The following is a 60,948-nucleotide window of genomic DNA, read 5'->3' as shown; positions in this document are numbered from 1 at the left end:
GTCAGCAGTTTCGAGAAAGATGACCTGAAACATGGTCAAGGGAAAAATGTCGTTACAAACTTAACCATGTGGAGAGGGCTCCATCTGGGACCAATAACAAATCTTTAATCTTAATTCCAGATTCCATCCATGAAAATAATTATGTTTTCAGTTTTATACAATGTTACATTTGCGACTATTATTTGTTTGGTGTTTATATACCTGCTTATGATTGATGGAGGTCCAACCGTAGATATCGAATTACGCGGATGTGGAGGGTATGGTGTTGTTGTTTTTTCAACCCCCACCCCACCCGCCTAAATGTCTGTACTAGTAAATTATCTAAAAACGTTTTCAGAAAACGAAGTAATAATGATTTTCCAAAAGTTACACGTTTTGATATGAAAATATACCCAGTGTAATTCAGGTCAAGTATATGTATATTTATTGTCTGATGTCATGCAAAAAAAACAGCAACAGATAAACAAAAGCTATGTTTAGCGTTAAACTGGGACTAAATTATTTTAGTCCAATCACACGACAGGGGAAGATACTCAATCACAATAATGATACTTTCAGTCATTTTTTCGTTGAGTTCAAATATGTCTACTCTAGGTGGCGCTTCGTGCGGCAACAACGTAAACAATCTCAAATAATTAGCTAAAAAATACTTTTCCTTTACTTTTTCCAATTGAAAATGGCATCATTAAACAAGCAATCCCCATGAAAGATGTCTCTTTCAGCCAATGAGAGGAAACATGTCTGGCAGGACCACAGTGACTCGTTAGTTTGGATTCTATTAGAAAACTAATACTTTTGTCGGATAGAATAATCCGGATAAGTTTTGAATACTAAAAACAAAAACAGCTAGGCAGCTAGGAACGTTTAAATCAGTGTACATTCAAGGATGATAAGTATTTCGCAAACAAAACTTTCCCATGGATGTACATTGTAATTGTAACATGGTATGATATTGAGATAAAACACACTGTTAGTTCTAGAGTAAAATAATTGGTCCGTCACAGGTCAAAGCTTCTTAGACTCCCCTTCAGGCTTCACTGATAATTCTCCAAGAGAGTCATAGAGAAATCCATAATGAAACTCAACAGCCAGAGGCTTGTGCCTCAAATTAAGCCATGTTACTTTGTATTAGTTGAAAGAAGCACTTTTTATTTGGTTTAGAGACACCTATTTCATTGGTTTTTTTAATTTCAATAAAAATATTTCCTGTATCGTCTGTAAAAGCTAAATGCAGTGTAAGGTAACTCTAAAACAGTGAGTCAGTGTGCACCGTATTAACAGTGACTTTGCGGTCATGTGACTTGACCCTAGTCCAAATAATTGTACGTCGACGTTTTTTTTTTACTATACTATTTTTTATATGGCAAATCCTTCATGTACAAATTGTTTTGTACCAAAAGTGGGTAGTTATTCCAATCGCGATTACGGGTTAAAGTGTATTGCGTGCATAAAATATAATAAAAACAAAGAAATATTACTAGATAATGTTATTTTATATTGGTTCGGTACACACACAAAAATATCCAACGAATAATTAGTTTGATGGGGTTTTCTTCATTTCATTCTGTCAAAAGATAACACTTGATATACGTGAAGGGCACCTGCAAGACTAGTTCACAGTTTTACAACAATCAGAACACTTCCTATGGCCGAGTTGTTACGATTGTATTTACGAGGTCTATCTCGAAGCTTGTAGGAGGTTGGCGAGTTATTACAATTAGATTGAGTTGTTCTGCTTGGCATAATTTTTGTCTGTGTCAATCAAGTTTCGTTTAATTGGAAAGGTATTGCGCATACCCGTTTAGATGTTAGGGATTGGAAGAATTCCAAATAACATGTCTTAACATGTGATAATTTCTTGGGTCGATTCAGGGACACTTGTCGTAATGTCAACGCACACTAGGGGGGTCGGGGGGCATGCCCCCCCGGAATTTTTTTTAAATGGGGAACGTCTGTGGTGCATTCTATAGCATATCTGGGGCTATTTTAGTCGTTTTTAACGTCGGGAAAATGTACCTATTTTGACTGCCAAGACATATTTTTTACTTGACATGGTTTTTTTTTTTTCTGCATTTTCTTGAAAAAATAAAACCACCAGATATTTTCCCAGGCTTTAAATGAAGTGCTAACCAGGAGGATATGCAGTCTACTTTCGGTTTCATCAAAACAGGACATAAACAACTATATGGGCACCTGTTTTCCCGCGCTTTTGAGAACATGCGTTACAAAATATTTATTTTTTCATCACATTTAAAACGTTTGCAATTTATGACACACAATATTTTCCAGACGATAAAGAAGATTTTCCAGTTGATGAGCTTTTTTCCGTTTGGAGATGCATATAATTTTGATAGAGGGACGTGTCAACAATCGGCTGTATAAAGCGATCACGTGACTTACCATGGTCACATGATTAAAGCACTCTATATAACCACCTGTAAACCCCATATTGTCAGTTTTATTTCGGCGTAAAAATACACACGATAGTTCGGAAAAAAGGTCAAAACACTAAAATTCCTTATGGACGCGTAAGTTGTTTAAAGTATAACGACGTATCGACTTTGAAAGGAATATGGGATGTTTTCCGTGTTTTAGTTTTGTTTTTTTACTCATTTTGTCACTTTCTTTGAACTTACCTTCATGCTCGTTTGTTGGTAAAATGTGTGAAAAATGTCAATTCATCAATTAAAAGCTATCATTCATAAGACCAAACAAATCCATATGAAAACAATGAATTTGTATACAAGAACCCTCCCCCACTCGTTAAGCACAACAATAGGCCGATAGATCATTTATCGGGTGATTGACGATGACCTCGACGACACACGTACCAATTAACGGATTAGTGTCAACATGTCCTGTGTTTTACGACTAGTGTCCCAGACAGGCAAAATAGCTGATTTACATTGGTAAAATTAAGATAATCGATTCCGATTCCGAGATTTTTTTATTTTTTTTATGACTTTCCGGGACAAACATGCACCCTCCGTGACTCCGTGACAGAGATACGATTTCCGGGACAATCCCGGACGTCCGGGACGTTATCACATGTATGATTATTTTAGACTAGACTTGACCCCTACTCCTAGGTTTAAAGAGTAATAAATAAGATTCCTATATATTCTAAATTTAATTCACTGAATAGCATGCAAAACAATAGTCATTTCAAGTATTTCTTGACCCCCACAATACACGCATGTGATGAAAATCCACATTAGCACTAAGCATTAAAAAAGTTACGTTTCTTATAAGAAAATTGGTAATTTGATAAAGTTATGCTATCCACAGGTGTGAACAAAAATAGTAGATCAAGTAGATCTGGCATGTTAAGCAAGTCTTTTTAAATCACAAACCATTCATCTTCAAAACCTACAAAGATAGGAAAAGCTAATGGTCTGATATAACTATGCCTTGTTGACTGTCATGTGTTAATATAAAAGTGCATGTAACACTGAGTAGTCGCTTCCTAATTGGTGTAATTTGCCCTTAAAGCTGCACTCTCACAGATTTACCATTTTTACAACTTTTTTATTTTTTGTCTTGGAAAGAGCAAATTTTTTGTAAATATCTGCAAACCATTGATATAAGATTACTAACAAAAATTCAGATTGTAGATTTTCATATTTCCGTTTGAAAATTAATGTTTTATGGCCTAAACTGTTACTAACAATTTTTGAACTAAAATATATAAAAATCTGCGAAGTAAGTTTTTGTCAGCAGTCTTATTTAACTGGTTTCCATGGATTTTTTGCAAAAATTGGCTCGTTGCAAGACAAAAAAAAAAAAAGTTGTCAAAATGTTCAATCTGTGAGAGTGCAGCTTTAAATGATATGTTTAAATAACTGCTATAAGCAATCTTTGCCTCACATTTTCAATAGTCTCAACTACATATCAAAGACCACCATTTTGTTTGATACATGTACTGTTATCATGTATGTTTTCAAATACTAGGTCAGTTACATTGTACTGCAAAAGAAGGACCATAGTTGAGTCATGGAAGCCACAACTAGTCTGGGACTCCCCCACCAAAATTACTATTGTTTTTACCCGTCATAGTTAAATATTTCTTTTTTGGTGTAAACGTTTGAAAGGGGTGGGATTGAAGTGTAAATAGCAGTACACCAATTGTAAAATCTCTCCACAGATTCACATATTCTTCTTCAACTGTCTCCTCAATAGGATATCCCATACTCATTCAGTGTATTTTTGCAGTACAGTTCATTCTGTTCATGCAATATAATATATACAATGAAATTGCTTAAAAGTAACCCTTTGATCATTGATAAATTCATTATTGTATTTTATGCATAAATACATGGCAATCAATAATAAAGTATGGCTTTTAAATGGTAAAATAACTGAAAGAATACCAGCTTAAATAAAAGGAAAATGCACTTTGTCTCAATTTGTTACAAAAATATGGACTATACATGTTTAATAAGTCAGAATGATTATGTTGGAATAAAGTTGCATTTTCCCACAGGAACATTTTATGAGGTATGAGAATGGCATTTTTTCCTTCCAGGTTGACTCGAATTAAAACCCAACTGAGTGACCACCAGTCCCCTACTAAAGTCAGATCTCCTATCCGCAGCCCTGCCGGTAGACAGGAGCATGCCCCATATGGCAAATACAGACAGTCCACTCCACCTTATTTACCCAGGTACATGTCTACTTGCCATTATCCATGATCAGGCATTGAATCACTGGCGTAAACTCAGTCGGGGCTGTGCACATGATCCTACATTATAAAGCTTTGCACCTACTGCATTTTAATCAACCAAAGACTCAACGATGTCATTAAAGAAAGTCTTGAATCAGTTACAGCAAGATATTAAATATTTATAATGTATCTTTTGTTTTATTGATAAATTAGGATTAAATTATATAAAAATCCCATGTGTATGTCATGTTGTTGCTGTCATTGTGGGAAATGATACAAAGTTAGTCAATTTAGTACATGTATGTGTGTCTTAATATATTTTGGCTCTAATTGTTTTTAAGACTGGCTCTGTATTTGTTTGATTATTTAAGGTTGGAGACCCCTCCAGATGAAAGGCGGAAAGCTTCCAACTTGCGAGGCAACCGATATGAAATAGTCCCTCCTCTTCGAGAGTCAAAAAGACAGCAAGATTCAAGGTAAGATAGAAAATATGTTTTGTGTTATTGTGGTTTTCTTTTACAAGGCATTGTTCAACAAGTCCGGCTTCTTACGCACATGATTAGTTTTGGGAATGGAAATTAGCCAAGGTATGTTCATTTACATGTAACATGAATTTTTCAACATTTATCTAGCTCTGCAAGCATTTTACCAGTACCCAACTTGCAGGTGTTTGGGGATTCCGACGACTGTTTATCTCTATATGTTATTTTATTTCACAATGAATCCATTTCTGTCGCCACAGCACTAAATAGCATTATTAAAAAAAATACATGAATATGTGTTGCTTTTTAAATTTCTTGATGATAGGCCTTTGGTGTATTGTATGAAATATTCACAATAAAGATGGGCAGAGCAAGAGAAGCTATTAAGCCCTTATTAGTTATAAAGATTTCACATATTAGACCGATTGTTCAGAAAAATGTTAAAGCTAACAATGTGATTAACGACATTGTTGTTAACTTTCAAATATAGAATATGTGATAATGTGCTTAGCATTTAAATAGAAACAAGCACACTTATACAATAGTCTCAAATCTTGTTAGAAATACTGCAGATCACAAGTGTAGCCATTAAACTTCCAGAGCAGTAAAGATTTGAAAGTTTACAACAAAGATGTTAACAACTTTTTTCACTTTAACAAAGTTCTGAACAATCAGCCCATAGTTCTAACTGACTAAGATTATAAAATGTCTTCTGCAAGCTGGGAACCAAAGTATAATGTAGGGTATGTTAAGTGGTAAAAATGGAAATTGTGACAATTAGCCATAGGCAAGTTCAGGCAAATATACACTTTCCTTTGCTAGAAATGAAAGATTGAATCTAAATTTGAAATTTGAAATTATGATAACAGAAAAGAATATTTAGTTTTATATCAAAGCCTGGTTACAGCGGTTAGTGTATATGCACCACTATTCCATTACAAGCATTTGTATTGTTATTTAAAGGAAGTTATTTTATTTCAAACTTGGAGAATATAATATACCGACAGATCAGCACTATTTATATACACATACCATCCATGCCTATCTACTGTGTTATCGACAGTTTGTGATAGTTTATCTCTGTTTAACTCATTGACATTATTTGTATTTGATTTTGGGCGCAGGCTTTAATTGTACGGTGTCTATCTAATCAAATAGATTACATTCTTTCATAATCAATTAGGATGTTCATATGTGTGCTTTATGTCATACAATTTAGATAATGTCAATGCACCTAGTATAATGATATACACTTTTGGACTTAAGTAGAATGTTGACCTACTGCTGAAAATGATTTAATTGATAAAGTTATTAGTTAATCCAAACACATACAGACATTCTACGCATGCATTTATTGAATTTGTCCTAGTTTTACGGTGCCACTTGAATAAATAAATATATGTATATTTACTGACATAACCTGCTCTGAATAACCTAATCAATTCTCACCCATTTTATCATGCTGTTGAAACAAACCCATTGACACTACTTAATGTATGAATATATTTTTTGAATTGATGTCTGGATCACCAAGGGTTAAAATGTAACATTTCTATTATAAATTATGGTCAATAAATCAGGTATCAAATGAATGTCTTAAATATTTTGAACCGTTACTGCATTTCAGAAGCACAGACTATGACAGTTGGGGCGAGGAAAGTGATGAGGAACCAGACGCAGACCCTGGGGCCTATATGCCCCAACCATTCCAATATGGCCCACCCCCAGTTGTATGGGGGGCCCCCTTTCCCATGTTCTACCCTCCCCCACCCCCTCCAGCACATCAACCAGGGGGTAAGCGGAGAAGAGGGAATGAAAATGACGACCCTCGTGGTAGGAATGATAGATACAAAAGTAACTCATATGGTGCATCTAGACAACCAAAGTCGGACAGATATGAAGATGTGAGCCGGTCTGTGCCATCCAAAGCAAAGAAAAAATCAAAACCAAACAGGGTGCATTTTAGTCAGCCCACCCCTGCTCCCAATGGTTACTATGGCTATCCAATGCCAGGTTATATGCCATATCCGTATTATCCACAACCTGGGGAAGATCCATATGGCAGACAGAAAGATACCAAGTATAAAGTAGGTTGGCCATGTGCTGAATGATATTGAACTATTCATGATTTTTCAATGTTTTTAAGAGTTTTGCTAGTTAGCTAACATATATATGGATTCGAAGAAAGAATAAGAGCTTCATTTTGTTAAAATTACAAAAAGATGTTGCCTATATCCTATGATATTATGAGACAAAATAAGTATGACTTTGATACAAACAGTACTAGAATAAATGGCGTGTTTTCAAGACAACAAAAATGTGCCTGTCACAAAGCTTTATAGCCGTTTTATATATTTTGTCTCGTGTATTTGGTTATAATATTACCAGGATATAATTTCATTTGTGGGTACTGTATAAGTCACAATGCTTTGCAACAATACAGCTTCCTCGTTGTATTTTATTATGTGAAAGTTAAAACACATTAGTTCATGATTCAGCTTGAAATTGACATTGTTATGAATATGTCACAGTCTGTTGCTAGTGTTGTAGCATGTTTGTGTTCTCGTGCAGTATATCCAGCCCCGTGACACGCCCAACTCACAGAATGACACACACGGAGATATGATGAGCCGGTTCCGGGATCAGCCTGTAAGACGGTCGTTTTAGCTTACCTTAATATTATAGATTGAAATCTCATCCAATAATTAAGTTATTTTAACTTGATCAAGATGGTTGTATGAACGTTCCTGAATAGCTTTATTAACATTCTTGTTTGGAGGTTTCTAATTTACCTGAATAATAATTTAACAAAAAAAGTCCATATAATATTAACCTTATGGTTTTTCTGGTTTTAACATAGTTTCCATTTCCCATTGTATTTCCATTTCTTACTTTTTTTATAAGAACTGTCTTTAGGAAGGTTTTAAACCTTACAAAGAAAATGTTAATAACAATAGTGAATTATTGTCCACAGTATGACAGGTGTTACGATGTTAACCTTTTGTAGCAAAGGAAAAGATAGCAGATGTTTGTAGAATATTTTTTAAATAAAAAAAATGTGTTTTATAAGGAGGTCAGTAATTTGAGTAAGATAAAAATAGACTTGTCCATTTTGATGCTAACAGAGGATGTAAAAAGGTACATGTAGATTCCAATCTTGTTTCATCATTATTTTCATTCTTCTAGTTACAGTATAAAAGGTTTGAAGTCAATTTAGGACTTGTGCATTTTCTCCTTGTTTTTATGTTTAAGATTCTAGTACCTTTATGCTCATGTTTCTGTCAATGGAATCACCAGATTGATTCTGAATAAATTATTTAAGTAAGCATCTGACATAAACACTACTGCCAAAGTTTCATTTTGTAGTCATTAATTGGATTTATTCATTTTTTTTTCCATCCAGTGGTTTGCAAAAATATGTACATAAAAAGGAAAGCAGTTTTTTTTTTAAATTTCTGTTTTTTACCTCTGTAGCTCCCTCTGACTTATTTGGTTTAAATCTCAGTTCTAACAGTGTTATCCCTGACTTACAGGACCGTGTGTTAGAATATTACATGAAAGACCACCCGTTGTTCTCTGAAAACTTTGTAAACTGGTTTGTTAACCGATGTCTTGATGATATTATTCCGGACGTTCTTATGGATGCCTTGAATGAGATTGGACAAGGGGTTTGTATTGTAAAACATACACGAGCACACCTCTGTGATATTCTTAATCATCTAATTGCAGTGAAGAAAGGGGCAGAAAGTCACACAGTATATTACGGCACGCTTATTTAGATTCCCAGTGATGTAGTACTTAATAAAGTATTAGCGTAGATTCCTTAATAAATGCTTTATACTATGTTCACATTGAAATTTGATCACATAAATTGGTTATAAATATGATGTCTTTGTTTGGGAGTGTATTTAATATGCTTTTCGTATTATCCACCACATTATATTTTTTTGACATTGAATAAAAGTATACATATATATATATATTTTTATTTTAAGCCGTTTTTTACGCCTACTTCCATGTCCATGCACTTTTTTTGTGTCTAAATACAAAGAGAAACTATTTTATTTGAAATTGTACGTAACATGAGCATGTCCTTTAAAAGTTAGACGCCAATCTCTTACAACTTTCAGAACTCTGTATGTTCACTTTACTTGGAAGATTTGCAATTGATTTTTTTTAAATACTGGATATATTAAAATATCTTATGAAAGGATGAATCTTCAAATTATTTTCACATTTCTGCTTCTACATATGTTACAGAAAGCCATTTCTCTCTTTAATTTGGTGACAGTTTTTGTGTTCACTTTTTCAGCTAGTGCAAGTCACCAAAGCTAGAAGGTTGTTGCATGAAACTTTCTCCTTCAAAAAATATGTAGTTTTGTAGACTTAAAGCATTGTTTACTTTTTTTAAAATTGATTGATAATTATTAAGCTGGTCTGTCCAGTTATTGTCATAGCCTTGTTGTGGTCTGCATTGCACATTTCTTGTACAAAAATCTTCAACATTGCCTGAAAAAATCAAACCACATTGAAGAATATTCACATGAAACTTTGTTCACATGTTGCTAGATACATGTACGCCCATCACTCTGGCTTTAATATCTTCCAAGTTATGTCCCTTAAAGATTTAAAAAAGTCATGCAAGCACTTGAGCTTGACCATAACTAAATAACCATTTAATATATTAATATAATACTATTTACACATGTTACTAGTGACAGTATTAACATGTGTAGGAAGGCCACTACCTTTGGCTTAAGTGATTGTCTGGTTATGCCTATGGTTATTTAAATCTTCAAAAAGTAATGCAAATTTGTTTTTACCTTTTCTGTGAGTTAATTCCTATTATTTTAGTAAATGTGCATAGTAAGGCCCATAAGTCTTGTTTCGATAAGTGTTGAGTTATCTTACTTATTGACTTAAAAGAACAGATGAGCAATTGCATTTGGTCAGGGCACTCTTGTTTATATTTTGCATGTAATTAAATTAATTCATTTACACCTGAAAAATGATGTTTTACATCTTTCTAGGTAAAAGCTCATGCTAAAAAGAAATGAAATTCATAAAAGAAATAAGTTGAAAATGTAACTTATAATGTGCTCCATCTTTGGAGTTTGTCTGTCTCACAATCACCTCTTTTTATAATAATTTTAGGGCCTTTATTATAATTATTTTAGAAAATATGTTATTCATCACTTATTTTGCTTTTCACCAGTATACACATATAAACATGTAAAGCTTTTCAGCATGGCAGTATTGCTTTTTATTTTTGATGCCCTCTCCGAGGAAAATGGGGCATATAGGTTTGCATATGTTGGAAGGTCTTCTTAGGTCACATTTATGAATAACTTAAGAATGGTTTGACCGATAATAATAATTCTGTGGAAGGTCTACAGTCATATGAAAACTTTAACTGCAAAATAACTCCAGAACGGTTTGACCTAGGACAATAAAATTTCAGTGGTAGGATGTCGTTGAACAGTTTATGACCCCTATTGTCTTTTATGTTCACTTGGTCAAAGGTCATGGTAAGTGTAAAGAGTCTTATGAAATCTTTGTATGCACTATAACCCAAGAATTGTTATACATACAACCATGCAACATCATAGTGGTAAATTTCCCTTGATCAGTTTTTGACCCCTATTGTTTCTAAGGTCAAAGGTCATGGTCATGGTCAACAATCTCGATCATTTACTAAGCATAGGACCATGAAACTTCAGTTGTACTGGTTGTCCTTGACCTTTGGATGACCCCTTAAAATTTTGAGGTCATTACCAGGTATATCCAGGTCAAGTTGCAATGTTAACATTAAACTTTTATATACCAGTGCATTTCTTTTTAAAACACCTTTATTCAATCTTCCATTTGTTTCTGACAAGGCGTGCTCAGGCCAGGCATAATATTTGACAAGCATTTCTTGTAGTGAAAATATCTTCTCTTATTGTATTTTCTTCTTTCAGCACAGTTTTAATTCCATTTCAGTTATAGATGCATTGTTTTGTGGGTATTCAATATGAAATGATCATATATTTTATAACAGTAAATCATATTAACAGTGTCAATACTGTCCGATCTATGAATTATATATGATAATGCAAAATATTTTCAATTTATTATGTTTCAACAAATTGCATAATTTAGTCGTGTATAACCTTTCAGCCTGGTGCAGTTGAGAACTTGGCACTACGTATTCGTGATGATATTATGGGAGATGAGTTGCCGGGGCAAATGCATGACATCGTCCGGGCAACGCTAAATGAGATGGTTGATGAGTAAGTACTAGTAGTTTATAAAGACTTTATGGTTTGCAAGTAATGTTTTTTTTTGTGTACATATACATGTATATACATTCCACTTAATAAAAATGATGCTTAAATCCGATAACAACTGCCCTCGATAATTACCTACTTTGTATAACAAAAGAATACATTTGATCCAAGTCCACATGCATTTGTATGTGAAGCATTATCTTGTGACTAGTAAATGTCTACATTAATATGTGGAGAGTTTTGTTAGTAGTGGCAACAAAACTGTTTCAACATGCAGATACATGTAAAGCATACCAACAGATAGGGTATTGAAGTTTTCCACATGGTCAGAAGGTCAAAGGTCAAGGTCATGGTGAAACATTATTGAATGTATTCCCGAATCCTTGTTAAGCAATATTAAGTTTCTTTTGCAGCCTGTTTGGTAAACTACTATTTTTGCCTATATGGATTGTAAAACTTCTATTTCAGAGAAAGGTAACAAACTGTTGATACAGTTATTGTATTAAATCTTGTTAAATAAAACCTTTTTCTGCAGACATCCGCGGTATGCCAAAAAGATAAGGTACATTACACCACAAAAAGCACCTGTTTATTTGGGAGAAGGAAATTTTATTAATATGATATTTCCCATAGTTATTGTTTTCCAAATTTAAACTAAATGGTAAAAGTACTAAATGTTCAATAATAAGAAATCATAGGTATTACAGTTGCATATATTTGAAATAAATGAAGTAACTGGTTAGTTTGATAATTATTAAGTATATTTATAAAACAATTTGTAGCGCATAAATTATTATTTTGAGAAGATCCCACTCTATATTAAACATGCCAAATTGTTTTCTAGAATCTTACATCAGATGCAAAGATCTTGAAAATATTTTATACCAATACACCTGTGGTTATAAAGCTGTGGACAAAAACAATGGCATCATACTATATCATAAAATATTTTGTAGCGGAATTTACTAAAATAATACATGTGTTAAGGAAGACTACATTGTATAACCACACTTCCTCTCAACTAAATTAACCCATGATTGCCAATTGATGTGTTTCAAACAACAAATAATTGCATAGTTGCTATGGAGATTATTTTTATGCACTGATCTTCTAAAAAACACTAATTGATTACTCAAAGAAAGTTACAATTTTTACCTTAATTTACTTGCAATTATTTTTAAAATGCTAAAGGAAGGATTTTGCCTGCAGGCATATAAGTCTTATTTCATAGTTTTGCCCTTTAGCTATTGTCCACAGGTGTAGTTGTGCTTATAAGATATTTTGAGTGGACATCTGGATTTTTGTTTTGTATTTTGTTTTGTGGAATGCAAATGGATAATTTGGATATTGGAAGCACCATTTTATTTTGACCTGTCAAACAGATACAGATTTTTTTAGATGAATTGTTGCCATTATTAATGACTGTACAATGTAATATTGTTGCAACGAATTTCGTTTGAGAACAATGTTGACTTATTATTCTCCGTGTTAAAAATTGGTCCACCATGCTGAACAATGTTGACTTATGATCCTTCCAGTTTAAGATTGGTCCGCCATGTGAGCAATGTTAAATTATTATCCTCCCAGTTAAAGTTTGGTCTGGCATGTGAACAATGTTGAATTATTATCCTCCCTGAGTTAAAGTCTGGTCCGCCATGTGAGCAATGTTAAATTATTATCCTCCCAGTTAAAGTTTGGTCCGCCATGTGAGCAATGTTGAAATATTATCCTCCCAGTTAAAGTTTGGTCCGCCATGTGAGCAATGTTAAATTATTATCCTCCCAGTTAAAGTTTGGTCCGCCATGTGAACAATGTTGAAATATTATCCTCCCAGTTAAAGTTTGGTCCGCCATGTGAGCAATGTTAAATTATTATCCTCCCAGTTAAAGTTTGGTCTGCCATGTGAGCAATGTTGAAATATTATCCTCCCAGTTAAAGTTTGGTCCGCCATGTGAGCAATGTTAAATTATTATCCTCCCAGTTAAAGTTTGGTCCGCCATGTGAACAATGTTGAAATATTATCCTCCCAGTTAAAGTTTGGTCTGGCATGTGAACAATGTTGAATTATTATCCTCCCAGTTAAAGTTTGGTCCGCCATGTGAACAATGTTAAATTATTATCCTCCCAGTTAAAGTTTGGTCCGCCATGTGAGCAATGTTAAATTATTATCCTCCCAGTTAAAGTTTGGTCCGCCATGTGAGCAATGTTGAATTATTATCCTCCCAGTTAAAGTTTGGTCTGCCATGTGAGCAATGTTGAAATATTATCCTCCCAGTTAAAGTTTGGTCCGCCATGTGAACAATGTTGAATTATTATCCTCCCTGAGTTAAAGTCTGGTCCGCCATGTGAGCAATGTTAAATTAATATCCTCCCAGTTAAAGTTTGGTCCGCCATGTGAACAATGTTGAAATATTATCCTCCCTGAGTTAAAGTCTGGTCCGCCATGTGAGCAATGTTGAATTATTATCCTCCCAGTTAAAGTTTGGTCCGCCATGTGAACAATGTTGAATAATTATCCTCCCTGAGTTAAAGTCTGGTCCGCCATGTGAGCAATGTTAAATTATTATCCTCCCAGTTAAAGTTTGGTCCGCCATGTGAACAATGTTAAATTATTATCCTCCCAGTTAAAGTTTGGTCCGCCATGTGAGCAATGTTAAATTATTATCCTCCCAGTTAAAGTTTGGTCTGCCATGTGAGCAATGTTAAATTATTATCCTCCCAGTTAAAGTTTGGTCCGCCATGTGAGCAATGTTAAATTATTATCCTCCCAGTTAAAGTCTGGTCCGCCATGTGAGCAATGTTAAATTAATATCCTCCCAGTTAAAGTTTGGTCCGCCATGTGAACAATGTTGAATTATTATCCTCCCTGAGTTAAAGTTTGGTCCGCCATGTGAGCAATGTTAAATTATTATCCTCCCAGTTAAAGTTTGGTCTGCCATGTGAGCAATGTTGAAATATTATCCTCCCAGTTAAAGTTTGGTCCGCCATGTGAGCAATGTTAAATTATTATCCTCCCAGTTAAAGTTTGGTCCGCCATGTGAACAATGTTGACTTATTATCCTCCCAGTTAAAGTTTGGTCTGGCATGTGAACAATGTTGAATTGTTATCCTCCCAGTTAATGATATGTCGCCACTTAAGCACCCAAGTGAAAAAACGGCTGGGATCACGGGCAGGATATACTGGGATCACAATGAAATTGCGCTGCTCTATTCGGCCCCTCATATTTCAATATATCTTTAGCTATTTTTTATTCTACTTTTGGGTTCCGGGTTTGGTTTAGGTTGTAAAAGGCCCAAACCATAAACATTGTGGTGGACCAGTAGTAAAATTACTCTTGTTAATGTAAAACACAAACAGTAAAGTTTAAGAACTTGATTATGTTTTCTCAATGCTGACAATTTTCTGACCATGATTGCAACTTTGCTCATAAAGGTTGTGGTGTTATTTGTGACCTTGTAATCATTGAAAAAAGATTATTTTGGCATGTCGAAAGATTTTCGATTTTGTTTTGTTATTTCAGATCATTTTCAATCAAATGTAGAAATTAGTTTATTGTTTTATTGTGCCATTATATTAAATAATGGTGACAAAATTAAATTTTGATGCTTGGTATTGGAAAGGTATTGTTTACTGATTATGTTTACATAAACAAAAAGAATGAAAATACATTAAAAGATAGAAAATTCATTGTTTTTTTACAAATAAAGATATTGCTTTTTATAAAGATAGTGCTTTTTTTTAAAGATACAGCTTTTTGTGTCGCCTGAAAAGACGACATATAGGGGTTACTTTTGTCGGCGGCAGCGGCGTCCGCGTCCCGTTTTCGCTTGTCCGGGGTATATCTCCTAAACTATTAGTGGTATCAACTTGAAATTTCATATGTAGATAGATCTAATTGAGGGCAAGTGCAGTGCACAAGAACTGTTACTCTTGCTTCCATATTTTTAGAGTTATTGCCCTTTGTGATTTTTCATGCTTAAAGTTTTGTCCAGTGCATATCTTGTAGAATATAAGAGTTATCAACTTGAAACTTCATATGTAGATAGATCTCATGATGGGCAAGTGCAGTGCACAATAACAGTAACTCTTGCTTTCTTGGTTTTAAAGTTATTGCCCTTTGTTAAATTTCATGCTTAAAGTTTTGTCCGGGGCATATCTTGAAGAATATAAGAGGTATCAACTTGAAACTTCATAGCTAGATAGATCTCATTGAGGGCAAGTGCAGTGCACAAGAACTGTTACTCTTGCTGCCATATTTTTAGATTTATTGCCCTTTGTTAATTTTCTTGCTTAGGTTTTGTCCGCGGCATATCTCGTAAAGTATAGGAGGTATCAACCTGAAACTTATTCCGTAGGTATATCTGATTGAGGGAAAGTGCAGTGCACAAAAACCGTAACTCTTGCATCTATATGTTTAGAGTTATTGCCCTTTGTTAATTTTCATGCTTAAAGTTTTGTCTGGGGCATATCTTGAAGAATATAAGAGGTATCAACTTGAAACTTCATAGCTAGATAGATCTCATTGAAGGCAAGTGCAGTGCACAAGAACCGTAACTCTTGCTGCCATATTTTTAGAGTTATTGCCCTTTGTTAATTTTTATGCTTAGGTTTTGTCCGTGGCATATCTCGTAAACTATAGAAGGTATCAACCTGAAACTTATTCCGTAGGTATATCTGATTGAGGGAAAGTGCAGTGCACGATTGAGGGAAAGTGCAGTGCACAAAAAACGTAACTCTTGCATCTATATGTTTAGAGTTATTGCCCTTTGTTAATTTTCAAGCTTAAATTTTGTCCGAGGCATTTCTCGAAAACTATAAGAGTTATCAACTTGAAACTTTATAGATAGATAGATCTTATTGAAGGGGATCGCAGTGCACAAAAACTGTATCTCTTGCTTCCATATTAGAGTTATTGCACTTTGTTAATTTTCATGTTTAACTTTACCTTGCACACTTTTTTAGCTCACCAGAGCACGAAGTGCTCAAGGTGAGCTATTGTGATCGGTCTTTGTTCCTCGTCCGTCCGTCAACAATTGCTTAAAGAACATCTCCTCTGAAAATACCTGGCCAAATTCAATGAAACTTGACAGGAAGCTTCCTTGGGTGTCCCTCTACAAAAAATACAGCAAGGGGTTACGATTGATTAACAACAACAACAACAAAATGGCCGACTTTTTGTTTTGCTTTAACGTTGTTACCTTCAGTTCAAATGCCACCTACACTTGAAAGTTAAATGGCAACATCATTGTCTATAAATGAATAAAATGCCAATCTAACAGCTATAATGTCGACAGTAAATAATTCGTCAGGCGACACATCCGACTCGCGGAGTTCTAGTTTTGTTTATTAACTTTTACTGAAATTTGACGTGAGGCAACCTATTTAGCAATTCTTTTAAAGGATGAAAAAGCCCTTTACCATTAAACATATAAATATATATTCAACTCTTTATTGGATTATGATAAAGAGTAGAATGAAGGATTTGTACAGTTATATTAGCTGAAGAATACTAACAGTGATATCATATATAAATAAGTTTAATTTGTGGTAAAAGAAGAGTTTCTTTCTATTCATTTCCCCGCTACTATAATACTAACATTTAGAAATCAAATTACTAATAAATGAAATTGTAGTACTGAATAATGATAATAATATATTATTCTATCAAATAATATCTGTCTTCTTTCAAAAGTAGTTGTACAACATAATGACAGGTGGAAGTATTTCGTAAAATCTGAGTTACTTTTTAAACATATTTAAGATTGATCCATTATGAATATATTTGAATAAACTTTTGTATTTTATAAAACTGATTTAGTTTAAACATATATTTACAACAATTATGAAGAACATTATTATGACTTATATTAAGTCATTCTTGTTGGCATAATGTTGCGCGATAGTGTGGTCTCTTGTTCATACATTAAAAGCAATTTCAATACTAGTTTTGAATCCATTCATGTTAGTGGAATTGCAATATCTAAATTGCAAATACGTCACTGCAAAAAATGTTTGAATTTGAATTGCCTTAATACCTTAATTTCTGCACTCAACATTATGTTTTAATTACCACAGGACAATATGTTCTTCTTAAGATACTTTTTGGTATTTCTTTTCATTGCTTTTTCGTACGTGACTGAGTAAAATGGTGACGTTAAATGGAACAAAACAGTCAACGAAACTCTTCAAATCCTGATCTTGCGTTTTTTTGTACACTCTGAAAACGGGAACAATCATTTTCAGGGTCCGTATTACAAAAGCATGTTAAGAAGTTTTTAACATATTTTAACTTAAGTGTAAAATTAAGAAATGTTATAGTTCTTTAAAAATCTAATTCTTAATACTGCTGTTTTCATTTTTAAAAATTAAAGTGTCCTTATTTTAATTGCAGAATATACACTTAGCATACCACTTTCTTCCAGTGGAATAAATCAGTTTAGAAAATGTTGAATTGAAGGAAAAGATTAAATTTTAACTTAAGATGCTTCTGTTGTATTGCCCCTGAATTTATCTGTGATGATTGTAGTTAATATCACAAGATATATAAACGTAATTGAACTATTCTTTCTGGGAACATTTGATTAACCTCCCTTTAATTTTACAGGCATATGCTGTATTCCCAATCAGGAGATCCTCTGGAGAGTTTTCTTACCCGTCTTCTTAATGATGCTGTGCACGAGGCGGCGGGCGATATCGTCAAGGAAACAGTTCGAGAGATGGCAAGGGATTACGTCGATGACAAACATTTTGCCATTGTCTATGATGATTTATTGGATGATTATTTGGATGAAGTTGGGACAAGTATTGTAAGAATTTTGTCGTATTGGGCCTAAAAACAGTTAATTATTGATTTCATGGCTTCAAATATTAAAATCTGCATTGCCTTGAATAAGCATTAATATACATTTTTTAAGTAATTTAATTTTATGTCTATGAATTCAATAACATATATCAAAGAAATGTACGTCTACATTGAAGAAAAAAAAGAATGCGTCACTGATATACCAAGTCTCAAAGACCTCAAAGATGCTCCCATTGATATTTTTGTACAAATGTGCTGTTCAATTCTCTTGATTCATAGCAATTATGTACAAATATAAATTGTTTTAATCTATTTTGAAAAAGTACTCTTACAATTCTATGAATATTAACTCCTTCTGGATTTTTTTTATCTAAGAGCGTATCATTTTCTATTAAAAAAAGACAACAGGACAATTTTTTTAGAACTTTTACCTTCCACTTTCAGGTGCAAGATACAATGTATGAAATCATGTACGAGGACTTCATCCGTGATGAGGTAATAGAGGCGGAGTTAGAGGAACTTCTGCCAGAGATTGCTGCTGAGGTGCTTACACACTATGACACCAAGGTCATGAGGCGAGAACTCAAAGAGGTATGTAAAAAATAGCCTTTATATGTAGTAGTTACACCCAGTATGAAGAGGTTACCCCCGGTATGTAGAATACCCCAAGTATGAAGATGTTACCCCCAGTATGTAGGAGTTACCTCCAGTATGTAGAGGTTACCCCCTGCATGTAGAGGTTACCCCCAGTATGTAGAATACCCCAAGTATGAAGATGTTGCCCCCAGTATGCAGGAATTACCTCCAGTATGTAGAGGTTACCTCCTGCATGTAGAGGTTACCCCCAGTATGGAGAGGTAACCCCCAGCATGTAGAGGTTACCCCAATATGTAGAAGTAACACCCAGTATGTAGAGGTTACTCCCAGTATGGTATAGGTTACCTCCAGTGAGCTTCTACTCACATTACTCACACACTATGATACAAAGGTTTTTAGACAGGAACTGAAAGAGCCATTTACAGGTGAATCACAGTGAGTCCCTGTCAAAATGACCATTAAAAAGTTGTCACCTGAATATTTATTAGTAATAAAGATAACTTACATACATAGTTGGTCTTTATTGTTTTGAAATGTTTGTGTATCTCATTAATTGTCCATTGTATTATTTATTACAATGATGGCAGTATATGTTTCTCATAGGATTTGAATTTGTAAGGTATGCTTTCTTTAACAAGGTATGTTTAAGACCCGAGAATCAACACTATAGCAAGTTTTAAAGCTTTCAAACTGTTTCGAAAGACATTATCTAGTCTATGTATTACAAATGGAGAGAATATGCATAGAGACATTAATTTCCTTCATTTTCCAAAGCTTGTTTTGGGATAACCTTTAACCTTGGTTATAGACGGTTGTTTTTATCACTGAGTTAACATGTCACCAATTTAGAGCATCTTTCCACCTACATTTGCTCAAAAGTATTGTGCAACCAAGTGTGTTTAGTTATTGACAACATATTAGCCCTTCATTGGTTAATTGAATGGTTAAAATGGCAACAAACTTCGTGTAAAATTTTAGTGAATGAATAGTATCGAAGTTGAAACACTTTGCCAATGTCCTTGGCAGCAAAGTTTGGAAAGTCTGGTAATACAGCTATGTGTAGTTATCATACTTTGTGAACTGGCTTTCTAGATATTGTTGTTTGACTATGATTCTAGGTATCTAGTCATGCTGGGGACAAACTGATAGAGTCTGTAATGTTTCTCTATAATTCTAGGTATCTAGTCATGCTGGGGACAAACTGATAGAGTCTATAATGTTTCTCTATGATTCTAGGTATCTAGTCACGCTGGAGACAAACTGATAGAGTCTATAATGTTGGACTATATCATGCAACTGGTTGCTAGACAGGGAAAAGTCTGGACAGAGAGTGATCATGCTAGCAAATACATGGATGGTAAGGCTTTTGATTTTGGTCGTTTAATGTAAGTAAAAAGTAATATATTTACCGGGTTCTGTTTGACTTCTTACAGTATGACTTTGCATAACTTCAAAGTAATTATATTGCCTACTCTGGTCCCTGTAGTTTTCATGGTTCTATTAAAAAAGTATTCTTAATACAGATTTTATAAAAAATAGAAAAAAGACCCAGACAATTTGTTTTTCAAATTTTGTAATTATGTTTAGACAAGTGTGATTTTGTGTAAGTTAAATAATTTAGTTTTGACTTTGAGTGGACTCCATTTATTGATAATATAATTAATTATGCCTCCCTTCGAAGAAGAGGGGTATATTGCTTTGCACATGTCGGTCAGTAGGTCGGTCAGTCGGTCCGTCCGTCGGTAGACCAAAGCTTGTCTGAGTGATAACTCAACTATTCCTGGACAGATGGCCATCAAACTTGACATGAAGGTTGGGCCTGACCAGTAGATGACCCCTATTGATTTTTTGGGCTCATCGGGCAAAGGCCAAGGTCACAGTGACCTTTAATGGTAAAATAATTTTAAAGCTTGTCCAAGTGATAACTCAACAATGCCTAGACCTATGGTCATCAAACTTCATATGGAAGTTGGGCCTGACCAGTAGATGACCCCTATTGTTTTTTGGGGTCACCCGGCCAAAGGTCAAGGTCACAGTGACCTGGAATGGTAAAAGGTTGGCTGTGTGATAACGAGACAATGCTAGCACCCATGGCCCTCAAACTTTACTTGGAGGTTGGGCCTGACCAGTAGATGACCCCTATTGATTTGAGGGGTCATTGGGACAAAGGCAAGGTCACAGTGACCATGATTGGTAAAAGGTTGTCCGAGTGATAACTCAACAATGCCTGCAACCATGGCCCTCAAACTTTACTTGGAAGTTGGGCCTGACCTGTAGATGATCCCTATTTAATTTAGGGGTCATTGGGCCAAAGGTCAAGGTCACAGTGACCTTGAATAGTAAAATGTTTTCCGATTGATAACTCAACAATGCCTGCACCCATGGCCCTCAAACTTGACTTGGAGGTTTGGCCTGACTGGTAGATGACCCCTAATGATATTAGAGGTCAAAGGTCACATTGACCTTGAAAGCAAACTCGATTATTCCTGGACCTATGGTCCTCTTACTGGATAATATGAAGGTTGGGCCTGACCAGTAGATGATCCGTAATGATTTTAGGGCTCATCAGGTCAAAGGTCAAGCTGACAGTGACCTTTAATGGTAAAGGAATTTTAAAGCTTGTCCGAGTGATAACTCAACATTGCCTTGACCTTTGGTCATCAAACTTGATATGGAAGTTTGGCCAAAGGTCAAGGTCACAGTGACCTTCAATGGTAAAAGGTTGGCTGAGTGAAAACGCGACAATGCCTGCACTCATGGCCCTCAAACTTGACTTCGAAGTTTGGCTTGACCTGTAGATGACCCCTATTTATTTAAAGGGTCATTTGGCCAAAGATAAAGGTCACAGTTACCTTAAATGATAAAAGGTTGTCCGAGTGATAACTCAACAATGCCTGCACCCATGGCCCTCAAACTCAACTTGGAGGTTGGGCCTGACCAGTTCATGACCCCTATTGAGTTCAGGGTTCAAAGGTCAAGGTCACATTGACCTTGAAGGCAAACTGGACAATTCCTAGACCTATGGTCCTCAAACTTGATATCACGGTTGGGCCTGACCAGAAGATGACCACTAATGACTTTCGGGGTCACCGGGCCAAAGGTCAAGGTCACCTAACCTTTATTGCAAAAAACAAATTTTCTCCCAGTAATCTCTCAACAATGCCTGAATCTATGATCATCAAACTTGACATGGAAGTTAGACCTGACAAGTAGATGGCCCTTATTGATTTTAGTAGTCATCAGGTGAAAGGTCAAGGTCACAGTGATCTGAATGTGAAAATGTTGTTTGAGTGGTAACTCTACAATGCCTACACCCTTGACCCTCAAACTTGACTTTGGGTTGCATCCAACGTGTAAATGATCCCTTATTATTTTAGGGGTCAAGGGCTCAGTGACCTTGACCGAAAAGAGCTTATCTGTGTGATAACTTGACAATACCAGCACCCATGGCCCTCAAACTTGACATTTAGGTTTTTGGTGACCAGCTGATGACTCCTATGGATTTTGAGGTCATAGAGTCAAAGGTCATGGTCATAACACACTCTATCCTCACACTTTGATTGGTCATAATCTTAAAACTGCCTCAACATCATCCAATGTCAGTGACAAAATCAGCTGTGATTTCGTTCCAAGCATATTTCATTCAATTGTCCATTTAATCCTGACAACATGGCACTCAGGGGGGGCATAATGTTTGACAAACATCTCTTGTTTTATTCATGTTTGGTCTGCTTGTGTTGTTTGTACATGTATGTTGTGTGTGTCTCATTCAGTGTTGTCTGGGCATTGGCTTTGCGCCTCTATATAGGGTAACTTGTTAACTTTTGGCATCTTGGTTTGCCCCTATAGTTTCCATTGTATTATTATGGCGAATCTCACTTATATCAAGATGTATCATGAATTTGAAACTCAGAGATTATGTCTAAAAGCACATATTTTGCAATTTATTTCTCTACTTCAGACATTGTCAGCACCATTTTACTGGAAAAACTGTTTGGCACAATTGTCAATCGCCGAAAAACTATCAACAACAAACCTATTCGGAAGATTCACCAGAAAGTTGTCACAGATGTGGTATGTAGAAAAAATGATGAATTATTCTCTGTCAGATACATGTATATGTGTAAGTGGTAGTCCTTATGGATGGATAATATTAAAACAAAGGCTATTCAATATTGATGTAATTGTAGGTTTGATACAGGATGAAATTGCAACCTAAGTTTCCCTATCTTGGGTGGTATTCAATATTAAACTTAAGTCAATCTTATGGTCATACATCATTGACTCTATTGGTGAGTTATTAATAACATGTAATCCGATTAGCTACATCACTCTTAGATCCAATTTAGACAGATAACGAATAGCAGGTCTGGGCCCATGTTAACAAACAATCTTGAGTCTGACTCTAGAAAAGGACATAGTATACTTAAATATGCAAATGATAAAACAACACACATTTATGTTGCATTCTTTTCATGAAAAATATGTGAGTGATGTTGAATCATACTAGTGGTGAAACATACAGCAATGTACACCATCCATGCTCTGACAGAAGGAATTTACAATGAAATTACAATATAGTGTTTTGAGTCTTTGGTTTTTCACTTAAATATTATTTTCATCATTTGAGAAATAATTTTAGTATTTTTGAAATATTGGGGACAATGAAAAAATACATTCCTACAATTTTCCCCCAAATACATACAAATACACATGGATGTTTGATCAAATGTGAAACAGATTTCTCATGCTTTCTTTTTCAGGCTCTTGATGTTTGTCTCCAGCAGCTGACGTCGTCTCTGGATGAGGATTTACTGGACGTAGATGAGTACGAACGTGGAGTGATGGAACCCTACGTGCTACACAATACACCCATGGGAAGGATTTTGACCTCCTGATGGGGGCAGGGGGATGGGGTAGGGGAAACTTCGCTGTAACAGACAGATGAAATGACAGTGGCTTACCAATGTAATTAAAAACTGAAGGCTATATATCTCATTATTTTAGGAAGGACTTTGTCCTCGTTATAACGGGTTAATTTCTCACTTGCTGTAAGTATGTAGAGGCTCCAACAATGTCTTTGGACACTACATCTTACAAACCAAAGGGAAGCATTCTGTCCTCCTGATCGGGAACGGAAATGGTTTATTTACAACAACTTGGCAGTTCAGGGTGAAAATCAAAGTCGGATTTGTCCTGCTGATGTTTTATGAAGGGTTATCAGCAAATGAAATGGAAGCTGCTGCATGTTAATCATTGAATGTGCCCTATAGAAAATTCCTACTCTTTATAAAACCATTTAACTGTATTAATAAATGATACAAAAGATGATACTTGAATAGCAGATTTAAATGAAGTACTAGCTGAATATAGTTTTTAGAATAACAGATATTGATGTGCATGTTTTGAAAGCTTGCTATGTATAAACATGGAACAACCAGCACACATTGATTTCGAGTCATGTGGGGATCAAACCCCCCACCAATCATTCTTCATCTCAATTGGACATGGTGTCACTGTATACAGAACACCCAGAAACATACAGTTGTAAGCGTTATCTGTGATATTTGTTTGTTGTACATAATGTATTGTTCGTGTAAATATAACATAAGAAATGCCTTCATATACTTAAGTAAGGAGTATGCATTTTTAGCTCGACTATTCGAAGAATATGGAGAGCTATACTACTCACCCAAGCGTCGGCGTCACCCCTTGGTTAAGGTTTTGCGTGCAAGCACACATAGGTTAATATCTCAGCAACTACTTGAGGTATTGCATTGAGACTTTATACAATGGTACTCAACCATCCAACCTACTTAATTAACCAAGTCGGATAACTCTACTTTGCATTTAATGCCAATAATAGGCATTTATTATTTGACTTAGAAATTCTGGTTAAGGTTTTGTGTGCAAGCACACATAGGTTAATATCTCAGCAACTGCTTGAGGTATTGCATTGAGACTTTATACAATGGTACTCAACCATCCAACCTACTTAATTAACCATGTAAGATAACTCTAGTTTCATTTAATGCAAATAATTGCCCTTTATTATTCGACATAGAAATTCTGGTTAAGGTTTTGCGTGTAAGCACACATAGGTTAATTTCTAAGCAACTACTCGATGTATTGAATTGAGACTTTATAGAATGGTTTTCAACCACTCAACGTAATTGAATAACCAAGATATGTATTTTGCAAATAATTGCCCTTTATTATTCGACTTAAAAGATCTGGTTGAAATTTTCCATGTAACCACATTTATGTTACTATCTTTTTTGTTACAGTGATATTGTTTAATTTTTATTCACGCATTTTTATCTCATGAACATCATTCATCTCATGGACATTGTTTATCTCATGGAAATCATTCATCTCATGTACGTTTTTTTATCTCATGGACATCATTCATCTCATCCACATTGTTTATCTTAAGAAGAAAAAACATATCAAAGGCTGATCACATATTGGATTAAGTGTCATGTATATCATTTACAAAACTGTAAATATAGTCAATGAATCTACTAAGCATTTTATTCTTTATTCAAGTTCTAATATGTTACTCTGTCATTGAATTAAGTGTATATCTTACTTTTTAAGTTCTTATCAGGAAGTCCATGTTTATATAAGCTTACAATTGCATTATTGTTCCATAAACATAAACAACACAGTGTTTATTATTGGTTAGCTCAACACAAATGCTGGGTTACTGTTCATAGTGTGCAATGAAATGTTAACCATTCTATTACTAAAATAATTTCAGCACTTCTGTTTCCATTCCACTAATGTGTTAGGTTTATTTCTTAGATTTCCTTTTTTCAAATGCTGGTTGTGTCTCCAGTTTATGACGTTCCATTAGGTTAATAAAAAGCCATGCATTATTAGGAACTAACACATTTCTCAAATTTCTTTGTCTCTGAGCCTTCACACTTAAATGTTTGTAAATGTTGGCTGTATTCGTATGGAACTGAGTACCAATGACCGTATGCTAGGCCCATTACTCTTGCGTTAATACTTTTCAACTGATGTTACTTGAACAACAGACTACCCTCGCATATGGCTGTGTTTTTTTTGTTTAGAAATGTTGTAATTCAGCAGTTATTGCTTTATAGATATTTTTCAAAAGACTGTTCATGTTATTTATTTATTTTTTAAGCCTCATCTACATAATTTGTTCATAACATATTGCACAGATATAAAACAAATCACACAAACATATATAGACCCTCTAGATTAAGATGAGAGTCATAAGATACTATTTGCACAGCAGTCTTTACTAAAACAGAACAACTTGAATACAATTGGGAAGACAACACATGATCTCACAGTATTCACTACTAATGGACTTTACATATATTAAAATATATACCACATATATACCATATAAACATGTAGAGATAGAATATTTGGGGTTATGTTTTGTCATGTTGGCATCATCCATCATCCCTTGCATACATGTGTGTTTCTTTGTTTTTATGGTGTTTGCATTGCTTACTCAGAGACTTTCCTTAGTGTCATAATCAATTTAAAGGTCTGTGATACTTATCATTTCATCTAAATTATTGTAAATTATTTTACCTTCTCCATATACATGTATTAAGCATATTGTCAATGTTGTTACATGTAGGTAGACTTTTATTTAGATAGTTTTGTTATACGTGTCGATATGTATTAAAATACTTCAAAGCATACCGGTAATTTTCTTCTCTAGATCTCCCACCTAGATTTATATCCTTGCCATCATTTACATTGTACATAAAAAATAGCCTCGAAGGTTTGGAGGACAACAGTTATGTTGTTGTTGTCAAAGCTGGACGTCGTTAAAATCGTAGTTACCTAAATCATTCATGAAACAAACTTCGATGAATTAAATTATGTATTTCGCCTCATTATGAAAAGATGAATTTTAAATTTCATCTGTGAATCCTTTTTGTTTTATTTTTTTCTTCATATTGTTCCAACCGTTAAAAAACCATTATTTTAACAACGATACACGGTCTTTAAGCATCACGTGCTTTGCATTCAGGGAGAGTTTGTGATGCTATTATTTACATATTAACTTCAAGAAACGTACTCATTAAGAAATTCAACAGATCACGATCTCGTTGACATTTGCAACGAAAAAACAGCGGCCTCAAACAGTTTCAACGCTTCAAGGATGTGTTTGTTACTACGCCGTTTTCGCGTATATTATACTGGTAGTTGAAGTGAAACAAATGTAAAATGTCAACTTCTGTATGTTCATTTTCAGATTCTACAGGACAAACTTGTTTGATACACACACCATGATCACTTTTCACAATGTTTAATACCATATATAGAAACAATTTCTGGAGTGAATATATCCTTCTGATACAAACAACGATGTACATGAACATTTATCTTCACGTTACGGTTATATCTAAAAGTTACTATAAAATGAAAACAACACTTGTGAACAAATAATGTTAGTCATAATAATATTGAAACGAATATATAACAACATTTGAAATTTGCATATTGAAACATATAGAGAAACGCTGTCGTTTAGGATAATGTAATAAAATATTAAAATACTCACTAGTTTGACCACGTGTCGTTTTCCATTAAACAGACATAATTGATACCATTATAGCTCGAGTCACAACGGAAAGATAATCACAATGTTATATATCTTCAAAGCAACACAATTAGAACAAATTTAACTATTCATGGAAACAACAATATTCTAATATCCTAAATTAAACTTATCTAGTACAGAGAAGTTGTCGTGCATGAATGAGTACTTTAATAGTAAATCAATTAATGACAGCGGTCTATACAAACTAGAGTAGTACATGTTCACAATGCAAATCAGTCTTCGAAAAACAAGAAAAAGCTGTGTATCACAGATAGTTCGAAGCTATGGAAAGTTCCAGTTGTTCACGCCAATGTTCAAGTCACACATGTGTCTACTGAAAAGGGGTTATTTCTTTTCATTGCTATTTCAAATGTCACAAAACCAGGTCAACCAGTTATCACGTGATATAGGATAATCGCTCAAGAAATTGTTATGTTAATAGAAATATGGGAACTGTCCATTCTACTTTATATAGAACGGAAAATCAAAGCGCCTCTTTCCTAAACACTGGTTTTGCAGGTATTGTATACATGGATTCATGCAGGTCGAAGGTACTATCAATTAGATCCTTTTTCCTGAAAAAAAGAACGTTGTCAATGTCTATATGTATTTCAATGTCCCATCTATGTTATATTGCAGCACATTCATACGGTAAGTGTTCCTGGTATTTTCATTACAAAACTTGATTGATAAAAAGTATTAAATAATTTTACATGTATGCAAATATATAATGATGTTAACAAAGACGTTTTCTCTATTTATCGAACGATTGTTGGAATATCAACATAGTTAGGATTTGCACGCAGCGTACAAAGCAAAAGCACGACACTGCCCTACTTTTAACAAGACTTAAAAGAAGAATGTATTGAAAACAAAATTAAATTGCACACACACGGGAGAGGAAAAGGGCTCTTCTCATTTGTTAACCATTTAGTTCTTCACGGTTTTCGAGAAAAATAAAAATAAACAAATTTGCATGAACTTTGTTTTTAACCTACTTTTTGAAATATTTCATAGCAAACACAAGCGCAATCACAGCGAGTACCAACAACAGTATTGAAACGGTCACTCCTACACCGATTGTCACAGCATTGCTGGTATCGTCTGCAAATATAACATTCAGAATTTAGATATACTGATTGAAAAATAAATAAAAATGAAACTGATACTTATGATAAGAATGATAATATATTTACTTTGATCACTGATAAACATGTTAATATAAACTAAGTATGCTTACGACTTCCACTCCCTTTTCGTTCATCGGAAACAGTAACTGAAATGAAATCACATACATTCACTTAAATATATAATGATCGGTTTTAATTTGAGTCGTCGGGAAATAACTTTTACATAACTGCTAATAACTAAACAGTTAACAAAATCTTAATACGATACAATATCAGACTGATGGTAAAATAGCGTTATTCGCAAGCAAACGTACAAAATTCATCCAGATGACCAGATGTTAAATGATGGATTTGTTGTGTAGATGTTGTGAGTGGAGATACATTACATCATGTTGCCAACATTTGTCCATATCAGTATAATTATGGATGCCTTTATGCACATACCGGAACATTCGAGAGCATCTGTTGATCCAATGCCTGGGGTTGATGTTCCTGATGGGCACCCGTTGCACAGAGGCTGACCCTTCCTGTCCTGGTACATTCCTACTGGACACATAGTAATTGTTCTTCCATCAGAATAAGATCCAACTGGACATTCAGCTGAAGTGAAGCATGATATTAAAGATTCTTAAATGCGAAATAGTTTGGAGGACAAAGCTCTTGTTTATTAGTTTTAATTAACAATTTTAAAAACAACCACTAGTTTACTAAACAGTACACAACATTATCATGGAACTAGACGTGGCGAAATAAGTTGTATATTAATTTTTCAGTTGCAGCTGTAAAAATTGTATGACAATAATCATCAGCATACGTCGAATTTATTATAACAAACATTATGCCTTTGCTCGCATAGAACTTTTGGACTCTATAATTAAATCTGGATCACTTATCTCCAAATGAATGAGGTCCATTTATACCCTAATAATAAACTGGAATACATCAGATCTTTAAGCGATTCTATATCGCTTGATGGTGTTGCTGATAATAAGTATACCAAGATGTAAGTGCGATAGGTTATTTCCGAAGAAGGAAGGCCTTATATCACACTAAAATGAACTTTGGGGTAAAGAAGTAAATACTTACCACAAAATACTTCTAATCGCACGGACCCAGGCGAACATTGAACCGAGGAATATGGAGTAAGTCCACCTGGGTCCGAGGGTATTGAATGTGGTGATCCTCCAATAGTTACTTGAAAGAATGCAATGGAGTTATTGGCAATCGTCTGTGCTGTTCGTTCCAGTTCCAACGTTTTCTTGACTAGTTCCAAAAGCGCCGCTGAGGGTGCTTTTAACAAACAGTTGAAATATGTAAATATATCGGCACATAAACAAGTTGAATTGTTTTTTAGGTAAAAACAACAAAATTCCCTTAGGCACGAAATGAATTCGAATTTTGAAGTGTATTAGTTTCATTTAGATTAGATTTAAACATTGCAAAGTAAATGTAGATAGATATATGTACTAAATTAAATAATAATGATATAGACTTAAGTTACCTGAATTGTTTCCCAAAACTGCCTCGACATTCAAGTTTGACTGTGTCTGAATGCCACTTTTCATTTGAAGCGTGATTATTACACCGCTGCTTATCGAAACGTTCTTTCTTGACGTGACACAATCCTTTGCTAGGAGTTCCACTTCACACTGACCCTCCTTTACACAACCCAACTGCCCCAACTTGGGCTGCATTGCCGCTTTTACATCCTCTGTGTTCTTCACTGTACAGGGGAGCGTATTGAAGTGTCCATCAAAACTGAGAGTAATTTCGGACGGTGGTTTTATCTCTGTTCAGATAGAAAGGAATTTTCTATGTCATGAAATATTTATAATACCATTGGATTAGTTCGTTTAAGATTTGAATTTTTAATGGCATACTGATGCAAACTAGAACTCATTAAGTCTCATATTGTGTACATGAGATGATGTCAACGGCGATAACACATTCAACAGATATGTAAATGATACAAGAATACTCATCGTTTTTAAATACTGTGCATGTTTACATAAATGAAGCTTGTCAAAGCTATGTATTCATGAAAAGTACCCGAGCAAGATGGAAGCCTCCCAGTGGGGTTATTTTCATTCTGGTGATTCCATTTATAACCAGTGGAAACCCCACATTCGTACGAAGGTTGCGCGGGCGTTGCAAAGTAGAGACCTAAAAGTAAAAACTATATAAAGAGAAACAATAAGAATGATCGTTTCCCCTAACGTAATGCTGTCATCGAATAATTACATATGAGCTATTTATTTTATGATGTAAATTAGGATAAACTATTTATCGGTCTGGTAAGAGGTATACAAATATCCGTAAAAGATGAAACTATTATTCCATAGTTAAAACAATATATCAGGACAACAAAAACAATACAAAGTTGACCGTGATGATCATATTACCAGGTCTACAGGAAATCCTGCATTGTTTAATTTCGTCTGTGTCGTTGCATGATATCATCACCCCAAGCGATCGGTGCAATCTGCTGCACTCTGTGTTTTGATATCAATAAAGTACATGAAACACAGTTTGTGTTATGGTTTAAGGTGGCTTATAAGTATGTATCATTGTACTAATTAGATGTTTCCAATATATGACGTCTTTTTTCCTTAAGGCAAAAAACGCAGACAAATAACTCGGCCTATATGAAATTACCTAATTACTGATAATTTTATTTATTTACTTTTGATACTTGTGATTTTGGAGCAAAATTAAAAATACATACATTTATTACTGCTGTTATAAGTAAAGACAAAAGAAGGCTGAACAATTAGATTTGAGAAATGTTTTATTGCAGATTATACCAGGGCATTTATCTTGGTTGCACGGTGACGACCCCGTGTCCGTTCCTACGCACTGTAGACCTTCCGGGTCCGGGGAGGGGCTGTTACACGAGCGAGTCCTTGACGTAACTCCTCCGCCACATGTCTTAGAGCACTGTGACCAGTCCAGCTATGAAGACCACATTCCATCGACTTTAATATTAAATTACGTAACATATTGCAACAAAACAGACCTGTTTTAACGGTAGCACATTGCATATTTGACACTAAAATAGTCGAAGTCCTGCCAAACAGTATTGCAATAGCCCACGTTGTTAGTCAAACGCTCAGAAAAGTATGCGATCAATGTTTCGACCGAACCCGAGGCCACTGATTTCAAGTCAGGTGATCCAATGACTGAACTAACCGGCCCCGACAACGCACATACTCTCTTACCTGTTAGTATTGTGATACATTCAATACCATTCTACCGCATCCATTTTTCTTCCAAATCTAGCAACAACATACTTAGTTTCGTGTCATTACCGCTCAAGACCGGCAATTGCGCTACCAAACATTTCATGATTTTACAGTCAGTGAACATGTGAATATTACCTACAGTAAGATATTAGTAAAGATAAAATGTGAGATAAATACCTGCTTTTCTCTGACATAAGTTTCCAGAATATCCAAATGGACAGACACAAGTGTAATTAGACTTCTCGTTGGTGCATGTGGCACCGTTTTGGCATTCATGTGTTGCACAAAAATTCGGTGGTATTTCACATTGTTTCCCTGTGTACCCGTCGCTATTCGTTTTGATGTGTGCAAAAATAATGTACGTTATTTGCAAGAAAGGGTTTCAGTTTATGGTTAAATACATTCAAATACAGACACTGCAGAACTTTTGTAAAAGATATGAAGTATGTACAAAATTTTACGTTGTTAAAAAATGCATGGGATACGTTAAAACCGAGGTTTAATTGGATGGTTTTGTCTTTGCAGTTTTATTCTTATTGGATTTACATCAAGAAATTGAACATGCGCCTTTATGTTGGAAAGTCGCTATCAGTATTTGTTACAAATTTTTATATACAATAAACATCACCTGGATGTCTCTATTCTAAGAAAAATTGCTACACAAACATGCCAGAAATCAATACATTTACCAGCAAACGCATTGGAAATCAGTTCCTTTGTCTACACAGTTGTGCATACCACAAGGAGAGCTTTTGCATTCAGCTGTTGCTATAATTATAAAATATATGGATGATTTATACAAGTCATACTATACAAGATCAAGGTTAATTCCGTATTACAATGGTTACTACTGCGAAAAGCCCGGCAGGCACACTTTAAGCTAACTCTCTGTTAAGAGGCACAATGCTAGACTAGACATACGACATACAAACAACACACACATACCACACATGCCTCGAAGTTAAGACTTAATTATTTGGTTTGATTTTCTTCTTAGAATATTAATATACATGATGTTTTACATTTAATTCATTAATTTCACTTATTCAGTAGTTTATCATTATTAAACGCTCAAAATAAAACATTTAAACCGCAAAACATCTGTCATATACACGTTTATAATTATATGATAATGTAATACAATAAACAGTAAGGACTTCATGACATTGGGTATAATAAAGAAAAACAGCAATAAAAAGTAAATGCCTTTTTGTATCGAATGTTTTACTATGTTCCATTGCCAAAATAGATTTACAAGGATACTGTAACCACTCAGTTAGGCAGCAAACACTACTAACCATCGCACATTGAAGGAGTAACGAGATGAGCATTTGTAGACGAAGACAAAGCATCTAGATCAATGATGGCAGATGATACATTAAAGGAACAAGAGGTAGCCCACATGGTTATTTCAGCGTTAGTTGCTTTATATTCAACGACATGTAAGTTGGATAGCTGAATGTCTGAAATTTAAAAAAAGAAATGAAACGTGTGGGATGTATGAAGATATCATTCTTATTCCAACAGGAGACAAGTAAGACACAACCTAAGACATACATAATAAAAGGAAGGTGAGAAAGTTGAAAGTAATCTGTACATTTTACGAATGTATATATATATATGGTGAATTATTTATATAAAATAATTTAGGTATATATACCATAAATAATTCACCAGGACATTACCTCCATTAAAGTACATACTGCCATTGGCATGAACCACAGTATTATGAAGAAGTGATGGTGACATCTGATGGCAAATTTGCTTTCCATTTAGGTAAATTGTCATCTCAGAGCTGTCGACAAGCATTGTAACATGTGTCCATACCAAGGAATCAATTGACTGCGTTGTTGTACAGAATGCCTTTCTGAAAAACACCGTGTAATATGAGGTTCAACAGAACAGAACAGAAATAAACCCATAGTATGATGATGACTTTTATGTTACAAATGTATTCATTGAAAAAGAAAAAAAAATATGTATATACCCAGAAACCTGTCCTTCAATATATGGTTTTATGTAAAGAGACAGCACTTCTGACTGTAATGAATCAAGCAGAGCAAACTTGCATCCATCTGTGGTTGTGTCGCGGAGCATAACCCAGAACGTCAGGGTTATGGTAGTTGCAGGCTTTGTGGTTTTCGTTTCAATCGGCGATCCGTTCCTTATGCGGATATCAAACGCTAAATATAATGATAATACAAAACAGTTGAGTGTTATAGAGGGTGTTAAGAAATGGTGAGATTCTGTAATCAATAAAATAGTATTGTTATTATATTGAACCACATTGGACATTTAATTACACAGCGGCCATTTCGATTGCTATAAGATAATAAAGGAAACATTATTTAATAAAGCAAACATTTTTTTTAAAAGACAAAAAAAATATTTGGTTGAGAAGAAGGATTTGCATACGCAAGCAATCTGATAGGTCAGTTGCTCCATCCGTTATAGAACGTGTTCTTGTCGGACATTTAATGCAAGAAGTAGAACCAGTTTCTGGTAGATAGGCGTCGCTCGGACATTTAGCACAAGGAGCAAGACCCGTCGGCGAATACTCTCCAGCATTGCAAAAACCTTCAAAATAAATAGAAAGACAGGTGATATGTATACTATGACACACTTTTACAAGTATTATATTAACTAAAGTAACTTTTGATATACCAATACATGCTTTTATATCTTGATATAATAAATACAATTCATCTAAATTATATATTTTTTATATTTTAAATTATATTTTATTTTTGATATACTTGAGGAAGAAACTTTTACTTTTGCAGTTAGAGGCGTTTATTGAGCCTGTCGAAGTTGTATTTGTTAGTGGAGGACAAGGCAAACATGATGCGCTATTCTCATTAGGTTGGTAGGTTCCATAATCACACTTGACACATTCTAGCGTGTCGTTTGTCATAAACTGACCCACAGGACACCCCACTGTTGTAAAAAAGAACACACTATAGAAAAGGTAGGTTTCCGAGTCGAATGAAATAGTTCACAGTGTTAATGATATACAATTTACAACATGTTATTTTGGTTTAGATATTATAAGACATTCGTTTAACATAGTATATCCCACCATGTATCAATCAGTAAGTTCATCCTGTACCCTTTATGGGCATGCATACCGAAACTGTATTGTATCCTGAAAATATTTTCAATTTACTTTACTTTCCCAAAGAATATAACCACAACGTCTTACTGCAACGTTTCAACGATGAAGTTACCTACCTCGACGTTTCAACCATGACGTTACCTACCACGACGTTTCAACGATGACGTTACTTACCACAACGTTTCAACGATGACGTTCCCTACCACAACGTTTCAACGATGACGTTACTAACCACAACGTTTCATCGATGACGTTACTTACCACAACGTTTCAACGATGACGTTACTAACCACAACGTTTTAACGATGACGCTAGTTACCACAACGTTTCAACGATGACGCTACTTACCACAACCTTTCAATGATGACGTTACTTACCACAACGTTTCAACGCTGACGTTCCCTACCACGATGTTTCAACGATGACGTTACTAACCACAGCGTTGAACGATGACGTTACTAACCACAAGGTTTCAACGATGACGCTACTTACCATAAGGTTTCAACGATGACGCTACTTACCACAACGTTTCAACGATGACGTTACTTACCACATGAAGACGTAGACGCTCTTGCTTTCATTCCAACAGCACATTTGTACTCCGCATTTCCAGCAGCAAATGAGTCTGATTCTACTTGTAAACCAGGAATACTGAAATGGCCTTTGTTTACATCAATTCCAAAGGCATCCGCCATTTTGTTTAACTTTTCCTCCGTAGCAGTAAAGGCATCAACCGATGATACTTCCATAGGCAATACAAAATCAAAGTTTACAATATAGGCAAACTTCGTCGATCGTTTATAGATATGCGTATCTCTTTTACGCCTATATGAAACTGGTCCACATGCAATATCGACATAACGTGCCTGACAAAATTCGTTTCCAACACAAAACTCTGGGTAGTTTGAACTATTTAATGCTTTGACAAAGTTTTCCTGGATTTGATTCAGGTTTGCTTTGGAACTATTGCAATTATTCGTATAGTAGTAAAATTCAGACGGTAAGTGCATATCCCGTGGGTTAAATTTAACTGAAAAAGAAATGTTTAAAATAAAAATAACGACAAATGTTAGGAAATGATGATACATTGTAACATTACAATCAAATACTGAAATAGAAACTATAGATACAGGCCCAGAAGACCAGAACGTGTTTAATGGCACATGGATCAAAGGCTAAAGTCAAAGAGACATTCATCAAGGGGCAAACTTTATATCTTGTTTTATTGTTTTTATACCATTGCAATCAGGGACATCCCTGTTTGGTCGCCATTGTCCGGTTGAGAGGCCACATACAAACTGCCCATTATTAGTCACACTAGCGGGGACGTCATATTTATCATTGCATTGCATGGTGCATGTTTGGCCGTGAGTCCATCTGGCACATGTTATAGCACCATTTTCAGGTTTTGATAGAGCTGTACAGTTTGTCTCTGAAAAAAAACAAAAACAGCAAATAATTGCTTTTGATATTGTTATTATGTTTGTATGATTATAATGAACAGTAGGTATTTATTTACATGGATTAAAATAGAGTTATTAACCTTTGCAAAAAGGCTGCAATGCAGTTTCCTCCCAGGACCATGCAATGTTTTTATTTTTGTCAAACCCGCATCGGATCTTATCAGCTCCACCTAGCGGATAACCGCCACGACATCTTAGGTTGCATTCTGCTCCAATAGTATACAGGTTTGGACAGTCATATGCCATATTGTCTTTTCCTATTGTCGTTAGATCTGGTGGGTGGCAACTTACAGCTGTAAAAGCAATAACGCACTACAATTTTCTAAACAACTTAAATTTAAAAAACAAATATTAAATTCATGTTGACTAATCGATTGACTGTAATGTAAAATAAAAACCAATATTAACCCCCCCCCCCCACTTACACTGAATTTGAACAACGAACATGCACGAGTCCCCATAATTCCCTGCTGCGTCGCTAATGCGATACTTGATTGTATGTAATCCAGCTTCAAATCTCTGGCCAGGACTGTACCCATGTATCTCGGCTATGGTAACCGTTTCATTTGAATTATCAGCGCCATTTGGCACATCCCACTGTAATAAAGCTGTATTATCCGCCGAGTCGATTGTAACTTGTATATTGTTCGGACATTCTCCAACTTGGAAATATGGCGGTTGTGTATCTGGAATACGAAAAATGCACCAGAAAACATTATGCGAACAAATCTGCACCTTTCTTTTTATTCTTTTAAGACAACTAGCTGATGTGAATATAAGAACAAAGATAAAAACAATACCTGCGCATGTAGGAGTATTGCGCCATTCCCCATCTTTACCACACGACATCAGGCTCATGCCTTGGGCAGAAAACCCTCTTTCACATACCACCTGACACACACTTCCGAAAACGGCGGAACCTCCTAGACACTGCACGTAGCCATGCTGAATGCTTGGTTTCTCTTTACAGGAAATTGCTAAAATGATATTGTTTGAATTACTTTACATGCACTTTTACTAAACCGTCCTTTACAGGAATTGTTTGTTTCCACTAGCCCGACTGATCCCTATGTTTCATTCTGATCCTATTAACCCTATTTTAAAACTTTCTACAGATGTTATATACCCTGATAATGGTCGGTTTGGTACAAAATCACGTTTCCAAAAAATAAAAGATAAGTTATGCCTACCTACCTACCCTATTTGTTTGGAGATGTTAATAAAAATAACAACTTATTTTTACCTATACATAAAGCAGAATTTCGAAATAGTTAGGACTTAGTAAAATGATGCTTTTTCGTTTCTTCGAACCCGTCCATTACTACATTTGTCATAAAAACTTATTTAAATAATTCATGTATGCATGTTTATCGCAATTAGTTTTTTAATATTTCTGTCTCCTGATATTTTTAAACTCGAATTTATTTTATTGTTTATATAACAATTAATAAATACAGGTATAATGTCGACTTACGTTTACAGTCAAGTGACCTTGTGTGTGACCAACTACCATCCTCCTTGCATTCAGTAGACGTCTGTGCCAAAGTGTATCCTTCATCGCATGTTACAGTGCATTTTGAACCATATATTGTGCCGGCAGTACACCGAATTTCTCCATTGTTTGGATACGGTATACTACTGCAGCGAACAACTGAAAGGTGTAATAATTCAATGTACATTGTGTAATGTACCCTTACATAATTGCGTATGTACGTCACACCTAATCTGTTCAAAATAAATGTATAAACTATGAAACGGCAACGAATGACGCGTTTATCAAATCAATTTAAGTCACTTATGCTTTAGGATGGTTTTGTTTGGGGGGAATGAAACGTTCACTCAAACGCAATGTTGTCATTGTAGGGTCTTGTTTAATACAATAGTAAAGGCGGGTTTTAACTGTCACATTGGACATACTGATAACACAATGTTATGTTTAGTTTATTGTTCAGTGATTTAAAAAGTAACGAATCTAAAATACCTTCAAACATCCAAGAAAATACTATATTATATACGTGGACTAACTGCTGAAGTTCTACTGTAATCGACCATTTTTATCCATATTTATTGATGTTCAAGTGAATTTTTATGAAGTGTTAAATCGTTCTCTAATTGGTCCTTTTCTCTGACACTTTTTAACTGTAGAATACCAACAACGGGCAGTATTCGCAAAAAAGACCATGCCAAGTACGCTAACTGCTACCTTTTACTTCGAAAAATAGCTGCGTTTGTGCTGGTAATCCTTTAGAATCAACAGCTGAGAAGAACACGGTATATCGTCCTTCTTCAAATTCATGACCGCTTTGAAGGTAATCCGGTGATGAAGTCACACTGAAATAATTAGCAAGTAATATTATTAGGCGTAAATACACAAAGAAGTACTAGTAGTAGTAGTAGTAGTAGTAGTAGTAGTAGTAGTAGTAGTAGTAGTAGTAGTAGTAGTAGACGTAGAAGACGTAGTAGTAGTAGTAGTAGTAGTAGTAGTAGTAGTAGTAGTAGTAGTAGTAGTAGTAGTAGTAGTAGTAGTAGTAGTAGTAGTAGTAGTATAGTAGTAGTAGTAGTAGTAGTAGTAGTAGTAGTAGTAGTAGTAGTAGTAGTAGTAGTAGTAGACGTAGTAGTAATTGTAGACGTAGTGGTAGTAGTAGTATAAATGTTGTTGTTGTTTTAGTAGTAGTAGTAGTAGTAGTAGTAGTAGTAGTAGTAGTAGTAGTAGTAATAGTAGTATTAGTAGTAGTAGTAGTAGTAGTGGTAGTAGTACTGTAGTAGTAGTAGTAGTAGTAGTAGTAGTAGTGATAGTGGTAGTGGTAGTGGTAGTGGTAGTAGTAGTAGTAGTAGTAGTAGTAGTAGTAATTATTATAGTATTAGTAGTTGTAGTAGAAGTAGTAGTAGTAGATGTAGTTGTAGTAGTAATAATAGTAGTAGCAGTAGTAGAAGGTGTAGTAGTATTACACTGTTTTAACATTTTTGCAGGGAACGAGGCCCCGGGTTTCGTATGTCGTTTTTCATATGTAAGTGTATACATGTACGTACGAAGGATTAGCGTTGTCTTCTTTGTCATGAAAAACCGGCATAGACCAGGAAACTGAAGCCTTGTTTTGACCACTCTTTGCCTTTATTGGTGAGTCTTGTGACAATTTCGCTCTTGTTGTTAGTCTTGGAGGGTAATTCGGAGGTGGCGGATTACTTTTTTCTGAAACAATATTTCATAGCTCAAGGCTAGATATTTATGGCTCATGACAAGCATAAGGTTACAGGTTGCCAATACCTTTGAATATCTTTTCCAGGGAATGCAGGAAATTGAAACCAAATATATTTCTCAAATGCAACCTCTAAACTATAATCGTGAATCGTGTGATTCCTTAGGACATTATCCTCCAAGGCAGCAGTCAATGTTTTAATCTACAATTTTAGATATAAATGTAGCAAGAATATTCTTCATATGATACCATTTATAATACAATTAGAACTAGGAAAAAGTCAAGTAGTCGAAAATACACCATATACACCACACACAGTCCACACACTCATCACAATAGCTCACTGGAACTCGAGTGTACTCGAGTGGTGCTTAAATTAGTTTACATGGCGCCATAACTTCATTATTGCCCCAACATTTATCAATTATTAGTAAATTAAAAAAATAAAATCCTTAACAGAGCACGTATCAATTTGAAAACAAAAGTGTTTCTATAATTAATTATGTAATTACCACATGCAAATATGCAAATGAGATCTCCTTTAGAGCCAACGGCTCTACCGAGAAGTGTTTTAATAAGGCCAAGGTCGGATCCAGTCCACGCTCCAAACATAGTGGCATCATAGTCATCAGTATGTCTTCTTTCTCGATGCAACTCGTCTAAACGTTAAAAAATAATGTTTGGCTTAAGGGTTGAGTACATAAACATTCATCAGATTACTAACAGTAGAATGTGGTTTACAAACCCCTTTCACGAATTGTGTGTTTAAAACATAAACATGTACTATACTTTAAGCAGTTTACTTTACCTTTTATTTTAATTATATTAATTTGTTTTGGTGCGTTTTGGGAGTGATTTGGTTCAAACTTAAAATATCATACAACATACCTGAATTGCGTAATTTAACAATATCCTCCGTGTGGTTTGAGATACAGGTGATGTTGAATTCGTCAAAGCCCTTGATTAACACACAACTTGTCCCAAATGGTATTACTCGGTTAGTCCGTACTTCTGAGCTATTCACTGTGCATTGGTGAATTTCTAAATCCGGCTCCAAAGGACATCCAGCCTTATGATTCGACTGAAAAAACAATAGTCAGCTTGCATGCACACACTTTTTTAAAGCTTCTCTGGTAATTTGCGCTTTTGAAGGAAGAAGATATGTTATGCTCTTTAAAATCCCATTAGTGAACATTTAACAGCGATATGCAAATTCAATTGTTTTATAGGAACAAAGGCTCATTCAAAAGATAACTAGATGAAAAATGAAATGATCATATTCCGTATGAAAACAACGCATTCAGGTCAACTTCACCGTCCGATTCTGTAATGCCACTGTACGTGTGAATAAACTGATCTATTACGGAGTAATAAGATATCGATGTTTTCCACTGTCGCTTGGTACCGTTCAGTTTGACTAGTTTACATCATTTAAAATAATTCTAAATCAAGCTGGTTATTTTGACGATTTTAATATTCTGTGAATTTAAAATTGACATACCATTTTTTCTACTGTGTAGGACATATAGAATGAAACTATTATAAATATGAAGATAATGTATAAAACATATTAATAAATAATTTCAATCATGCACGCTTACCTGTATCAGTTCATTGCTGCATTCTGAATATTGAAACAGTAAAACACCAAACACTAGATACAACCTTAAATATCGCTGAATGAGGTAAGTCATCTTATCACAAGGAACATACATTTAAGTCGACATCGTATACGTTTGTATGCGTCTGATCGAGCTTTATCAAAGTTGAGTTTATGTATCGGGTGAAACGTTCCATTGGCTGCTAGACCTTTTTTATTGGTTGAACAGATAAGATATATTTAAAGCTTTCAAACGTTTCTCAAATGGATCGTAATATAAACAGTCAGGCTAAAACTGCAATCCGTTAAAGATTACGATGGGTAAAATTACTTTTCTTTCTATGTTTGCTGTGTGTCTTTTCAATTCAAATGTTCGCATAACATTCGCAGGAATAGCTTCTACTTGGAGTGTATGTGAATGTCGCTGGGAGTCTTGGCAATCATGGTCGAAATGCACAAAAACCTGCGGAGGAGGCTATCAGAGGAGAGAGCGTCGCGTATGGTCACTAGACAAACCCGGATGCGATAAGTTTTCAAATTGTGCTACCAATAATCTTGGCCAAGAAGCAAGACAATGCAATACCCAGTGCAATAACGGTGGAACTTTTGATAAACAGTATTCCTACTGCAAATGCCAAAAAGGCACAAAAGGATCCTGTTGTGAGCAAAGTACGAATAAGTTGAAGTATTTGCATTTTAATTCACACTTTAACAAAAGAGAATATATCATATGTAACTATTCATTCATAAACTGACTTAACTTTGTAGCTCCTCGTTCTAAATAAAGCGATAGCGCAATAATTATCGATTGATTTGTTTTCGATAATAAATTTTCAGTTGTTTCATGTGGAACACCGAGCAGTATCAGCCACGGGTCAATTACGGGCAATGATTTCAACTACAACAAAATGATTGCATACCATTGCGATACCGATTACAACATGACCGCTCCTTCCGCATCTGTACGAACATGTAACGAAAATGGTTATTGGACTGGGTCGTTACCGAGATGTGAATGTAAGTTATGGTGTTTAAACTGTCATCCGAAAACTAGTTTATTATATTTAGGCCTGCCTTGTTTACAATTTCAGGAGAACTTATTATTGACAAATGGAATGTAACAAAACCCCTTACAGACGCTGTTTCGTGCAAAAGTAGCCCTTGTTTAAATGGAGTAGTTTGCACCAATTTGCTCGGAGATTATTTCTGCACTTGTAATAAAGGGTGGACTGGGAAGAATTGTGAGATCGGTGAGCATATTGTTCTGGAATATTATTGTGTTTATTAGTCCAAATTTAATCAGTTTCAGTACTAATCACCGTGGTATTCTTATACATTATAGATTTTTTTTAAATTTTAACCCAGCAAAATAAGCAAAATATTTTCAAATATGTAAACATCAATGCGTCACCTGCAAATTAAACTTCATTTCGTTGGCTGTTGAAACAGTAGTATCGCCTACTAATCGTCAAATGCATTTTAATGAAATATTTTGCCAACCAGAAATATGTTTAAAAATTGTAGTATGTGTATCTAGATTAAACCATTCCACAGATTTTATCGTTTGTACATAATTGTCGTTTTGAGATATTCAGTCACCTGAACTTGATGCATGCCCCGATGACAGAACCATTATTGTATCTCAAATGACGAGTACTCAGACATGGATGGAACCAACGTTTTATGACCCTCATGGGTTTGAAGTCAAGGTCACAAAAAACTATCCCATAAGCACTTATGAATTCCCATGGGGCGTTTATACTGTTCAGTACACAGCGTAGAAACCCTCAAACGGATTAAAGACAGCGTGTTCATTCCAAATCTCCGTTAAACGTATGTATCAAGATAAGTTTAGTAATAAAATAGAGGAATGTGATCATACTCAAATTTGTCGCAGTATTTTTTGTATTGATTTGTATTCATTACCTTCATTTTAACAACCGTGTTTATTACTTCATCCATAGCACATCCATGTCCAAAACTGCAAGCCCCGAAGAATGGATTGGTTGCTTGTAATGGATGGCAGACAGAGTACGCTACAATGTGCAAGTATTACTGCTACGATGGGTTTGCATTACCGCCTGGTTTTACGGCGCAACATATTGTCAATTGCGGAGCGACTGGTATGTGGAGTCCTTCGACTCAACTTAGGGAATGCATACTGAAAGGTGAGCCTCATAAATAAACGAATGTAATGGATTAAATTTTGATATATAATTAAGTTCACCATCGAAGCCACAATATCATACTTTTTAGTAAAATATGGAAAATATTTCTGTTAGACTGATGTAATATACACAACTAGTATATTTTCATTTCTAAAGTTATTCTTTCGATTTCTTCAGGTATCCTTCCAGCCAGTGGATCCCAAACAGAAGTCAGCTTTAAGGACTGCCAAAAGGATAAAGATGAAATCGCTGCTGGCTACATTGCTGACTTGAAGAAATCACAGTTTAACGCACTGTGTTTGAACCATTTAGAATTTTGTACCCCTTTGAACATTTCTATAAACTGTGACATTTGAACTTCATTTTGCATATTTTCCGAAATATTGATGTAATAGGTATAAATGTTTGTATAAAATTACTATTAAAAAAAGCTACTGTACATTTTTATCATAAGCATATTTCTTTTGTTCTGATCAGACAATGCCTTAAATCACATCTAAATATATATATATTTATCTAAGGCTCACTGCTGAATTGTTTAGAATGCATGTTTAATATGTCACCCATTGAGTTTATGCTGTATGTATTACATGTGTTTCAATGTATTTTCTTGAAATAAATAATAGTTCGAATAATGTTCACGTTCAATGTTTTATTACAAATCAGCAGAAAAAACCTTGCTGGACAAAATAACATCTTTGATACTTGTCAAAACCTAGTCATTTTTGTCGTTCCAAATAGTATTGGTCAAAAGCCATAATAAATTAAATACACAAGGTTTGAATGAGTTTGTGTTTCGAACATATTGATAAATGTTTAGACAAATGTAAGGATTAAGCGCCCACAACATGAATTTTCCAAAATGTCAAAACTTTTCGGACAACGACCGCAAATAACGACATACCTTTGTTAATCCGTTCGTATTTCTGGTACAAACGCATGTTATTTTCTTACAAATATGTCAAGGTACATGGCATGTACGGTAAATCACAGTATCTTTTGAAAACTTTAGTTTGAAGTATGTGTCGTCTGTTTGCAGTGTGTGTACGTTTGTTTTACTCGTTCAGTTCGTTTAGGCATTTTCATTGTGCCTCTTCACAGGGTTTATAGTTTTCATTTCTATACTGATAAAGTGTACTTGACTTGACTTGCGAAGACATACAATGCATCACTTGAAACATTTTGTTCTTCATATCGACAGCAGGGTTAGAAAATACTACACAGGTTAAAAACAATGATATATTAAGATGCATACTAAACAAATTATACGAGAATCAACAAAGTACCTATGTTTAAGCGGTCATTTTCAAACGCGACATTTGTATGGCGCCATCGTATCAGGAATCCGCTTATACTAGTATATGTTAATGATTTGTCATTGTTTTGTTATCTTTATGACCAATAATCATTTTACAAAACGGCTACGCGAATTACAGATGCATTAAAATACTACTAACTAATCTAAAGTAAAGCAATATATCTATATCAATGGTGAAAAAGAATAATAAATGAACCATATGATTGATCTTTTTTCTTGCATACCTGACAGTTTCGATTTGTGCTTAATGTAGAACTCGCAGTTTTGTAAATTTACATCAAATTGTGCTTGCGGTGTTGTTTTCAGATGTCAAAATGCTTAGTAATTTCAGTTTTATAAAATAATGCACTTCCTCTTGTACCTTATATTGTAAAATTATGTATGTAGTTGCTACCTATTGAAATGCAACAATAATTTTATTCACTTTTTGATAAAGGGATGATTTTACGAGTGAGTCCTCTGCCTCGGTGATGCTAAGCATGACCTTCTTTATCGTACATGCGTGTGCGGTGTGTAACAATGTCTACTGGCTCAAAGATATGTAATGATTTTAGTTTAATGTTGGCGTAAGGGTAAACACAACGAGCGAAACGCTTAAATAGTATTCACATTTGTTTCGGACTTGATTGTTTTGATGTGATACGGTCATGCTTTGTTTCATCCTTGTATTATGCCCCACATTTTTGTTACATAAATTAAATATAAATTCCTAATGCATTTAAGGGAAACTTGTTTTTTAGTCCAAAACCAATAGCTTATCCCTTTAAAGATACTTCTTGTTTTGTTTTAATATTTTTGTAAACAAATACATTCAGTTGCATACTATTGAAATGTAATAATTTAGTTTGAATAAATATTATAATAAGTGACATGTTGTTTAGACCATCTAGCATAGCTCATCCACAGAATTTTTCAGCAGGGCCATATTCACTTGAAATGAGCAATTGCTTCCTAGTTTCTTTTTCAAATGACAGAGGTATGGTTTGTAGCAGCAACTATTCTTACCCAAGTAGTTTTAATTGCGGAAATTCCTAAAACTAAACCTGATAATTGGTATTGAAATAAATGACGTAGGTAACTGATAACAATATTTCTTCACATGGCTTAATGATAAGCTATGTGGAATTAGCCTGTACCTACACGATGGGTTGTATGTAAAAATAACATTTCGAGTATACAGTTGAAGTGACAAAATTCATTTTAAAAGATATCCGCTCCCTTGGAGTAAGTAGAAAAGATAACAAATTTGATGGTTACTTTGAAATGTTATTGTTTACAACATGCCCCACTTAATGTTTTTTGTTGGGTGGAAAACTAAAGTATCAAAATCAAAGCCTTTTAAATCTAAAACTAATATTCCTTGTTCATTCTTATCTGAATGAGTTTGATATTTTTCAATGAAAAAACATACAAGTGAACTTCCTTCTTGGGAATCGAATATAAATTTTATCTATCCTTTGATATAATTGGACAACGTCATCGTGAGTATCTCGTAAACAATGTTCTTCACACGCTTCTATATCAATGTCTTCTACAGTGTCAAAGGCTATTTTGCTTATATCATTATGTTTGACATCTTCATTCAGACTGGTTAACAGATTAGCGCCACTCTTATCCTTAACTTAAGTTACAAAACTCGCACTTGAATATGTTTACTGTACCTATGACCACTATCGTATCGTCAGTTTGTATTTGTATTAAAAGTCTGTTTTATTTAATGGCTTGCAAGATTTGTTCTACGTTTTCGGTTTGGTCAATATTTTGTTATTTTTGTTTTTGTTTTTCAATGAACACAACAATCAACAACCCAGCAGTCTTAAACTCAAATATAAACCCCGTTTAGAGGCACAAAGGAATGGTCGAAATGACCCTCAATGCGAGAACATTGGGACACTAATTAAGGGCCCGTGTTAGAATACACTGAGTATAACAAAGTAATTTACGATAAAATTAAAACAAACAACACTAATATTAGTCTATACAGTAAATACATTTGTATAATGCATACAGTTTAAACGAAATGGATATCAACTCTTAAAGTTGAGATGCTGTGATTATTTAAATTAAGAAAAAGAAGGTGAAAAGGCTACAATAATTTCAGATAAAATTAAACGTGCGCCCTTACATGAACGCAAACATCAAATGCTTATATTAAAGCGACATACCTTCTTACTACGCCTCTCTCGGAGAATCAATAACATGAAAAGGTGATTGGTTGAGCGATTCTGATTTGAATATTTATCTATTGATAACAGGTTTGAAACCTTACCATTAGGATTTAAGTATTCCTGACTAGTGTTTTCATGAAATTATGCTGTTCAAATCATGGTGCTTAAAGTGAAACTAGCGTATTTTATTATACTTGTTCAACTTTATAAGGTTAGTATCATTTTGTTGTTGTTGTTGTTATTTGTATTTTTCATTGTTGTTTTTTAGGTGAATTCCCTTCCCTTTTTTCGTTTTGTTACACGGACGGTAAGCAGTAATGTGTATAACTGATCGATTAAAAAATACAATTAATTACCAGTCTGGATACTTTGTACTTTTGTTTAAAATTGTACACATAATCTCATATTTCATTTAATAAAGTGTTGTGACATCAACGATTTGGAAGGTGAATTAGTGTCTTGTAACGATGAGGACACAATAATGTTTCACAACGGAATGGAACTCACGAAAACAGACAACTTCCAATGTCGAGTTACCAGCCAAGGACGACATTACCAATTTAAATGCGTCGACGGAAAATGGGTTGAAAACACAGGTTTGTAATCATAATCTCATATAATTTAAAATGCAATGATTTATTAAAGCTCTTAAATTGCATTTAGTAATTGAAACTCATAACAGAAGCATTGCCGTTATAACATTCGTTCGTAGTTTTCAAATAATGTGTTTAAAATTTGTTTTTTCGTATCACTGTCATTGTATGTACATTTAGCGCTTCTTGAAAATCACTCAGCATCATTTGACGCGCTAAGTCATCCACGAGGCAAGCGAGGGTTTTTGGATGCACTTGGGTGTCTTATGACCTTGTTCAGCTGTTTGTGGAACAGACCACGTCCAAGAGGTACTTTTTGAAAAAAGCCCATTCAATAGCTCTCAAAAATCGTTAAAGTCAGCCGTTAAGACTTTATCTTATTGAAAATTGACGTAATTTACAAAATCTTTGTCTGGTAACAAGAACGTTTAAATCCATGCGTGTTTTATTTATAACGTATAATCATAATACTAAAAATGTTGTATACTTCATTGTACAAGTATTATGATTAGTGGACGTTCTAGGTGATATTTCCAATTATTAGTTTATTATGAGTACAGGATATTGTCATGACTTTAGTAGTTATTGTGTTGTTTGTGTTAAAAATACAATTGTACCAAACTGAGATGATGAGTAATTGCAGACACAAACCCTCCAAAACTAGTTTGTCCCGACGGTGATAAGATCAGATATGGAGAAATAGAACCATTTCAAACATACAGAAAAGTGTTTTGGTCAGAACCAACAGCCGAAGACGACAGAGATGGGACAATCAGGTAAATATCATGGAAGAAGTTAATGAATTGAATATGAATTACGAATTTTCTATATTGATTATTTTGGTATATGACATTATGACTTAAATGTAGTGGGAAACGTCTGACCCATAGCAGAATAAACATTTGTAGTTACTATGTAGTTAAATGAATTATTCGGGGATAGATTGGATAGTATAAGAAAAGTGATTATATAAATATTTGATATTGAAACTATTAAACGTCGCTGCTAACGTAACCATTGTTGACAGTGTATACAAATTTAAGTATTTATGTTGTGTGTCGATACGGTTAATTTACGAATGTTTACACGTTTGCTCGTATACATTGTTATTGGAACGTTAATGCATCCAACACCATAAAACTATTTCAAAATATTAAGGGCAATACGACTCAATGGGCGACCATCCGGACGCCATTTTAAAGAGGGCCCAACAACAGTTACATATGAAGCAAAGGACAGACAGGGGAACTGGGCCAGATGCGACGTTGCTATCAATGCTGAATGTAAGTTTATTTATTGTATCACCCTTACCATAGTCTAAATGGATAAAAACACAAGTAAAAACACCCCACTTATAATCTTCATAGGAACTACTGGCGAAATAAGGATCATATTATTGAAGTTATGTCTATAAATAAGTCAAAATAAAACTATGCGTCTGTTATTTCAAGGTTTCATAATCGGAATACTAATAAAACCAAATGCGACTTTATTTAAAAATATGTTATGTTGTCGTTAAAGCCAGAGATGATTACTCTTCTAATTTTGCAGTGGTGCGATGTCCGAAACCTACGACAATTACAAATGGATACTTTATCTGTCATCCAAGCACAGAGTTTGTACTGGAAGCCTGGTGCAGGTATGGGTGTTATGAAGGATTCGACCTCGTTGGTGAGACCGTCCGAATATGTCAGAGAAACAACATGTGGTCGGGAACTAATGCTCCTTCTTGTAAACGTAAGTCTACGTGTTGTTTCAGCAATATGGTAGCAATGTAAAATGTTTGTACTTGTATGATGCTTATGTTTTTAATATTGTAACTATTGATTCATTTTGGTTGAACTAAACTATCGTTCAAGTTGTACACTCACTGGTATACGTTTGGTTTCGCTACCCTTTTTTCGGTACTTGTACGTCTAAGCGTACGTTGATAAGCCTTAATTGTTACGTCAACAAAGTAGACATAATTATATTTGAGAGTTTTTGTGTAAAGTTAAACAGCAATATGCAATATGTTCAGAGTTTGAGTAGTACATACCATGCATCATATTACAAGAAAAACGGTTACCCTTGCGAATAAGTGAATCTAAACTTGAAATACATGAAGTGCGGTCAGCTTTGGAAAAACAATATAAACTTGTTAATTCGTGCCACAATGGTAAATAGTAAAATAAATAATTGAACAACATTTGTCCTTAATTGGTATAACGCCGTTGTATTCCGCAACAACCATGTAGCATTTGGATAGTGTGCGCAATAATCTATTTGATATATTATTTATAAACATAAATTATGGAAGTACTTCAAATATAATTATAATGATTCAAAAACATTAAAAACAAAAAATGCTTTTATTTACATTACTATCCATTGTACCTATTCGTGATTCCACAATTACAGTTTTCTAACACTTAAAAACCATAAATGTTACTTTTATTCAATATGTGCTTCTTTTCAAGCTTGGAAGTGTCCTTTACTTCCGAGCATTGAAGGAGCAGGTTTACCTCAATGCACAAAGGGGACGAGTTTTCAAAGTGTGTGTTCCTATGATTGCACATTGGATGGGTTTGACATGCCACAACACGTTGCTAAAGCCTTAGTTTGTTCCAAGGAAAAACGCTGGAGAAAGAACGGAGAGCCTGCCTGTATAGGTAGGTTGCTTTTCACCTTTGTTTTTACCATTCCACTTAACCCTAAGGTAACTAACAATAATTAACTGAATTCTGTGTAGAACTATAAAAACCTTCACTGCACATTGAACGAATGTTTTAGAATAAAAGAAACTTCGCCCTTCAATTTTATTTAATTAATTGCATCAATGCCATAAATGTAATCAGACTGTTAGAACACTCAGCTAAAGTCTTAAACGTTTTTAACGAAGCAAAATCAGGACCTTAAAAGTGGATAAACAATATATATTTCAACTGATTCCTGAGTAAAATGTAAGTGATGATTTCTTAAAAACACAAAATATATTTCATCTTATATAAAAATGTGTATAAAGTATGAACAAAAATGATATATGATACGTAGACGTTGAACCAACCGTGTTTAAAACGTGTCCAAGTACGTTAGTCGCCGGGACAGAGAGAGCTTCGAAAACATCACGAGTGATATGGAAGAACCATCTGCTACTGACAATAGCAATACAGCAGTGAATGTAACCCTTATCAGCGGCTACGCACCAGGCACACGGGTGCTGCCGGGAAAATACGATATCGTATATGGCGTTTTTGATGCTGCGGGAAACAGAGGCAGAAACTGCCAGTTCACTGTCATTGTTCGAGGTAAACATTTAAATGTATGATCTTTGTCGATCAAACTATTACGGTGTAAGGCACATGCGGGTTTTTATGCTGAAAACGAAGTTCTTCGAGAGTGTAAATTAAAACATTAGTATGCACTGTAGGCTAGTGTGATGCATTAACAAAAAACATACATGCATATATGTCAAATCTCCTCCTGAATGTCTTCAAGTTTCACGTACTTTGAACGGATCCTACACAAAATATATTTCTTGATGAATAAATGTTACTTTTACAGATATCAAATGTTCGAGAATTTATCCCACACCATTTGTAAGAGTTCAGTGCCCAAATGGCACTAGAACTGGCTCAATATGTGAAATATCGTGTGAGCCGGGAAAGACGCTCCAAGGCACTAGCGTAGTCACCTGGGACCAAAGTGCAAAAGGACTGTATGGTCAATGGAATTGGAATGACGATGGGCAGTCTACCTGCAAACGTATTGTTTATTTATTACTAACCATTACTATGAAAATCATTGTTACATTCGGCAACTTTTGTGCACCATTGATAACACTAAAAAACAATAATTATTCTACGAATCTTAAGAAAAAAAAGATTGCCATATTGATTGTGAAAAGCCTTTGTAAACAGAAAACAATGTGAATTACACTGCGCGTGTATGTGCAAAAATTATATGCATATTTTCAGAAACATCCCAATGTTTAAAAATAACTCCACCGAGACATGGAGCGCTTGCTTGCGACAATTGGCTAGGCGGATCATTTTGCCAAGCACAGTGTCAAAATGGAACAGAAATACCAAGAGTAAATTTGGAAACTCTCTATGTTTGTTCAGATGATGGAAACTGGATGCCCACTTTACCGCAATTTACACCATGCAAAGGTATCACACAAGCTGCTTCTTACTTTGATTTGAATTTTATATTTAGAATTAATAGATAAGAACGCTTCGTTTTAAAGATGTATTTTTATGTTTAAGAGATACCACTGTGTCATCGTTAGACTCGTTTTGTTCTCATATTAAAAGTTTTGTTTAATTATACGCTTGTTTCAGCTGCGCGTTATTCGCACATTCTCAGTATGCCTGTCGAAGTACAAAATCTGTATTATGGAGATTGCACAGACAAAAGCACACAGGAACAAATAGCGAAGAACTTTATTCAGCAGATGATGTCAAGTTTATATCAACCTGAGGCATGTCCGGACAATAGTGAGTGTGGACCTGAAAACGTGCAGGTAATGTGACTAGATATTTATTTTAGACTCGTTATCATTTGACCTTGTAGAACGAAATGTATAATACGTCCCTTATATTTCAGATTTTCTGTGGAGATTCTAACCGCCGCAAACGCGCAGTGAGAGAAACTTCCCACCAAGAAAACATTAGCTCCTTGTCCATCAATTTCAATATACAATTAAAAACAATAACCAATATTTCCGATATACAAAACAGGCATCGGAATATCATAAAAGATATAGGAAAATGTGTGAATGAACATGCAGTTAAAATATATGGAAATAGTTCACGACCCGTAAACGTTACTGTAGGACCTTTTAAAGTACACTGCTACGAGGGATCTGTTCAGTCTACTCAAAGTATAAATTGCGGTATGTTTCGCGATTATTAAAATGATCAGCATTTTTCATACCACGCTGATGAATTAAGTTAGTAAAGTCAAATCTGAATCAAAAAATAAATGAGTTACTTCTTTGGTAAGTATGAAAACTAGTAGAAACGTATGTGTACCTTACGACGTTTAAGTTACTCCAGTTCAACATGTACCTTTATCCAATTGTAGTTGAGTGTCCTGAGGGCACGTACTATCAAGGACAAATTTACGACAATGAACCTACGTGTTTACTGTGCCAAAAAGGAACGTACCAGGATAAAAGCGGAGAGTCAAAATGCATATCTTGCCCTTATGCTTTCACTACTCACTCACTAGGCTCAGCGTATGCGGCTGATTGTAACGGTAATTTTACATTTTGTTTGGAATAACACTTTTACAGGTGTTTAGATTGAAAGATTAAATGCTTTTTTGATATATGTACCACCCAATATAAAGGTATCAACTTTGTAAGTTGCAATTGAACGTGGCTTAAATCGAGATATATCTCTTCATAAATGAGTATATAAACGTGTGTAAATGCAAATAGTTTTCATACTCTTTTTTTCTTGTGCTGTCAATATGTCGGCTTTTTCAAGTCTAAATGTACACACATCTGCGTAACTTTAGTTGGATGTGACCCGGGATCGTTTTCTACTGATGGATTAGAACCATGTTCGCTCTGTGATGTTGGACATTACCAGACGTCATATGGCCAGACAAGTTGCCACAGATGCCGTGGTTCACGATCCACAATAACTTTCGGCGCTTCTAGTATTACAGAATGTCAAGGTTACAAGAATTCTTTAAATATATGTGCGATAGGAATTGATATCGATTCACACTGGTTAAATGCGTTTTATGGAACTCTGCATTTTATTTAAATACGTCAAATTGAGGACATCACATATCAAATCCGTTCATTATACTTCAAACTGTTGTCTTAAATCAGCTACCATGACTTAAATATGCTCTTATTATATACGAGAGCAAAGCTCAAAAGCTTTATGTAGCTAATTTAGTGATGTGTTAGAAAATGACTTTTTTGTTATGTTGTCTATTTATTATAGTTCAATGTGGATATACTAATAAGTCGAAATTAGTAAAACAAAGTTCATTTAAAAAGTAACATGGGTACTTTTACATATTAAAACAAACAATGATTTTATCCTTAGAGTTCGACTTAACTTTTATTGGTATGAATTCAACGGTTGAAGTAAATTTGAAACAAAATGCAACAATGAGAAGTTTTACGATGAGTGCCTGGATTCTTCCATCAATCGATCGGAAGGTAGCAAGTGTCAAGTTTTTAAATGAAAAAGGACAGGAAGAATTGGCAATCAATGACATGGAGAAAGTTTGCATGCAAACCAGGTTAAATATATCAATACTATATGCTTGTCGTAAATAGTAAACTTAGTCTAAGCTGTTTAAGCCACAATATGTGTTTGAAATTTATCCGATCGTTATACGTTTCGATTACCTTTGAGTTAGCAAAACTCATTGAATTTGTTTTGCTGTTCATCTTAAATTTACTTGTGTTTATAATTCAATATTATATACATATTCTTGCAGATGTAAAACCTTTGACAACAACATCATTTTCGATGAGAGATGGCACCAACTCGTCTTTGAATTTGTAAACTGCACATCGTCCATTTATATAGATGGATATTTGACAGCAATACTTAGTTTCAACAACAGTTGCACGGGGATAGATATAATGACATTGGTTATGGAGTCAGGTAATGTGCATAATTTTAAGGTATTGGGTCGGGTTAAAAACAAGTGTTATATAAAAAAAAAACGTTTAAATGAAATTATACATTTCCTGATATTATAATGATATTATAAATAATCTTACATCCGAATATCTCTCTAAATCGTTAACATTTCAGATTCTTTGAATCATAGCTCATTTTCCCAGTTAAATATATGGCGTGGATCGAAACACATCACATCCGGATCACGTTGTTTTCCAAATGAACACGGGGATATATTCCTTTGGCAAGATGTTGACGGAGCTCTTTTCAAAGACGCGTACACAGAGCTGCCTAGTAAATGTGATGGTATGGGATCTGATCAAATCCTTAACAAAGATACTGTATAGGGTGTCGATATTTACTTTGCTCTGAACTATCACATTAACAATGTTTAGCCTGGTTCAAACTCAATAACGCAAAGAGTTATTTTTAGTAAAAATTTGTGAACAGTGAGCATATATATGAAAATGTTTTATTCCTTGATGAAATACAAGGGACCGCATACAGTCCGAAAACATGAACATATATAATAACACATTATTTCATAATGAATTACAAAGGACGGCATACAGCCCGAATTTTTAATTAATACCTACAAGTTATCCAAACATTAAGGAAGAAGTACTGTCATTGTTAAGGATTGTAATTTATTTGTTTGCTTATTACATGAAGTATAATCACTTTTCACTTTCATAACATGTGCATTACCTATCAGACTACGATAACTGCCGATCGAGCCCCTGTATCCATGGTTCTTGTACGGACACTATTGGGGGCTTTAGTTGTTCCTGCGACTCGGGATATTCTGGGCCACAGTGCAAAATCAATATTGATGATTGTGTCATAAACGTGTGTATGAACGGAGCAAGTAGAAATGAGTACGTTGTTTCACCTGTTGTGTTATTTCTAGCGTATTCGTTGTCATCTTTCAAGAATTCAGACGTCCACTCTTTTTCAAAGTTATGAATACATTTATTTATGTATTTTATACTTTTTTAATCTTCTCCAACGCTAACGTTATTTGCATCAAAACTTATGATAATTTGTGTGTAAAATACATTTCATTGAATTAAACTATTGTACCAAAGCACATGGGAAGTGGAGTACATGGGGAAACTGGTCAGAATGTACGAGAACCTGTGGAGATGGTATAGTGACAAGAAAACGTCTGTGTAACAACCCTACACCAGACAATGGAGGCAAAACGTGTGTTGGAGAAGATATAGATGCAAAAGATTGCAATAACACTGATTGTCCAGGTAAATTCGTAAAGGTCACATTTCTGCAAGCTTTGGAATTGAAGTATCATATCTACATTCTCATGTCGGACTGATTATGTTTTTCCAAAATGAAGAGTGCAGGTGTTGCATAAACATGGATTTCTCAAGGATGAGCCTTTGTGATAGGGGGACTGTCCGTCGTCCATTGTCAATCGTCTGGTGTCAACATTTTCCTCCAAAGAAATCTTCCTCCTTAACCACTAGGCCAATTGCAACAAAATATCACAGGAATGATACTTGGATGGTCCACTTACAGTTTCCTTAAAATGAAAATAATGGAATTTCCAGTATCATAAAAAGGGGCTGGCGTAAATAACAGTTTAATAGATCACTTCCTTCTTACACAAGTGACGTTATCCGATTTATTAAGATTAGTCTCATGGTCGAGGTTATAATCCTTGTAGCCCGATTAATTTTTTAATATACAAGAAAGTAGTGGAAATCTGTAATGTATGGTAATTTTACAAGAAAGACTTTGCCTTGCCATCACAAAGATACTTCTACAATACTTCTCAACATTTACAATCGGAATGACAGAATTGAAATCGGATATATTTTAAAAATCCGAAACCGAAACACTGAATTTCAATGCATAAAAACACGGAACGGACTTTTGACAACGTTCTCCATGTTTCTAACTACAATAATAGGAGTTATTGATACATGTTTCGACATATGTAATGTTTTGTTCTTTCGATTCGTGTTTCGATGACTGTTTCAGGGCATTGACCCAACACTTTATGATAAATACATGCTCTTTAATGCATGGTCTATCTGTGTTGTGTGTACGTTGTGCTTGTCCGTTTTTTGCTGGTTTTGACCAGAGCGTTATGCCGTTGAACAACACCTTTGTCATTGGTACTTTGTACATTTGCTACTGGGCTTTTCCTTGTAGCTTCCACTTTATTAACCACACCACACTCGAGCGTTCGTCTCTTGTGTACGAAGCCCCGACCGGTATATATGACGCCAGTAAGGGTATATTTAAGGAAGTAAAACACTAACATAAATAGTCCTGTAGCATAGAAATATATTTACATGTACATGTTTTAAGTAAAAATATTGGAAAATAACTATTGTATATCGCATTTTTACAGTATGTCCTGACTTCATAGCTCCAGTAAATGGGTCCGCAGAATGTGTGAATTCCTCAGAAACGATCAATTGTACAATTGCATGCAATGCTGGTTTTGACTTTGATAGTGAGCCCATGGGCATGTATTACTGTGGAGCAAACACCTTTAGTGTATGGAACTTCGAAACCAACGCAAATCCTACACGACGTCTACCAAAATGCAAAGGTAATTCTGTTTTTGATTTGAACATATTCCTTTATGAAAACATATCGTAATTTGGAATTCGATCGGAAGTCAATCTTCGAGAAGTCTGTTTTACCTTTTTAACATAATTTGCAGAATTAATTGTATCTATCGCATAAATTAATTGCCTTTTGAGTTAATGTTCTGTTCTTCCTTATTTTAGAAGTACTTATACCACCATCCATCAGTATAGTTTATTCGGCCAGATACAAAGAATTGGTATGTAGTTCTAAGCGCGTGGAAACTGACGTGAAACAGACAATTTTAGATAAAGTCCGAGAAATTGTTGACACCATTCCATGCATAAGAATAAAAAATTGTACTGTTACGGAACTTTCCATATCAAGTTGCGATGACAATGCACGGAAGAAGCGCTCAATTGAAAATGCTGGATTTATCTTGGAAGTAGCCAGGGCGCCTAAAGATGGTAAACTAGTACAAATTACCAGTCCATATTATGTGTTTTGAATGATTTAACGTCACGCTCTCATTAAATATGAATGTGGCAATATCGTAATATTAACGTTAATTAGATTAGTATTTCAAGAACAGTGTAATAATTAAGGTGATATCGGTGTAGGAAATGTTGAAGAAGTGGCAGTGGAATTAGAATCCGTTTTCAACAAAATCAAAGATGAGGTCTATCAAGGGCAGTTTACCGTCGATGTGCTTGAAAAAAGCTATGAACTTGACCTCAACCAAACTGATGTACATGGCAACGCCGAATGTGAGAAAGGTTACACACGAGTCAGTTATTATTGTGGTAAGTTGGCATTACATGTTATTCAATACTTTCATAAGTATGCCATTCTTGCATTTTAAACACGTAATCAGATCAAAATGATACAATCATGGATTAGTAAGGACGTGATATTACTTGTGTTCTTTCCTATTAGCCAGTTAATGCAGTTAATGAATACAAATAATAAATATGTTCCAATTGATAACCTACAAAGACACAAGTGCCATGCACTGCAGATAAAGACTACTTTAAACGTGTTAACTCCTCTATGTCTTAAAATAACAATTATTGTAGTTTCATATTCAAGCTTAACGCTTTGCATCCCTATTGCAGTTCCGTGTGGCAGCGGTTCATATCTTAACGTTGACTACTGCGAGCCCTGCCCTGTGGGATTCTATCAGGACAAGGACGCTCAGTTGTCATGCAAACTGTGTCCATCGGGGAAAACCACGCTCGGAGAAGGTTCAGACCTTGTAATGGACTGTTCAGGTAATTAAGTGTTTGATTTGTTGGAATTCATACTGTATTGATTGAAACTAAGTTGTAATCCGTTAAAAAACACATGAACAGCTTGAACTCAAAATGTATATATATATTATTTCTTATTCAGTTTGCTTTTCATAGTATATGTCTTTCCTCTTAATTGTCTTTTGTTCTTTTGTTAGTCGCAAAAGAAGAATCAAATGTGAATGAGGCAAAAGGTAATTATTTATATCTTTTTGAATTTTTAAAAAAATTGCAATTTGTAGTCCATATCTATTGTACATGTTCATAACTTTACGCTTATCCTTCAGTAACAGGAATCGCAGTTGGCTGCAGTGTTGGGCTCTTTGTGTTAGTCGCGGTAGCGTTTATTTACCGACGATACAGGTTAGTTAACCTACAGAGCTAAAATACTTCTAAACAGAGTTCATATTTGAATTTTTGTCTACTGGGCATGTCGCTGTAGTTTTCATTGTGTTTGTATATGTTTAAGAAGGATGTAATTCAAGAATGATGGTATACATTTGAAGTTGGGTATCAGCAAGCTAATTGTAACCCCCCAATGAACTGTTCACTGAACATTCGAACAGTACAGGCATATTCTCATTCATATTATTTTGATATCAATGCTGAGTGGTTTAAAGAGCAAATTGGTATTGTATTGTAAATGTTTCGTGCATAGTTAATCACCTTATTTGAAGATCGTACAATAATGTTTGCAAAAGAATATTGATAAAAAAAGGCAAATGAAAGGGCTAGAACATTTTTGCTTTCTTCTCACATTTTATTATGTGATAACATCATTGTCTTTAGATATTAAAACCTAAAATAGTATCCACACATTAGTGTAACAAAATCTAACATCGATATATCATTTATTGAACTGTGTTTTTCAACAGAGCATCTACGGGAAAACACGTGGTACTGTCAGACTTCTCCGCTGCAACGGAACGGCCTTATAGCTCAACTGGTGTCCTGGAAATGAAGTCTTATGAAGATGCGAGGGTAAATCACGACATGCCAAGATTAGAGAGGTTTACAACGTTAACGTCGCAAGATGGTCGTGTAATGCATTCTAAGCCTTGGAAAATGTGACATTTTAGAGAATATTTTGAGTTTGAGTTGAAGATTTAGGTGTTTGTAAGGTAAAATGTTACTTAGACATCGCTATTGACGCTTTTAATTTGGTTGCAACTACATTTCTGAGGAGCGATTTACTAATAAATTCATTCGTATTGTGTTTAACGAAATAATATGCTTGGTTTAGTGATTATAAGGAATAACATTTAAATGACGCCAATGAAAAGAGACAAGAACAATGCTGCAGCTGCAAGTTTACTTTAAATGAATAGGATATTTTGGTCATCTTATCAAAAAACGTTGGACAACACATCGTAAGATGTTCAGCAAGGATTGTGTTAAGGTCGCTAATAGAATCGAAATTTAAAACACAGACATTAAAACATGAATAAAACAATTTACTTCTTAATCACTCGTTTTGTTTTGGTTGACTCTTTCGAAAGCGATCGTACGAGCGCTAATAAGAGGGTCCCATAGCCCAGACGGACGGGCACACGATCTTTATGATAACTTGTTCTATATTGGGCAATCTACGCAACGAGTGTACAACAATATATTATAAGGAAGAGGTAATGTAACTCACGCTTGCAATAATCGCTTATAGTTCAAATAAAACTTAGTCTTATATCTCCTGTCATTTGTTTTCTATAAATACCTATCCTTTTACGACCAAACATAAAATTAAAAAACTGGAGAGCACGATACGTTCATTGATAAAATGACCCATTGTGTCTAATGATGTTAAAATCTAGGAGAAGTTCATGTTTGAACCTTCGTTGTAACTTGTAATATGTCACATCTTAAAGCAAACTATTTTCATTTTTCTATTCTATATTTGTATTTCTCATTATCGCATACAATATCATTTGACGTCAGTGTGCTAAACAGTGATAAACTATTACTGTGCTCGACTGCAGACAAAGAAAGGATACTACGATAAACAGAATTAGGTGAGACATAATCTTTGTCCCATCGGAATTATCTAGAATATAGTGTACTTGTAAGTTATTGTGTTTGTCTTAAAACAATACCAAACTTAATCATATATCGAATAAAACAGTAAAGTTTAAAAACTATTTCGTTTCATTATATTACCATTTTAAATACGATTGTTCAAAAGTGAGCTTTAGAGTTCGAAATAATACAAGGGGCATTCAGCATGCAATGCAACCGGTGCAGTACTATGTTTGCTGCTGAGAAACTCAGCAATATTGTTATCGATTTCGATAAGCGTTTTGAAGATTAACTGAGAAATACATTGCTTACACGTCTATTCTAAGATAGGATTATACTACTGAGATTTTTTAAACCTTTACCTCAAAAACAACGCGATCCACTTGCAACAGATGAAATATTTACTAAGAATTATTATGTTTGAATCAATCACTTTTCAAAGTATGTGAATTGGTTGAATATGGTATTTTAGATCTTTCTGAAAGAGAGGCTCTTGTACTTTCGTTGTGATGTAAAGTTATCCTTAAGATGTTTTTTTCGTCGGACAAAATATTTGCTGTTATTGTTGTTGTTGCTGTTGTGGTTGTTGATGTTTTTGATATGGCCAGAAGGAATTGAAAAAACCAAATGTTAAGTGTAGCTTGGCATATCTCAAAGAGTGTTAAAGCTACGGTCATGAATTTTTGTAGCTTTGTTAATAGAGACCCATTAGAGAGAAATTGCACGTGCATTCAGACCTATCTCACAAAGAAAATATCACAGTTTAACCGGACCTGGACATCACTAAAAGGTCTTTGAAAACTACTTTCATTAAACTTTGTTTGTGGATAAAAGGCAATGTTGAAAGTTGTTTTAAATGTGTGTTGGATAAATATTGTCGCTAAAATGGCAACATCAGTTTCCTTTCATCCGGCAAACTGGATTGTGCGATATCAACTCATTTTTAAAGCTAAGTATTTACTTAGAGAGGAGTGAGGTTTGATCGATGACATTAACCATTGTTGTGAGACAAAGAAAACAATTGCTATTGCTTCGAACGTATCTT

The 60,948-nt window shown here is 34.7% G+C and overlaps 2 protein-coding genes and 1 pseudogene across 5 annotated transcripts; all 3 read left to right on the top strand.

The window, feature by feature from the left end:
- Positions 1-603: 603 nt before the first annotated feature.
- LOC128235194 (uncharacterized) lies at positions 604-23,716 on the top strand. 4 transcript variants are annotated; one of them, XM_052949945.1, is made up of 13 exons: positions 604-762; positions 4,526-4,663; positions 5,035-5,139; positions 6,773-7,232; positions 7,717-7,794; positions 8,679-8,813; positions 11,305-11,417; positions 11,950-11,976; positions 18,020-18,221; positions 18,662-18,808; positions 20,051-20,171; positions 22,776-22,888; positions 23,578-23,716. In XM_052949945.1, exons 1-13 carry the CDS (start codon positions 710-712, stop codon positions 23,710-23,712), a joined length of 1,827 nt encoding a protein of 608 aa, XP_052805905.1. In that variant the 5' UTR covers positions 604-709; the 3' UTR covers positions 23,713-23,716. The 4 variants fall into 4 exon arrangements, with proteins under 4 accessions (XP_052805905.1, XP_052805907.1, XP_052805906.1 ...); XM_052949947.1 differs by lacking the exon at positions 8,679-8,813; XM_052949946.1 differs by lacking the exon at positions 11,950-11,976.
- A 17,761-nt stretch (positions 23,717-41,477) lies between these two features.
- LOC128235968 (sushi, von Willebrand factor type A, EGF and pentraxin domain-containing protein 1-like) lies at positions 41,478-43,684 on the top strand (annotated as a pseudogene).
- Positions 43,685-47,294: 3,610 nt separating this feature from the next.
- LOC128235967 (uncharacterized) lies at positions 47,295-59,313 on the top strand. Its single transcript, XM_052950751.1, has 20 exons — positions 47,295-47,410; positions 47,588-47,716; positions 48,051-48,183; positions 48,566-48,690; positions 48,959-49,144; positions 49,867-50,058; positions 50,441-50,537; positions 50,582-50,694; positions 50,951-51,151; positions 51,364-51,558; positions 51,730-51,911; positions 52,475-52,553; positions 55,134-55,304; positions 56,423-56,626; positions 56,808-57,071; positions 57,225-57,407; positions 57,720-57,875; positions 58,052-58,087; positions 58,181-58,256; positions 58,769-59,313. Exons 1-20 carry the CDS (start codon positions 47,296-47,298, stop codon positions 58,962-58,964), a joined length of 3,033 nt encoding a protein of 1,010 aa, XP_052806711.1. The 5' UTR covers position 47,295; the 3' UTR covers positions 58,965-59,313.
- Positions 59,314-60,948: the final 1,635 nt, after the last annotated feature.

This window comes from Mya arenaria, chromosome 5 (genome assembly GCF_026914265.1).
Source record: "Mya arenaria isolate MELC-2E11 chromosome 5, ASM2691426v1".
In the NCBI taxonomy this organism is placed as follows: Eukaryota; Metazoa; Mollusca; class Bivalvia; order Myida; family Myidae; genus Mya; species Mya arenaria.
The sequence above is the reverse complement of the archived record's forward strand: the minus strand, read 5'-3'. Positions and strand labels throughout refer to the sequence as shown.

Bases quoted from the DNA above. Each gene is read 5' to 3' on its own strand.
- LOC128235194 (XM_052949945.1), top strand. From the start codon at position 710: ATGTCTCTTTCAGCCAATGAGAGGAAACATGTCTGGCAGGACCACAGT. The intron at 7,795-8,678 runs GTAAGACGGTCG...CCTGACTTACAG, and splicing joins GCCGGTTCCGGGATCAGCCT to GACCGTGTGTTAGAATATTA. The intron at 18,222-18,661 runs GTAAGAATTTTG...TTCCACTTTCAG, and splicing joins ATGAAGTTGGGACAAGTATT to GTGCAAGATACAATGTATGA.
- LOC128235967 (XM_052950751.1), top strand. From the start codon at position 47,296: ATGTTTCACAACGGAATGGAACTCACGAAAACAGACAACTTCCAATGT. The intron at 47,411-47,587 runs GTTTGTAATCAT...ATGTACATTTAG, and splicing joins AAAATGGGTTGAAAACACAG to CGCTTCTTGAAAATCACTCA. The intron at 51,912-52,474 runs GTAATGTGACTA...ATCCAATTGTAG, and splicing joins GTGGACCTGAAAACGTGCAG to TTGAGTGTCCTGAGGGCACG.